Here is a 72089-nt window from a genome sequence, read left to right on the forward strand (position 1 = left end):
ACCAGTTATAATCTTGTAGACACCAGTTATTATCTTGTAGACACCAGTTATAATCTTGTACATACCAGTTATTATCTTGTACACACCAGTTATTATCTTGTAGACACAAGTTGTAATCTTGTACACACCAGCTATTATCTTGTACACACCAGTTATTATCTTGTAGACACCAGTTATAATCTTGTACATACCAGTTATTATCTTGTACACACCAGTTATTACCTTGTACACACCAGTTATTATCTTGTAGACACAAGTTGTAATCTTGTACACACCAGCTATTATCTTGTACACACCAGTTATTATCTTGTAGACACAAGTTGTAATCTTGTACACACCAGTTATAATCTTGTACACACCAGTTATAATCTTGTAGACACCAGTTATTATCTTGTAGACACCAGTTATAATCTTGTACATACCAGTTATTATCTTAATACAAATCTTAATACAAATATTTTTATCTGTCTGTCAGATATAAATTAATATTTAATACCAAGTATAAACCAAATTAAAGACTGAAATAATATGATTAATCAGATAAAAATATTTGGGGGACCCATAACTGAGCATCAAGAACAGTTGACATGGAATTTCTCCTACAATCATGCTGCAGAAAAAAAAAAATCAAATATAGTTTCAAGAATATAGAATATTTTAATACAAAACATGTATCAGTAAAGTGCAAACATTCAGAATGTCTTTCAATATTTCACAAAAGTCAATGAACATTTTAAAGAGTAAGTAAAATTTTTAAATCAATACTGTACTCAAAAATACTTTAATACTGTAGAGAACTTATGGCTTTATTACTATTAGATCAATAATATTAAACTGTATGTAAAACTGTCAAAATTTGAATGTTCAATATTCAAAATTAAAATCTGTTTCAACAGTTTAAAAGCTGTTTTTATAAAGACCTTATAGCGTATTGTATATAATTTGTCAGACTCTAGGCCTAGAATTTACTTGTATTATCGCCCATTCAAGATAGGCCTATTTTTGTGAAACAGCTTACGGCAGGGTCAGCACTGGCATTAAATCTTGTGCAATACTGCATGTGAAATTTGCAATCAATAAATATTGATAAAATACTTACCGATGGAGTAGATCGCCCAGATTTATATCCTCGGCTATTTCTATTCCATGTGGGGCCGTTGTTGACGGTCGTGTGTGACCTATGTCTTCTGATACAGTGGATGTTTTAAGGTTGTGTGCTATATCTTGTGTTGGGTGGTGTAAATTATAAATTTGAATTAAATTGAGATTTGATTTAAAGGACGAAATTATTGAAAAATTACAACATAAGTTAATTTTAAACATCATGGTGCCACTGGTGGTTGCCATGTTCTTGTTCTTGTCTCGACAAACTCTGGTAAGTGATAATGTGATCGCGATAACACGTGGTCATGTGACTGATCAATATGGCAGTGCCCGGAACGAATTTTTTTGTGTACCGTCTTAAGTAAACGAGTCCACACAGACTGCATGTCTCATTGTTGATCATTTTCTCTATGCATTTTGTTTAGAAATTGAGTTCTTTATTGAATGAACTAGTTAAAATATGTACAGGGTCGGTGAGGTTTTAGCAGGGGTGCGCGGATGACTGGAAACACACAATTTTTTTTTCTAGGCCTTATTTTGTACACACCAGCTATTATCTTGTACACTCCATAATCTTGTACACACCAGTTATTATTTTGTAGACACAAGTTATAATCTTTTACACACCAGTTATTATCTTGTACACACCAGTTATCTTGTACATACCAGTTATTATCTTGTACACACCAGCTATTATCTTGTACACACTAGTTATTATCTTGTACACACCAGCTATTATCTTGTACACACCAGCTATTATCTTTTACACACCAGTTATTATCTTGTACACACCAGTTATTATCTTGTAGACACAAGTTATAATCTTTTACACACCAGTTATTATCTTGTACACACCAGTTATCTTGTACATACCAGTTATTATCTTGTACACACCAGCTATTATCTTGTACACACTAGTTATTATCTTGTACACACCAGCTATTATCTTGTACACACCAGTTATTATCTTATTCACACCAGTTATTATCTTGTACACACCAGTTATAATCTTGTACACACCAGTTATAATCTTGTACACACCAGTTATTATCTTGTAGACACAAGTTATCTTGTACACACCAGCTATTATCTTTTACATGCCAGTTATTATCTTGTACACACCAGTTATTATCTTGTACACACCAGTTATAATCTTGTACACACCAGTTATTATCTTGTACACACCAGTTATCTTGTAGACACAAGTTATTATCTTGTACACACCAGCTATTATCTTTTACATGCCAGTTATTATCTTGTACACACCAGCTATTATCTTGTACACACCACCTATTATCTTGTACACACTAGTTATTATCTTGTACACGCCAGTTATAATCTTGTACATGCCAGTTATAATCTTGTACACACCAGCTATTATCTTGTACACTCCATAATCTTGTACACACCAGTTATTATTTTGTAGACACAAGTTATAATCTTTTACACATCTTGTACACGCCAGTTATAATCTTGTACACACCATCTATTATCTTGTACACTCCATAATCTTGTACACACCAGTTATTATTTTGTAGACACAAGTTATAATCTTTTACACACCAGTTATTATCTTGTACACACCAGTTATCTTGTACATACCAGTTATTATCTTGTACACACCAGCTATTATCTTGTACACTCCATAATCTTGTACACACCAGTTATTATTTTGTAGACACAAGTTATAATCTTTTACACACCAGTTATTATCTTGTACACACCAGTTATCTTGTACATACCAGTTATTATCTTGTACACACTAGTTATTATCTTGTACACACCAGCTATTATCTTGTACACACCAGCTATTATCTTTTACACACCAGTTATTATCTTGTACACACCAGTTATTATCTTGTACACACCAGCTATTATCTTGTACACACCAGTTATAATCTTGTACACACCAGTTATTATCTTGTAGACACAAGTTATTATCTTGTACACACCAGCTATTATCTTGTACACACCAGTCATCTTGTACATATCAGTTATTATCTTGTACACACCAGCTATTATCTTGTACACACTAGTTATTATCTTGTACACACCAGCTATTATCTTGTACACACCAGCTATTATCTTTTACACACCAGTTATAATCTTGTACACACCAGTTATAATCTTGTAGACACAAGTTATTATCTTGTACACACCAGCTATTATCTTATACACACCAGTTATTATCTTGTACACACCAGTTATTATCTTGTACACACTAGTTATTATCTTGTACACACCAGCTATTATCTTGTAGACACAAGTTATTATCTTGTACACACCAGTTATTATCTTGTACACACCAGTTATAATCTTGTACACACCAGTTATAATCTTGTACACACCAGTTATTATCTTGTACACACCAGCTATTATCTTTTACATGCCAGTTATTATCTTGTACACACCACCTATTATCTTGTACACACCAGCTATTATCTTTTACATGCCAGTTATTATCTTGTACACACCAGTTATTATCTTGTAGACACAAGTTATTATCTTGTACACACCAGCTATTATCTTGTACACACCACCTATTATCTTGTACACACTAGTTATTATCTTGTACACGCCAGTTATAATCTTGTACATGCCAGTTATAATCTTGTACACACCAGTTATAATATTGTACACACCAGCTATTATCTTGTACACTTCATAATGTTGTACACACCAGTTTTTATTTTGTAGACACAAGTTATAATCTTGTACACACTAGCTATTATCTTGTACACACCAGTTATTATCTTGTACACACCAGTTATTATCTTGTAGACACAAGTTATTATCTTGTACACACCAGCTATTATCTTTTACATGCCAGTTATTATCTTGTACACACCAGCTATTATCTTGTACACACCAGCTATTATCTTGTACACTTCATAATGTTGTACACACCAGTTATTATTTTGTAGACACAAGTTATAATCTTGTACACACCAGCTATTATCTTGTACACACCAGTTATTATCTTGTACACACCAGCTATTATCTTGTACACACCAGTTATAATCTTGTACACACCAGTTATAATCTTGTACACACCAGTTATTATCTTGTAGACACAAGTTATTATCTTGTACACACCAGCTATTATCTTTTACATGCCAGCTATTATCTTGTACACACCAGTTATAATCTTGTACACACCAGTTATAATCTTGTACACACCAGCTATTATCTTTTACATGCCAGTTATTATCTTGTACACACCACCTATTATCTTGTACACACTAGTTATTATCTTGTACACACCAGCTATTATCTTTTACATGCCAGTTATTATCTTGTACACGCCACCTATTATCTTGTACACACTAGTTATTATCTTGTACACACCAGCTATTATCTTTTACATGCCAGTTATTATCTTGTACACGCCACCTATTATCTTGTACACACTAGTTATTATCTTGTACACAGGTTTTTATCTTGTGGGAACAAATTATTAATGAATCTTGTGCACACAAGTTATTTTTTGGAACAAATTATTATTTTGTACACACAAGATAATAACGGTCCCAGAAGACAATAACTTGTGCGCACAAGATTAAAAAAAAAAAAAAAAAAAAATCACCTTTCTCGACTTTATGGGCTCAGTATGAATCAACATATTCAGGCTGTGGCTTTTCACTGTTTACAGACGGACAGGTTTAGCGGATTTGGGCCTCGTGTCGCCCGCCGTTACGACAGCAGCTGCGCCCCACTTTGGCTCCAATCAGACTCTCAGCGCTGAAGCATTTCGGCGTAAACACGAGTCTTCCGCCCCGCCCTTCATCATCCCCATCATCATCCGCGTACACACACACACACACACACACTGAGCAGTTCCGCCTTCTCCTCGCCGACTTTTCCGCATGTCACATTTCCAGCACACGCTCGCCAGATTACTGCGCAGCACTATGAAGGAGGAGGACTCGTGATTTCACGGTGAGGTAAGAAACACACACAGTGCTGGTAAAGTCACGGAGCCATGACGATCGAGTCTCGTTTTCGTCTTACAAGGTGGCTGGTGTAGTAAAGTTTCAGTTGGGGTGACGACGCGATCGGGTGTCGTGCAGTGTGTGTAGAGTTTCCAGGGCATGTGTGGACCCCGGGCTGAGGTGACAGCTTCACGGACAGGACTTTAACTAGTCAGGGTTTCGATCTACACACATCCAGGCGCGGTAGCGAACTATAATGAGGACGTTGTTTGCTTGAACCGGTGTTGTTTTGGCCGGAGGTGAAACACGGTGACGCTGTTTCAGTGCAAAGAGAAATAAAATACACACAGGCGTGCAGATGCTGCTGCTGTTAGACACTGAGAGCTGAGCCATGGGATGGGATGGGATGGGATGGGATGGGATGCGATCTATCCTCTGTGATCACTGTGATACAGTATCGATGCCTGGAGTCTGATTCCCAGCGAGTTGGACTGCGCTTTTGATAAACTTGATGGCTCAGAGCCGTAAACTTTGACAGGCCGAGATCACAAACACACTGCTGTCAAAGTGTAAAAACGCCACTCGGGCTTCAGGTCCCTGTCAGCACGAGCCGACTCTGACAGTCTTCCTGGAAGTTTAGAGGAAAGCTCAGCACTTCTTCACGCCCCTGTCTTTTCTCTAAACCAGCTGTTAAAGGAGTAAAACAGGCGACGGTTTCTAAAGTGTCAGAGGCTGCGTTAAAGATAAAACCCCAGCGAACTACTTCACTAAACAGTATGTTAAAATAATACGCCGCTTATCGTGGCACCTGTGGTGTGTCCTGTTTGAGCGCACTATTTCTGTGCCCTCTGTAGCACTCGAGTGTCTGCTGTGTGTCATCTTCCCGCTAAACACTCTGTGGGTTCAGAAAGAAGCCATATCGCTTTCGCTTTGTACCGGGAGGAGGAAGAGGCGGGGCTTAACTCTGCACGCACCTGTGCGCATGTCAATTAAGCGCCCTGCCGGAAGCTGGTGCAAAAATGACAGTAATCATAAATTTTCAAACAAACAAACAGTTTTGTTCTAACATGTATTTATTAGGTGCTTTGTATTTCCTAACTGCAACTGTAATACATTCTGTGAGTATGTGAGCGAGTAGTAAAGACAATTCAAACCGACTCCGCCGCCATCTTACCTGTCCTCTGACCCGGATGTTCAGATGACGTCTATCTACGTATACCAGGAAATCTCATCTCATCTCATTATCTCCAGCCGCTTTATCCTGTTCTACAGGGTCGCAGGTAAGCTGGAGCCTATCCCAGCTGACTACGGGCGAAAGGCGGGGTACACCCTGGACAAGTCGCCAGGTCATCACAGGGCTGACACATAGACACAGGCAACCATTCACACTCACATTCACACCTACGGTCAATTTAGAGTCACCAGTTAACCTAACCTGCATGTCTTTGGACTGTGGGGGAAACTGGAGCACCCGGAGGAAACCCACGCGGACACGGGGAGAACATGCAAACTCCACACAGAAAGGCCCTCACCGGCCATGGGGCTTGAACCCGGACCTTCTTGCTGTGAGGCAACAGCGCTAACCACTACACCACCGTGCTGCCCCCAGTATGCTATATATGTATGATTGGCGGCACGGTGGTGTAGTGGTTAGCACTGTCACCTCACAGCAAGAAAGTTCTGGGTTCGAGCCCATGCAGCCGATGAGGGCCTTTCTGTGCAGAGTTTGCATGTTCTCCCCGTGTCCGCGTGGGTTTCCTCCGGGTGCTCTGGTTTCCCCCACAGTCCAAAGACATGCAGGTTAGGTTAACTGGTGGCTCTAAATTGACCGTAGGTGTGAATGTGAGTGTGAATGGTTGTTTGTCTCTGTGTCAGCCCTGCGATAACCTGGCGACTTGTCCAGGGTGTACCCCGCCTCTCGCCCATAGTCAGCTGGGATAGACTCCAGCTTGTGTGTGACCCTGTAGGACAGGATAAGCGGCTACAGATAATGGATGGATGGATAGATACATATGACATTACACAGTGGTACAAAGATATGAAGTTTATCCTCGAGTGGTGAATATATATTTCACAAGTGAAGTATTTTTCAGCACGAGAAGATAAACTTCATATCTTCACACCACCATGTAATGTTCTTTATGTTATATGGACACACACACGCACACACACACAAAAAAAAAAAATACACAAGTTAATCAAATGACTTTTAATTTTGAACCGGATCACCATTTTGATAACGTGTGTTGAATCAGTGGGAAAACACTGGGAGTGACATCATTCGAGGGAAATATCAGAAATTATTATACATACAGAACACATTTTCCATGGAATAAAAACATGTATTCTATTCCCTTCTAGCAGGTTTCATTCATTTGGTTTGACAGCATGCAATATTGTTAGCATATCGCTTATCCTACGTGTATTTTGTCACTCTACCCAATGGAGAATGAGCGTTGAATATGGTTTACAATATTGCATGGTTGTCAAGACAACATGACATCACACGTTGGTGGTGATGCGAATATTCAATGAGAAGGTTTTTTGCTGCGCATGCGGAGAAGCATTTCTTTGTTCACCGGTGATGCTCACAATAAACTGTCGCAGTGAATTGAAAATGCCATAAGATATGTCTCATCTCATCTCATTATCTGTAGCCGCTTTATCATGTGCTACAAGGTCACAGGCAAGCTGGAGTCTGTCCCAGCTGACTACGGGTGAAAGGCGGGGTACACCCTGGACAAGTCGCCAGGTCATCACAGGGCTGACACATAGACACAGACAACCATTCACACTCACGGTCAATTTAGAGTCACCAGTTAACCTAACCTGCATGTCTTTGGACTGTGGGGGAAACCGGAGCACCCGGAGGAAACCCATGCGGACACGGGGAGAACATGCAAACTCCGCACAGAAAGGCCCTCGCCGGCCACGGAGCTCAAACCCGGACCTTCTTGCTGTGAGGCGACAGCGCTAACCACTACACCACTGTGCCGCCCGCCATAAGATATGTATAACGTGTAAAACTTCTGCGTTAGCAAGTTACTGTGACAATTTGTAAACAAACATGGCCATCAAATGTATTATAATAGTAATAATAATAATAATAATAATAATGGCTTTTTTATGGTATATCAGACATATTCCATTCAGCTAGCGTGACACTGAATGAGTCGAAGACAAGAATATATTTGATATATCTCTCAATGTCAGCCAGTATTATTTAAATATATCACTCAGATCCACAAAGTATTTCATATGAAAAATGCAAGTTTTTCAACAAGAAGATAAACTTCATATCTTCAAGCCAATGTGTGATTTCTTTTTATTATATAGACACATTCACAAACAAAAAAACCCAAAATTTATCAAAACAATTTGATCGATTTCCTCATGTGTGAGGATATTGAAAATATGTCATGGTTATCGTTCTCCATGTTCTAAACGTAGTTCGTATGAAAAATACGAGTGGTGTATTTCCCAGTAAAACACTCGTATCTATGTTATGTATATACATATCTGCAATGGGAGAAATATTTAAAGTCAAGTCAATTTATTTGTATAGTGCTTTTAACAATAGACATTGTTGCAGCTTTACAGAAAAATAAAGATTTTAAACGTATGGACTCATAAATTTATCCCTCATGAGCAAGCCTGTGGCGACGGTGGCAAGGAAAAGCTCCCTGAGATGACATGAGAAAGAAACCTTGAGAGGAACTGGACTCAAAAGGGAACCTATCTTCATGTGGGTGATAACAGATGGCGTGATTATAAATAACTCGCTTCTATAAGTGTATCCTGTATGGTAAAAAAGTGCTTTTGCGTCACCGGGAAATTCATTATAGTTTTAACATGAAGTCAGTTTGTTGAAGTTGTTTATTGGTAGTGACTTGAGTGCAGGACTGTGCATGACAACTGCAGTCCTAAAGTTATCATGGTAATTATAGTCCTAAGCCATCATAGCAAAACTGTGAATTGTTTAAACAATTCCTGGTACATTTTGTACACTGCTCCAACAATTGACTTTGCTTTGGATGGCTTTGCTTCATAACTGTCAGTTATTCGGGGGCTCCAGCTGAAGTATGAGAAATTGTAATGCATGTTTGCATACTAGAGATGTATTAGATCATCTGGGTACTGTTTGATTGCAATTTATTTATTTAGTCTTTATTTAACCAGGATGTCCCTTGAGATTAAAATTTATTTTGCGAGGGAGACCTAGCCAAGAAAGCATACCATTACAAGGTTACAAACATTATGAAATTAAGCATAACAAAAACAGACAAAACAGAGACTACAGATACATAATACAAAATCCAGTTTAGAAATAACAATTGCACTCTTCAGTTACACAGTTATTTATTTATTTATTTATTTATTTATTTTTATCAGAGCTTTGAACTTTCCCAAGGAAACAAAATCATTACATTTTGAAGGTTATTCCATGACCAGGGTGCAAAATAGGAGAAAATTGTTCTGCCAAGTTCTGAGCAAATCCTGGGTACCTTATAGAGCAGCCAACTAGGGGAGTGAAAATCTTAATAGTTGTTGGTCGGTAGAAGATTCCACAGATAAGAAGGGAGTTTACCTAGTATGGCGTTGTCGATAAAAATATACCAGTGTTGTTGTTTCCTTAGGCTTAATGAAGGCCAAGAAACCAGATCATCAAGTACACAGTGATGTGTACTGGACAATGATTTAGATTAAAAAAATTAAGAGAACTATGATACATTGAATCAAGGCAGCAAAGTATAGAAGCAGCATGAATGTAAATAATGTTCCCATAATCTAAAACACTTAAGAATGTAGCCTGTACAAACGTTTTCCTCATTGCTAAATTAAGACAGGCGCTATTTTGAATATAAAAACCCAGCCTGGGCGGCACGGTGGTGTAGTGGTTAGCACTGTTGCCTCACAGCAAGAAGGTTCTGGGTTTGAGCCCCGTGGCCAACGGGGGCCTTTCTGTGTGGAGTTTGCATGTTCTCCCTGTGTCTGCGTAGGTTTCCTCCGGGTGCTCCAGTTTCCCCCACAGTCCAAAGACATGCAGGTTAGGTTAACTGGTGACTGTAAATTGACTGTAGATGTGAATGTGAGTGTGAATGGTTGTCTCTATGTGTCAGCCCTGTGATGACCTGGCAACTTGTCCAGGGTGTACCCCGCCTCTCGCCCATAGTCAGCTAGGATAGGCCCTAGCTTGCCCGCAACCCTGTACAGGATAAGCGGTTAGGGATAATGAATGGATGAATGGAAACCCAGCCTCACCTTCATTTTCTTCACTAGGTGCCCAGTATGCACTCTAAAAGAGAACCTATTGTCCCACCAAGTACTTGTAGGCAGGGCTCTACAGTGCACACATTTCACTTGCATTTGCGAGCGAATTTTTTGGCATGCAAACGACGAAAAAAAACCATGCGCATTCGTGCAAGGGCTTCTTGCGGCCGACAATTTAGGAAAGCACTGAGCACAGACACGACGAGTTTAACATTCTAAAATGTATCAAACATTAAACTGCAAAGTATGTAAATCCAGCGCTGGATAGCCTACCTAATATAGTGTAACGAGTAACGGCCTGTATTGTTGTAAGTATGTGTTCAGTGTTGTGTACGTGCGTGTGTGTGTGTGTGTGTGTGTGTGTTCTGCCTGCGCCTTGCTCCCTGTCTGTAGTTGCGTGCATTGCCTCTGTCTTGCACTGTGGTGGTTCCCACGGTAGCCGGGGGGGGGAGTGAAAAAGTTACATTTTTTTTGCCGTTCTGCCATGCTAGTGCGTTTTACCGGGACATGAGATTTCGGCATTTTTATTCTTCTCGGTCTGTAGCTTGAATAAATTTAGGCTACTGAATAACACTTTCAGTTAAAGTTGAGTCTGGTGCTTTTGTGCTGACGCTACAATAGCTTACTATTACAATAAATATCCCCCGTAACATTTCCTGTTTTCTACTCATCTTTCTGTGATTGCCCCTCTTTCCCATGGTTGTATGTTGTGGGTGTGGCATTAGGTGGGAAAAGTGCTTTTTAGGGATTCATCAGATCATTCAACTGAGAGATAACTGAGAGCTGGTTCGGACCGAGCTGAGAAATATATTCGCTATGCAGAGAATAACGGCGTTTTTTAAAAGCAATGATGGTGGAAACAACAATAAAAGAATGGACGAGGAAGAAAGTGTAGTGAAGAAAGCTAGAACGATGGGAGAAGGTGCGGGAAAATTACAGTATATAATGAGATGGAAAGCACACACCCCAATGCAAACATTTAGATGGGAACATACAACACAGCAGAAAAACAAATAATATACAGTATATACAAATGGTGCATGTCACAACACAGCAGAAAAACAAAGAATATATACACAACTGGGCGTGTTGAGTTGCAGATGTTAATTGCACATTAGTTATAGAAACTCAGTTCAGCTACAAAACTCAGGATATTGCACTGTATTTGGTATTGCATTGTATTGGGTATGGATGTAAAAGTGTAGAAATATAAATATAAAATATACAAAAGCTATAAAAACTAAAAAGTTGCTCTGTGAGGTTGCACTGTAATAAGTATTGCACTGTATCAGGTAAGTGTGAGAATATTGTCCTTTTAGGTCCTTGTTGGTGCATTGTTGCACCTGCCAGAAGTGGCATCAGTCAGTGCATGTAATTAGCCTTTTTCACATTACGTCACTTGCAGAAGAACCTCACATCCGTTTTCAGCCTTTTGAATGGAAGAAGAGGCGGCATACTAATCTGCTGTCTAACAAGTAGCAACCATAGAAAGTCAGTAAACTTCCTTTCCAAAACAAGGCAGATAGGTGACTGGAATGGTCGCTAACAATACGTAATGATAAACAACAATGCACAATATTATTATCAATCTTATCTGTGAATGACACAGTTTTGTTAACATATGTTGCCGCCGTATACCTCTTCTTCCATTCAAAAGGCTGAAAACGGATATGAGTTCCCCTGCAAGTGACGTAATGTGAAAAAGGCTAATTGTTCAAGGTGGTTATGGCCTGTGGGAAAAAACTGTTTTTGAGTCTGTTGGTCCTTGCTTTGATGCACCTGTAACGCCTGCCTGAGGGCAGCAAGTCAAAGAACTCAGAGCCAGGGTGGGAGCTGTCCTTGATGATGTTGTTAGCTCTGCTGAGCTCTGCTCTCTGTTTAGCTACTGTTTGTTCATTCATTCAGTTGTCCGTTATTAATTTGTTTGTTTGTTCATTCATTCGTTCGTTCGTTCATTCATTCTCAATTGAATTTTGCGTTTTATGTGTTGGTGTGTCTAAGGTTTGCGCTGCAATAAACCTTTAAAATGAAAACCTACTTGTGCTTGTGCCCCCATTTTTTTCCCTGTGCTCCTAAAATTTTTAACTTAGGAGCACGTGTGCTCCTGAAAAAAAAAGTTAGTGTAGAGCCCTGCTTGTAGGTTGATACTTTTTCAATTAAGCCCCCTCCTAAGGTATGAATGACAATGATATCTGAGATCTGGGAACGAGGCCGGGAAAAGATCATGAATTTGTTTTTTAGCATTAAGAATCAACTTTAGGTCATACAAAGAGGTCTGCAGCTGTTGAAAGGCAGTCTGGAGCTCATCGAAAGCCTGGTTCAGAGTAGAGGCAACTGAGTACATGACTGTATCACCTGCATAAAGATGCACTTTAGCTGTAAGCATATCCTTCCCAATATTATTTATAAAACTTGAAACTAAGACAGGGGCTGATGCTGAACCTTGGGGGACTCTCTTGGAGAGCTCCATAAAACTTGACTTGTGTCCATCTGCATATACACACTGGGGTCTTTCTGCAAGCTAGTTCTTAAACCAGTCTATAACCTTATCACCAATACCAGTATCATGGAGTTAACAGCAACTCATGATCAACAGAATCAAATGCCTTGAACAGCTCAACAAACAGGACAGCACAATGTTGCTTTCTGTCCAAGGCGTTAATAATATCATTCGTTTCTGACATAGCTGTTTATTTGTACTAGCATGAGGATATGTTTTCAGCAGAATTTGTGAATGTTAATCTAAATGTTGTGAATGTTAATCTAAAAAAAACCCTGTTACCATGTATACATATTCATCTCTTTCTTTTTTTTTTCAGGTATCTTACAGATATCAAAGGAGCACAATGACAAAAAGGCAGCACACATGATAGCATGATGTCACCAAAGGCCGAACATGCCAGGACATAAGGGCAAAGTGCTCTGTTGCAGAGCCGTGCTTTGAGCTCTACCCTCAGCTGTTCACTCCATAGATCTTCCACACCCCCACACATAATCTCCAATACCCCTCCACCTGCCCGACGGCAAGAGGTTAAAATGGCCACTCAGAGGAAGCACTTAGTCAAGGAGTTCAACCACTTCATCACCTGTTATGTGTGTAAAGGCTACCTGATCAAGCCCACCACCGTGACAGAGTGCCTGCATACTTGTGAGTGCTTTGCCTTAACAGCCATGTTTTTGAAAGCCACAGTCAAAGATTGCCAAGTTAGGCTTGCTTTCACTTTGAGACTAATGCTCTGTTCCATTACTGTTAGTACTCCTTCATCAGCTTCCCTTCATTATCCCTTAGGGGATCCCAGTCAACATGTAGAGACATTCTTATACTTAATAAACTCAAATAATTATTTCTATATGAGCCTGAGAGCCAGAGGCCTGAGAAGGATTTAGTCAACATCACTTCAGGAGTAGAGCTTACCCAGTAGGTACTGCAGTTTAACAGTGAAAAAAAAACTCGTAGTGTAAATTTGAACAGGAAAATGATTAATACTTAAAAAAATAGCATTTGATTTGCTGTTTCTAGTTTTTTTCTATAAACAAGCTAAGCTAGTCTGTTAACAAGGAATACAGTACTACTGTACACTGTGCTTGCCGAAGTGTTCAGGTTATACCAAACTCCTTCTCGTGTGCAGCTGGTGGCTACCAATGTGACCTAAATGATATGTATGTTTGAGTGAGGAGGTGAAATAACCGAGGCATGTAGTGCTGGGGAAATCTGATAGAAGACATTGGAATGTTACTGTATTAGAGGTCCATGCTGCGTTTCACTGAATTTCAGTCTTGTATGATATGATTGTTGTTATCAAAGCCTTCTGCTACAGTGCCAACAACTTTCTTGCCTCCTAAGGATAACTCCATTAATGGAGCATTAAGTATGGAATTACAGGCAACTCCAAAATTATTGGCACCCTTTAGGAAAACTATCAATTTTAATATGTAAAAATGAATAAAACATTAAATGTGTTTGTAAACATAAAAGTGTCTGCCTATAGTTGGGAGATCACAAGTTCGAATCAGAGAAGCTGGAGGAAACCCACACAGTCACGGGAGAACATTTGTAACTTCATATAGAGAGTATCACGAGCACAGGATTGAGCTGGGGACTTGGGAGCTGTGAGGCAGCAGTGCTACTTACTGCGCTACTGTGCCACCCCAGAAAAGAAGATGTTTACATTTAACACTACTTAAACGTTTACTTTTTTTTTTTTGGTAACTCCTGTGTAAAGCGTCATTGGGTTTGTGAAAGGCGCTATATAAATTGAACTTATTATATATACGTGTGTGTGTGTGTGTGTGTGTGTGTGTGTATTATTACATATTAATACTACTATTACATATTACATATTAAGTTTTATTCATCTTAAAGCATATTATTCAGTACCCTATGAAATGAACTAAATGTTCAAAAGTTTGTGGACACCTGATCATCACACCCATTCCAGATTTTTGCTGTGATTACATTACATTAATCGCATTTAGCTGACACTCTTATCCAGAGCAACATACAACATACCCAGAGCAGTCTAGGCGCCTTGCTCAAGGGCACTTCAGACATTCCTGCTGGTCTAGGGAATTGAACCAATAACCTTTTGGTCCCAAAGCTGCTTCTCTAACCATTAGGCCATGGCTTCCCCTGTTAGAAGAGCTACTCTTCTGGGAAGTCTTTCCACTAGATTTTGGAGCCTGACTGTGGGGATTTGCTCATTCTGCCATAAGAGCCTTAGTGAAGTCAGGCACTGATGTTGGGCGAGTAGACCTGGGGTGCAGTCGATGTTCCAGTTCATCCTAAAGATGTTCAGTGGGGTTGAGGTCAGGGGTCTGTGTAGGACACTCAAATTCTTCCACTCTACCCTTGTCAAATCATGTTCTCATGCAGCCGCTTTGTGCACAGGGACACTGTCATGCTGAAACAGGTTTGGTCCTCTTTATTCCACTGAAGGAAAATGGTAATGCTGCAGCATGCAAAGATGCAACTTTGTGCAAACGGTTTGTGGAAGGCCTACATACGGGTGTGATGAGCAGGTGTCCACAAACTTTAGGCCATCTAGTGTACAATAAGTACAGTGAACCTAATAGCGAATGTAATTACAAGATTCTGGAGCCACTGAGGGGTCTGAGGAATTTAAAGGGTTAAAAAAGAAGCTCTTACGAGAATGATTTTTGTGAAACAAAACATGAATTGTTTATCGATTTGAATATTGAATCGTTTTTTTAAAATCACTTTTCCTTATTCACTTGCCAATAATTTTGGAACTTGCTGTATTATAACTGATACATGTATTATGTCTTTGAGCATGTCTTATGACACGTTCGTTTACATAGTGGCCTCTCTTATGAAACGTAAATCAGGGCACCGCACATATCATTGATCCTAAAGATTGTGTGCTTTGTATTTGTGCTTCTTTACCCAGCAAACAGTCACTGTGTTTATTTTACACCTCTTGATGCTTTGATGGAATAGTAAAGGTGAAAGTGCCCTTGTAGATCCACACATCTGCAGTCCTCAGGGTGAACGCAGATATCTGGAGCCCCAGTCACCATGACAACAAATGTCTTTCCACCTTCAATGAGCATTTTGTGTTCCAATTATTTGTTTGTAGGAGTCGGTTTCTTATCTTTCCACAAACTGTAATCCAAAGGGGAAAGACAAACAACAAGGTTTCTATTTCAGTACAAAGCCTGATTGTGAAGTCTTGCATTTGATAGGATGATTTAGGTTTTTTTTCCTCTCTTTCTGTTTCTTCAGCTTGCTTATCCAAACAGTGAGAAGTGAATTAGAATGAATCAGCAGCTTGTGTTGTTTGTACACTGCTTATTATGGCTGAACGTATAAATCTGGTCAGGTGTGACTCTGTTATTTCTGGGTGAATATGTAGGACTAACGGGCATGCATGATGTATAGGTTTATTCCTGAGTATACAGCCAGAAAGTAATACACACTTTACTATTTGCTAAAGGGCCTAAGGAGTGCTATATTTTCCCTCTTTTCTCAGACTGTACTGTATATTGCTGACCTAATTGCGTTTAATGTGGGTTTCACATTACTGATTTGTGTATGAATGAGAGATAAATGTGTGTCTGTGGTTATTCTCAGAGAAAAGCAGTCTAGTTCTGTTTTATAACATTCGAATTCAGTGCACAGCCCAGTTGCATGCAGATTCATTGCTGTATGACACAATAGTAAAAGATGACATGAGAGAGAGAGAGAGAGAGAGAGAGAGAGAGAGAGAGAGAGTAATGTAGTTGTGCATTCATGCTGTTGGCTCGGTGAATATGATGCAGCTCGGGTCTTTATCTCAGTGTCAGGCCACAGGCTTAGTTTTACTAACACACCACACAGATATCCAGATTTCATTCATCCAGATGCAGACACTGAAGTTCCCAGAAACTGTAAATCTTAAAGGGTAATACAAGAGATTTTACAATGGCACATATAGCCAAATATTCTCTTGGCAGACATTCAGACATTCACTCAGTGAAATCAGTGGAAAAGTGTTGAAAGTGTTGAGGTTTCCCACAGAAAGCTGTTTGATTTTTTTTGTCCTGGCATATTAAAATACATTTTTAAAAATAGTTGTAAATTATGAATGTTCATTCATAACTGCACAGCAGCCTTGTTGAATTGTAAAATGTCTGAGTGAATTCTAATTCTCTTTTTCTACCCTCGATAGTTTGTAAAAGTTGCATCGTCCAGCATTTTGAAGACAGCAACGAATGTCCGAAGTGTGGTATCCAAGTCCATGAAACAAACCCACTAGAAATGTTAAGGTAAGACCGTTTTATTATGCAGAGAATAATTATGCAAATGAATTACGTGTGTTGATAATTCCAAGGAGCTTACGTGAGAAAAGGTAAAACATGTAAACCTTATGTTCACTGTGATAAAAGATATTAAAGCAGTAGTATGTAGGATTTAGAGTCCTCTGCTACTACCTGTGTAGTAGGACCCCAATTTCAAGAAAGTTGGGAAGTGGTGTAAGACGTAAATAAAAACAGAATGTGAAGATCTGCAAATCATGGAAACCCTATATTTCATTGAAAATGGTATAAAGACAACATATCAAATGTTGAAACTGAGAAATTTTATTGTTTTTTGAAAAATATATGCTCATTTTGAATTTGATGGCAGCAACATGTTTCAGAAAATTTGGGACAGGGGCAACAAAAGACTGAAAAAGTTGTGTAATGCTAAAAACCCCCCAAACAAAACAAAAACTAATTGGCTACAGGTCAGTAACATGATTGGGTAAAAAAGAGCATCCCAGAGAGGCGGAGTCTCTCAGAAGTAAAGATGAGGAGGGGTTCACCGCTCTGTGAAAGACAAACAGTGCAGCAGTTTTAGAATAACATTCCTCAATGTAAAATTGCAAAGAATTTGAGAATCACATCATCTATGGTACATAATATAATTAAAAGATTCAGAGAATCTGAAGAAATCTCTGTATGCAAGAGACAAGGCTGAAAACTGACACTGGATGCCTATGATCTTCAGGCCCTCAGGAGACACTGCATTAAAAGCAGACACATGTCTGTAGTGGAAATCATTGTATGGGCTCAGGAACACTTCAGAAAACCATCGTCTGTGAAAACAGTTAATTACTGCATCCACAAACGCAAGTTAAAACCATATATAAACAATATCCAGAAACACCGCCACCTTCTCTGGGCCCAAGCTCTTTTACAATGGACTAAGGTGAAGTGGAAAATTGTCCCGAGGTCTGACGAATCGAAATTTGAAATTCTTTTTAGAAATCATGGCCACCACGTCCTCCAGGCTAAAGAAGAAAAGGACCATCCAGCTTGTTATCAGTGCACAGTTCAAAAGCCAGCATCTGTGATGGTATGAGGGTGCATTAGTGCGCATGACATGGGTAGCTTGTACATCTGGGAAGGCATCATTAATGCTGAATGATATATACAGAGTTTGGAGAAACATGCAGCCCTCCAGACAACATCTTTTTCAGGGAAGGCCTTCCTTCTTTCAGCAAGACAATGACAAAGTGCATTGTGCACATACAACTGCATGGCTCCGTAGTAAAAGAGTCCAGGTGCTAAACTGGCTTGCCTGCAGTCCAGACCTGTCTCCCATTGAAAAGATTTGGAACATTATGAGGCACAATATATGACAAAGGAGACACTGAACTGTTGAGCAACTGAAATTGTATATCAGGTAAGAATGGGACAACATTTCACTTTCAGAATGACAGCAATTGGTCTTCTCGGTTCCCAAATGTTTACAGAGCGTTGTTTAAAGTAGAGGTGATGCAACACAGTGGTAAACATGCCCCTGTCCCAAATTTTTGGAAATGAGCATATATTGAAAATTCAGAATGAGTGTATCTTTTTCAGAAAACAATAAAATTTCTCAGTTTCAACATTTGCTATGTTGTCTCTGTATTATTTTAAATGAAATATAGGGTTTTCATGATTTGCTAATCATCGTATTGTGTTTTTATTTACGTTTTGCACTGTGTTCCAACTTTTTTGGAATTGGGGTTATAAATTGCAATTGCAGTAAAAACACTGTCAGACTATTTCCAGTCCCTCAGCTGGCTCCGCCCCGTCTGTGCAGCTTCAGTCCATTCTGAAGTGATGTAGGCCATTTCGGAAGGGAACACCAACGGTAGTCAATCAGGGTGTTGATCCAACATTAAGCGATGGAAACCTTTTACTTCAAACAGCCCTGCAATTTGGTCATTTTCAAAAGAATGCTTTCAAATGAATTTTTTTGCACAGTTTATATGCTGAATATAAATATAGAGCCATGGCAACCAATGAGCCATGTCTAAATGCAGGTCAGGTAAATTGGGGATATTAGGGATGGGGATGCTTCAATAATGATACTAGGATCAGTTCAAGACCATGCTCGTTTACTTGTACTTTAAAATATGCTCTAGTACCACCATCTCATACAATACAGATGAGTACATTGTACTTGTCTCACTAATGAACAGGCAACACAAAATGACAGCGATCTGGACATATTTCAGAATTAATGATCAGAGCAAAGCAAGCTGTAAACTGTTTCTGTTGAAAATATCATGAGGAGGAACTACAGCATCTTCTTAGAATACAAATAACAAAAATCAACTAGCTAATGTTATAAAGAATAAGTGTAGTAGTGTATGTGCATGGATACTCGTGTGCTCTCTGTTCGTGGCTTCTTGGTGAAACAGAGCTAAATGAAATGGTCTGTGATTTCCCAGTTAAGTAGGTTACTCCTTTTAGTCTCCGAGTACCAGAAAACGTGCAATCATACCTGGTCTCAAAAGAAAAAAAAACAACAACATGGTATTGATGCATCCCTGATATACTGTAACTACAAGGAATAAAAGAGCTGAAAGTTGTGTGACAGCAAATAACCTCTTTTGTGTTGTTTCACATTTCATATTGTTAGTGCTAACCCAGGGAACAACCCCCTGCTCATGCATTTGTATTTGTTTACATCTGTACATTTTATAGCATCACTACTTGGAACTGGCTCTCAGTCAGAATTCTGTATTAAGAGCGTCCATCATGAGTAGACCAAGGGTGACTCCAAACTTCTGGGAATGCTGCTGAGCTGACACAGAGTTGTCTAGCTGTAGATGCACACCATTGGGCAGGACTGTAGTGTGCATGTGTGTGTGTGTTGGAGGGGGGTTAGGCTATGCAATAAATCCGGTATTAGCAGAGTTGCATTCCAGCCAACAGCTGCACTGCACAGTGTCAGCTGTGAGGTTTCGCCACCCCCATGCCTGTCCACAAACACACACACACACATGCACACACAGGTGCAGCCCTGGAACTCCGTAGTAACTCAGTCTGAATGTAATAGCTGCAATATACTGCTTCTGTATGTGTGTCTGAGCTGAACCTCAGTTATATAAACAAATAAAAATTATTTCTGTGGAGACTGTTTGAAAGCTTATTGTGTAATTTCTCCTTTTTTTTCACCAACCTCTAACTGTGTCCTGTTTTCAAAGATTGGACAATACATTGGAAGAAATCATATTCAAGCTTGTGCCTGGACTTCGGGAAAGTAAGTGTGCTCGAGTTTCTCTTAATTAAAGGAATACTCCAGCACCGTCTACTGCATCTCTAGAGGGGGTGATCATCACTATTAAGAGCTTGAACACATTTTTCTGTATATGAAACCAGTTTACCTGAAATTGAATGGGAATAAACATCAAAGGGCAGTTGTTGAATTCCATCAACAGTAGTTAAGATATATGTCTATAAATCTGAAAGCAAAATTACAGTGATTACTTTTGGTTTTTTTCTCTTAACATTAGATAAGTCCATTTACTTATGTTTTCTTACAGCTTTGAGTTATCTTTGTACAATCAGGGAAGCACAGACAAATGATTTCCCTCGATAAAAAAAAGTACCACATTGGAAACTAGACTGCATTTCTGCAGAGAAAATGCAAAGTGTGCTTGCTGAGCTGTAGCAGAACAGCTATCATGCTAGCATGCTAAAAGCTAGCATGCCAACATGCTAATGCCAACATGCTAACAACTAGCATGCTAACAGCTAGCATACTAATATGCTAACAGTTAGCATACTAACATGCTAACAGCATACTAACATGCTAAAAGCTAGCATGTTAACATTAATGCTAACAGATAGCATGCTAATAGATAACATGCTAACAGCTAGCATTCTAACATGCTAATGATTAACATCTCATCTCATTATCTCTAGCCGCTTTATCCTTCTACAGGGTCGCAGGCAAGCTGGAGCCTATCCCAGCTGACTACGGGCGAAAGGCGGGGTACACCCTGGACAAGTCGCCAGGTCATCACAGGGCTGACACATAGACAACCATTCACTCTCACATTCACACCTACGGTCAATTTAGAGTCACCAGTTAACCTAACCTGCATGTCTTTGGACTGTGGGGGAAACCGGAGCACCCGGAGGAAACCCACGCGGACACGGGGAGAACATGCAAACTCCACACAGAAAGGCCCTCGCCGGCCCCGGGGCTCGAACCCAGGACCTTCTTGCTGTGAGGCGACAGCGCTAACCACTACACCACCGTGCCGCCCAATGATTAACATGCTATTTGTTAAAATTCTAACACTTTAAGGCTAATATGCTGACAGATATCATTCTAACAGCTAACAGGCTAACATGCTAATGGCTAGTATGTTAACTTTTAGCATGCTAACATGCTGAGGGTGACATGCTATCAGCTAACATACTAACAGTTAGCATGCTAACATGTTCAGGCGAAGTCGCTAACAGCAAACATGCGAACTCTGCATGCTACCATGCTAATCCTAACATGTTAACAGCTCTCATGATAACATGCTAATGGTGAACATGCTAACAACTTGCAAGCTAGCAGCAGGCATGATATCGTAATGGGTAACATGCTAACAGCTAGCATGGTAACATGTGAATGCTTATATGCTAATTGCTATCGTGTGTGCGTGTAAGTATTCCTAATAAAGTGGCCATTGAGTTGAAGTTGATTTGCTGTCAAAGTCTCAAATGAGCAGATCCTTGCCAAATGCATCATCACCTATGGGGGAAGGGAGGAATGACTCAGTCAAGCCTCCATTGATTAGCGGCAAAATGGAGAAAAAATGGACGGATGAAAGGCAAGACAAAGACGAGTGCGGGTCAGAACCTATCACGTGTGTGATGGGTGATTTGGCCTGAGGTGCCATATGAAGTTTGGTGGATGTGTGGTGAAGTGTTACTGAGCAAAACTCCATTTTTTTTGGGGGGGGGGCAAAAATCAATGGAAGCCTATGGAGGTAAAAAGAGATGCGTGAAAACCAAGGAAAAGACGAATGCAGGTCTCAGATGAGGGGATGGATCTGTGCGGGGACTTGGCCTGAGGCATCAAGTGAAGTTTCTTGAAGTTTGGTCACTTGGTTAAAAAAATTGATGGAGAGTGAAAGTTTTTCTCCTGAAACACCATTCATTCAATCAACGCAAGCCTATGGAGGAAAAAGGGATGAGCAAAAAGAAAGGAAAAATATGAGTGCAGATCAGAACCGATTGTATGTATGTGCCAGGGGAGTTGGCCTGAAGTATCACATGAGGTTTGGTGCATCTGTGATGGAGCGTGTCCGAGTAGGACGATTCGATTCATGAGCCCTATTCATTCTCTATGGGAAAAAACCAAAAGAAAAACGACAAGAACAAGAGAACGGGCGCGTTGATCCAAAAGCTGTATACAAGCACACTACACCACTTCGGGCCAGACGTCTCAGAGTTGGAACGGTGTCTATCTCGAACGCCCTAGGAGGAGTAGTGGATCCAAAAAACGTGTCGGAATAAGGCAGAATAAGTAAACTTAAGAAGAACAATAGTGTGCTTGCCTTTGGCAAGCACACTAATAAGTGTTTTCACTTTCATGTGTTATCCTGGTTTTTAATGTCTTTCATATATATTTGTATTTGTTATATGTTTTACATTATTTACCAAATAAATCAAATCAAACCATATCTGAATTATGATTTAGAGCTTAATTTATGAATGAAGGTCTCATTCTGCATTTCTTAAAAGTACAAGTTTAGTGTAAACACTTATTGACCACTTTAACTTCCTATATACATCTATTACCGCTTAGTTTTCAGTAAAACAGTTTTTAATTTGTTTCTCATTACAGGGAAACAGATTGAGATTCTTCATCATGCGTATACTACAGATGTAGTAATTAGAGATTAGGTTAAAAAAAATCTGGAGTATTTCATTCAGGTGATGTAGTTAATTAGTGAAAACTTATATATAATAATTTTGTGTCTCACTGATGAGACAGAGCACAGAGTTGATTACTCAGGGACAGTATCAGTCAAACATTTGGACACACTGACTGATTAAATTTATTTTTAAAAATTCTTTATTAATTAAAAGACACTTCATGTCTTAAAGTAATGATGGATGTTGTTTCTCTTTACTTAGTTGAGCAGTTTCTTGACATAATATGGATTACTACAGTTGTGGAATAGGGCTGTTTACTGTATTTTTATTATTAGTGTGTTTGCTCAAACACACAGCAGCCAAAGGCTGCTGTGTGCTTGAGCAAGCACACTAATAATAAAAAGACAAAAGACACTTCATGTCTCATCTTTTACTTTTAGCATGCTATCTATTAGCATGTTAGCATTAACATGTTAACGTGCTAGCTTTTAGCATGTTAGTATGCTGTTAGCATGTTAGTATGCTAACTGTTAGCATGCTAGTTGTTAGCATGTTGGCATTAGCATGTTGGCATGCTAGCTTTTAGCATGCTAGCATGATAGTTGTTCTGCTACAGCTCAGCAAGCACACTTTGCATTTTCTCTGCGGAAATGCAGTCTAGTTTACTATTTATTGTTTGATCTCATATGCATTAAGGAGGCAATAAATTGCACTAATTACCTTTTGACGAGGCACCTGTTAATTGAAAAGCGTTCCAGGTGACTCCCTCATGAAGTTGGTTAAGATAATGCCAATAGTGTTTAAAGTGTCATCAAGGTATTACTCTGAAGAATTTAAAATATGAAACATATTTTGCTTCTTTTATCACTTTTTTGCCTACCACAAAATACCAGACATTTCCATATTTCATAGTTTTGATGTCTTCAGCATTGTTCTACAATGTAGAAAATATTCAAAATACAGAAAAACCTATGAATAAGTAGATGTGTCCAAACACTGTTGACTGGTACTGTATGCATTTAAAAAAAAAATTCTTATAGATCTCTCTCTCTTTCTTTCTATTCAGAGGAACAACAACAGGAGATTGAGTTCTGGAAAAAGAATAAATCAAAAGAAAACAACAATGGTAAGCACACTTCTTTGTCCTGCTGAAGTGTCTAAAGAACTCGGTGGTGAGATGCATTACTGTTATCACCACAGAGTTCATTCTTTTCATATAACAGCATGTCCCAAAGTGTTTTATTCCACGTATACCACAGCAAATCACCAATGATTCATTTTTTATGTATTAAAGAATTACTTTTTTTTTCCAATTTTATTTCCCTAATTTAATCATGGCCAGTTCCCACCCTTGAGACAGGTCTCCCCTATCACATGATAGCTGCTAACCAGGGAGGGTGAAGGCTAAGCCAGCCAACCACATGCAACCCATGCAACGTCAGGGTGTGGCTTAACACACTCTGAGGAAAGCGCTATCCGCTCACTTCTGTATGCATGAGCTCACAGATGTCCATGATTGGCTAGCATCACTGTGACAGGGGACAGAGAGTATGTCACCCCTCCCTCCCTGAGAGCACAGGTCAGTTTCGCCCTCTTGAGCTCCAGGTCTTGGATGGCTGTGGCATCATCGGAATTCGAACTCGTGACTGGATGATGGTGATGATGGCGATGATGCTTTTCTGTTGTACCACTTGGGAGTACATGCTATACTTTTTAACCATATACATGTATGTATAAGTTAACAGAATAACTTCTTGTTATCATTTACGTGATAGTAGTTATAAAAGGTCAATCTTTTACCAGCCTCTTTTTTTTCCTTCATACAAAAAAAACAAATAAACAAAAATAACAAATGCAGCTTGTCATGTTACAGGGAAGCTCTAAAATGCAAAGTCCTTTTTTGGAAGACTTTGCTCAGGTGGAAAACTTAAACAACATTGCCTCTGTTACAATGCACTTACAAGGGAGACTCCTAAAGTGTACCTTATCAATGATTATATTGGAGGAGGTTTATGTTTTCACTTCCATTTATTTGTTTGTTTGTTTACCTGTGGGCAACATGGTGGTGTAGAGGTTAGCACTGTTGCCTCACAGCAAGAAGGTTCTGGGTTCGAGCCCAGTGGCCGACAGGGGCCTTTCTGTGTGGAGTTTGCATGTTCTCCCCGTGTCTGTGTGGGTTTCCTCTGGGTGCTCTGGTTTCCCCCACAGTCCAAAGACATGCAGGTTAGGCTAATTGGTGGGTTTCACGTGACGTCACATCCACCTCATTAGTTAGTCAAAACTTTAGCTGGTGGTCTACCAAAGCTCAGTTGATAAAGCGTTTGTACGTAGAAGGTGCATTGCTCGCATGAAAAATGCCTTACACTTGTGTTGTTTTAGATTGTTTGACTCGATCAAACCATGAAACTGAAAAGTTTTTTCAGCGTTCCCCATGAACTAAGAAAAAAGGGCGAACAAACAGGATTTCACAAAAAGACGTCGAGAAAGATGGCTTTTGAACCTCTCACTGAAATCAAAGAGAGCCGAGTCAAAGCATGCTCAAGTTTGCAGTGATCACTTGGTGAAAGGTTTGTATTTCCCTCTCAGCTATGTCGTTAGTGTTTTCCAAGTACTTTTCTTGCTATGTGTCGTTATTTTATGGTACTTTTTTTAGTCACGAAGCGCTAAAGTCCCCAGCTGTTTTTTTGTTTACTCCTCACAAAATTGATATGCATGAAGGCTGCGACAAAATTCTTACCCAGCCATACAGTTACAATGCGCCGTGATCACTTCTCCGTTTTGTTTAACTAAGATCCAGGTCTTTAAAGGGGTTTCTGATGATCTTTGGGAATGCTTTACCTGAGAGAAGAGCCAAGACAAGTGAGAATCAAGTGAACTGTTGTTTGTTTACACTTCAACTTGCAGCATTTTGTTGTAAAACTTAAAAAAAAAAAGCTTAAAAAAACCATACTTACACGGGCAAAAACAATACAGGATTAATTTGGGAGTGACTCGATAGCGAGGTCCTTTACCCAGCCACGTACAAAAAAATTGTAAGCCTCCATACTCTTACACGCTTTCATCTGTTTTGCAGTGTAGAAGGACGTCTGCAACACCAGATAGTTCGAGATGTCGGGGAACTCAACTGAAGGGTAGTTTTCGAGATTGTATGACAAATCCTTCTTTCCCAGACTGTAGGGGTCGATTCCATTGGACATAGCAATCTTCTGAATATATCTAAAGTGAGCAGTGGCTTCTAGATTACGAGCATACTCTGATAAGTTATTGCTAGTCGTTTGCACTACAGCAGCCGTTTGGACCACCAGCTATTTCACTTCCGGTAAAACTGTTAAGAAAAGTCACGTGACTGAAACCCAGCAATAGAAAAGGGAGCCAAATCTGAAGAGCTTATTAAAGCACATGTTTTCTGAAATAGACTGCCCAAAAGAAACTGACTGGGTGTCTAATTTCAGAGTTTGTGACTTGGTAGGCTCCAGATACCTAAATGTATGTGCACAAGCACTGAAAAAGTGAAGTGTTTTTTTTTTTAAATATGTCCCTTGAAAGGCTAGGTCTAGATTTAGGTACATGTCAATGAAAGGTTCTCTCAAGATGGGAGAGTAAGATAAGTGTGTGTCTGACTCTCTTCAGGTTACCTGCAAAGACATGCAGGTTAGGCTAATTGGTGTCTCTAAATTGACCGTAGGTGTGAGCGTGAATGGTTGTTTGTCTCTGTGTCAGCCCTGCGATAACCTGGCGACTTGTCCAGGGTGTACCCCGCTTCTTGCCCATAGTCAGCTGGGATAGGGTCCAGCTTGCCTGCGACCCTGTAGAACAGGATAAGCGGCTACAGATAATGGATGGATGGATGGATGGATGGATGGATGGATGGATGGATAATTCACTCTTCATAGGCTTTCCTGCAAAGTCTTTACAAAAGCGACAATATATTCAGAACTCTGCAGCTGGAGTTCTAACCCATACTAAACGCTCTGCTCACATCACCCCCATCCTCTCTTAGTTACAACCCCAATTCCAATTCTTTTCCGCGACCCTGTACAGGATATGCGACTACAGATAATGGATGGATGGATTGTTTAACTGTTCCCAATATAACTCAAAAAGTAGTGAACAAATTTTGATGAAATTTTGAGGAAAGGTGAGCCATGGGCCAAGGAACAATTGATTAGATTTTGATGTAAAGCCAGATATGTATGCAGATCCAGGATTATTATTTTTTTGTCTGTTCCCAACATAACTCAAAATGTAGTGAATGGATTTTGATGAAATTTGGTGTACAGCTTTAGTATTATCCTCAGTTCAAGTGATTTTGATTTTAATGTTGATAACATGTGGCTTGGCAGAGATACATATACACTCTACCAAGTGCCCTTCTAGTTTATCCATGTATATGTTAAGTAACAACATTTCTAATCATTTATAATTATGCCTACCTTCTACAAGTCCCTGTTACTATAGAAACAATAATGCATTAGACAGAGTGCTTTAATATAAACTCATTATTACAGCCGGCACTTTTGTCAGAGCTACTGTTATAGAAAACGAATCACCTTGTGAGCAGTCAGATAGAAGAATTGAACAATGCATGGGTATAAGTTAGCCCTAATCTTCTCCTCATGGTTGATATACAATAGTGTACAGTGCTGGAGAGTATTAATGAATGATTAAAATGCCTTCCACAATGAGATGTCAGGGAGAACTTTTAGAGTGAGCCTTATGCCGTTCATAACGTGAATGTCTGTGAATATCAAAGGATAAGGCTATAAGTGAGAGCCGGCTGAGATAGACTGCAGTGTAAATGCCTATGGGAGTGTTAAATTTCAATTTTAAAGGTGACAGCACGCAGCTGGTCTTTGACAGCCCTCTCTAAGGAACTCTGATTATATCTGTCTTCATCTCACCACACTGAGGTGTGCTAAGGAAGCAATCAGTCACTTACAAATAACAAACAAGATTATAGCTTATGATCTCTAGTGACTCGTTGAGTCCATTCTCACACATTCAATTTCTCTGAGCTTGTCTTAAGGAAGATTAGGAGACTAGATGTCTATGTTGTTGAAATGAATGGAAGTGACCAGGCTCGAGCTTTAATATCGTTCCAGCTTGCTGTCAGGTTCAGTCTGCAGACATTAAATAAAGCCTTGAGTCTGTTAGTAGGAAGATGTACTGCATTAATGCTTGATCACATTTTATACATCAAAACCTGCCTTGTGTGTTTCACTGGTCTGAAATATTCAGATACTGCCTGCATAGAAACGTGGCTTGGCCTTTTATTGAACGTTAGAAAAGCCGCTTTGTGTTCCTGCCATCATTTGCTCACTGAATTACCGAATCACACATCAGCCACCCAGAATTTCCTGAAGGCTTCAGTCTTCACAACAGCTTATAAAGAGTGTGCAGCTGTAAGCAATTCTTAATGATTGTGTAATTACTTTCCTCTTCATATCCCCCAAGTGCATCTTCTTGTATATCGTCGTTCTAATTTGAAAGGAAGAATTGGTGAAAGACACGGCTGCTCTATCGGTCCAGTGTATCAGTTCAGCTCAGCAGAACGATGTTGGATAAATTTATTCAGGGGAGGCGAAAACAATGCATCTCATGCATACTACATGTGTTTGTCTATTTCATGTATTCCCTTAGAGTTCTGTTACTAAACTGTTTCTACACACAGGTCTGTATTGAAGCATATGCTGCATATGACACACTCATTAACGGGCTTCTATCTTATTTCAGATGATGGTCCTGAGTGTAAGAGGATGAAGGTGGATGAGGACATTGATGATGGAGGTGATGGAGATTATCACAGGAATGACCCACAGATAGCCATCTGCCTGGACTGTCTGCGCAACAACGGCCAGATAGGAGAGAACATAGTTAAGGTTAGGTCTTAGCCTCTCTGTCTCTGTCTCGCTATGATGTTTGTATGATTGTGTTTTTTGGTTTGTTTGTTTTTTTTTATTTCATGATGATCATACTTTTTCTCTGACACCAAATCTCTATCAGACTCCTGCAAAAAAAGGAGCGTCACCATAAAATGAGACACGTGTAGCAAAAGTTCACTCTGAGATATAGTGATTTGAATCTCACAGAAGATTGTGGTAAAAATGACCCACATAGCATTTTTCTAATTTTGCCAGAAATACAGTACAACCTATAATGTATCCATCACCAAAATATTATATTGAAAAAAAAAACACCTATAAATATGACTTTGTAGGCCAAATAAGCACGTGCTGTGTATTAATTTCAGTTTACACATCACAAAGTTTACAGCTGATATTCTCCAAACTTTCTCCAGACTTTCTGTCGAGATAATAATACCTGAAACATTTTTGATAATTTCTTGGATTTGGTTGCACCAAATTTAACAAATGACCCATTATTTAAAAAATAATTAACTGTAATATCCAATAAAACAACATTTCATTTTTTGACCAACTGGACTCATTTTGTGGTGACACGCCCCAAATGATATCTTTGCCAGTTAATATATATTGAATATAAGCAAATTTAAGAAATGTATATTATCTTTATTAGATTATTTTTCAACAGTTTTCAGATGATTAAAACCAGGAACGTTGCTACATATTTTTGATTGGCTAAAGCCACCCAAAATATGCCTAGCAATGCCCATGTTTAAGACTATTTCTAAAAATTCTTCACTCATTTCAAGCTTTAAATTGTTTTTCTTTTTGAGAAAGAAGCAAAATTCAATATGCCAATAGAGTCCGATCATGGCGGCACGGTGGTGTAGTGGTTAGCGCTGTCGCCTCACAGCAAGAAGGTCCTGGGTTCGAGCCCCGGGGCCGGCGAGGGCCTTTCTGTGTGGAGTTTGCATGTTCTCCCCGTGTCTGCGTGGGTTTCCTCCGGGTGCTCCGGTTTCCCCCACAGTCCAAAGACATGCAGGTTAGGTTAACTGGTGACTCTAAATTGACCGTAGGTGTGAATGTGAGTGTGAATGGTTGTCTGTGTCTATGTGTCAGCCCTGTGATGACCTGGCGACTTGTCCAGGGTGTACCCCGCCTTTCACCCGTAGTCAGCTGGGATAGGCTCCAGCTTGCCTGCGACCCTGTAGAAGGATAAAGCGGCTAGAGATAATGAGATGAGATGAGTCCGATCATTTTCAGCGTAAAATCAGTAACCATGTCGAGAAATAGGCTTAATGGTCTTATATTTGTTGTATAATAATCACATATCGGGAATTATTATACATACAGGACACTTTTTCCATGGAATAAAAACATTTATTTTTTTCGCCGTCCGGTTTCCATCAAATCCTGCGCTCTGATTGGCTGGCGAGTGGATCCGTATCCTACGATACGGACCCCAGTTACGGACCCCAGTTATGGACCTCTGGCGACTCGCTCATTCACAACAACAAACATAGTAGCATTTTTTGTCAACATTTATCTTTTTTTTTATAAGATTTATTTATAAGATTATTAAAAATCTTTGCCAGCATTTCTCAGGAAAATAGCATTAATTTTACAGCATGGATAGTGATAACGACAGTCTTCACAGCGAAAGCGAGTTTTACTACCCTGAGGAAGAAGAAATAAAAGAAAACATTTCAGTAGAAAGCTAAAAACCTGTAACTGTTGCTAACGCCGAGCAAAAAACATGGCTGAATCCTGAATGACTCAATTTTGTATAAACAGGGGACTACATAGGCGGCAAAATATAGTTTTTTTCCTGCCATGGAAGTGCACTTGTATACCGAGGAGGAAGCCATTTGCATTACAGCCGTGAATGAGGATTCAAAATGGCGACTTGGCTCGGTTTTCCCTTTCGGGCGTTCTCGTTTTCTGTTAGAATTTGGTAAAGAAAAAAATAAATATATTATTTACCAGCTTAAGGTCGGTCCATATGGTGAAATACCGTGACCTCGGCCTTGAATACTGACCTCGGCCCAGAGGGCCTCGCTCAGTACTTTCAAGACCTCGGTCACGGTATTTCACCATACGGACCTCCCAGCTGGTAAATAACATATATTTATTCTATTCCCTTCTAGCGGGTTTCATTCATTTGGTTTGATAGCATGCAATATTGTTAGCATATCGCTTATCCTACATGTATTACATCACTCCAGTGTTGTAGTCGAGTCGCTAAACCTCGAATCCGAGTCCAGTGTCAAGTCCCCAGTGTTCAAGTCTGAGTCAAGTCCAAGTCCAAGCTGACGTGAATATTCAGTGAGAAAGTTTTCTGCTGCACGTGCGCAGGAGCATTTCTTTGTTCGCCTGCAGCACCCACAGTAAACTGTTGCAGGGAATTGAAAATGCCATAAGATACGTATTACACGTAAAACTTTAACTTTTTGTAAAATCTATAATTGTTCTATTGAATGTGTATGTATTATAATAATAATATTGGCTGGCTGTTTTTCATAGTATATCAGATAGATTCCATTCAGCTGGAATGATATTAAACTCGTCTTCGATTCGTTCAGCATCATGCTAGCTGAATGGAATATATCTGATATACCACTCAACACCAGCCAATATTATTTAAATATTAGATAAGCTTTCTTTGTTTCAAGATATTTTCACTTTTTAAGATCTAATCTTTTGCAGTGAATGATGAGAAGTTAAAGGCAGGCTGATCTATAACCTTTGCTGAGGCTTAGTCCAACAAAAGCTGTTTGAAGCTCCTCTCTATTTGTTTAACATAGAAAGTAATACTTCACCAGAATCTCTAGTTTATCCAGTACATCTATAGTAACTAGAAGCAGCCTTGGTAGAGTGCATGTCTCCACCAAGCCGCATGTTATCAACATCAAAATCAAATCAACTGAAACTAGGATAATACTAAAGCTGTACACCAAATTTCATCAAAATCCATTCATTACTTTTTGAGTTATGTTGGGAAAAGATGAAAAAAAAATCCTGGACCCGCATACATATCTGGATTTGCATCACAGTCTAATCAATTGTTCCTTAACCCATGGCTCACCTTTCCTTAAAATTTCATCAAAATCCGTTCACTACTTCTTGAGTTACGTTGGGAACAGGCAAAGAAACAAACTGAGGTGAGATCATAACCTCCTCCAACAAAGATGGCGGAGGTAAGAAGTATAATTTCAACACATTGTAGTATAATGAAAACAGCAAACACAGTAAACAAGTTCACAAGTCACTAATAACAGAAGTCTATGGGCTGGTGTTAGTGAGATTATTCTGTCAGTAAACTTTTAAAACATGTCGATATCCTAATCTCATCTCATCTCATCTCATATCTCATCTCATCTCATCTCATCTCATCTCATCTCATCTCATCTCATCTCATTATCCTGTTCTACAGGGTCGCAGGCAAGCTGGAGCCTATCCCAGCTGACTACGGGCGAAAGGCGGGGTACACCCTGGACAAGTCGCCAGGTCATCACAGGGCTGACACATAGACACAGACAACCATTCACACTCACATTCACACCTACGGTCAATTTAGAGTCACCAGTTAACCTAACCTGCGTGTCTTTGGACTGTGGGGGAAACCGGAGCACCCGGAGGAAACCCACACGGACACGGGGAGAACATGCAAACTCCGCACAGAAAGGCCCTCGCCGGCCACGGGGCTCAAACCCGGACCTTCTTGCTGTGAGGCGACAGCGCTAACCACTACACCACCGTGCCGCCCCAATATCCTAATGTAATACAAAATTACAATACTTGCACTCTTATTATAAGACTGTGTTACCAACACTGGAGCAATACATGAAAATTTTATTCTGGCTACCTTCCCTAAAAGTTTGTGGTATCTGTGCATGAGCAGGCAGAAATCGACTATGCTGGTTAAGCATTACCACAAGTTCTTCACACTGAAAAAATAGTCCTGTCTTTGAAAGGATGAATTATACAGATTTCGAGCTTGATTTGCAAATACATTGTGTTCTGCAAAAAAAAAGCATGTTTTGCATAAATCATTACTGCCTGACCCAAAAACTTCCCTTAGACTTCCATTAAGCATTATGTGTTTTCTGTTCTTTTCTGTGTCCTGGGAAATATGTCAAAATTATTGTCTGTGGTAATCACTCACACACTACAGATGCAGTGAACAGAAATTTGTTTGCTTGAGTATTAAAATGTCAGCATGTTCCTATAATTCACACACTCTCTCCAGTTGTCCTTTCTCTTAATTTCTCCTGCTTAGCTTTAATGATTCGTTTTGTCATGTGTGATCTCAGCTTTAATTCACTCAAGACTTCGTTTAATTAGGCCTTTTGTGACTTACTTACGCAGACAGTAGCCACTTCTGAGTGTGTTCATATATTCTCTTACAATAACGAAGGTGATTGCATTATAACCCTATTTCCTTACAGCACTTTTGTGCAACTCTTAATTGGGAGACAGTCAGAAGGTTATGTAATGGATACTCTGAACCTTGAGTGCACCACTGTATAGTGTAATGCTGGAACAGCTGTGACAGTGTGTTGTGTGTTTTATTCCTTCTTCAGGGCTTAATGAAGAAATTTATTCGCTGCTCAACTCGTGTCACTGTAGGAACAATCAAGAAGTTCTTAAGTCTAAAGTTAAAGCTTCCAAGTTCTTATGAGGTAACGTGTGCACTCTGTGTGTGTGTGTGTGTGTGTGTGTGTGTGTGTGTGTGTGTGTGTGTGTGTGTGTGTGTGTGTGTGTGCACTTGTATTTGCTACATATTGTGGACCAGAACATGTTTTTTTTGTTTTTGTTTTTTTTAAACCAAAAAATTTCAGATATTTTTGGGAAGTTAGGACATTTTGGCTGGTCCTCACTTCCTCAGAGGGCTGTTTGATGGTTAAGACTTAGTTTTAGGGTTCAGATTAGAATTAAGTTTAGATTAGGGTTAGGGTAAGGGTTGGGGTTAAGCATTTAGTTGTGATGGTCAAGGTTAGGATAAAGCCTAGGTCACAACCGGATGTACGATTTTTTGGCCGTGCGATTTTTGGCGTTTCCCAAATCGCTGCGGTTTTTTTTTTGTTCATGGAGAAAGACGCACGTTGGCCGTAAGTTTGTCTTGCAACCTGAAAAAAACGTAAGCGCCCATAGAGTTTGTTTAACATGACAAAGAACCTCTGTGGCCTGTCTCCGGCCAGTCTACGGCTCGAAAATCAGCACGTCACACGCGCGCCCTCTGTGCATTTCACGCGTGCCCTCCGTGCATTTCTTGCGTTTTTTGCACGTAGACCGGCTGTAGGAGCACGTACAGCCGGTTGTGACCGAGGCATAAGGGGCTAGGGAATGTATTAGGTCAATGAGTGTTCCCACAAAGATGGAAGTACGTGTGTGTGTGTGCGCGTGCGCACCAACCTGTAGTCAGTGCATTTTATTATGTAGTCAGGTCCATAAATATCTGGATATTTTTATTTTAGCCATCCACCACAGTACATTTGAGTTGAAATTAAATAAGTATTTACATCCAAATCCAGTGAAAGGTGAAGGAATTACTGCACATTTTATACCTAGACTATGGAAGACTACGGAAAACAACTGTTGTGGCTGACAGAAGAATTCTTTCCCTGGTGAAGAAAAACCCCTTCACAATAGTTGGCCAGATGAAGAACACCCTCCAGGAAGTAGGTATGTCTGTATCAAGGTCAACAATCAAGAGAAACCTTCATCCGAGTAAATCCTGAGGGTTTACCATAAGGTATAAACTATTGGTAAGCCTCAAAAACAGGAAAACCAGATTAGAGTTTGCAAACAACAACAACAAACACCTTTAAAAGCCTGTATGATTCCGGAACAACATTCTATGAACAGACGAGACAAAGAGACAATGATGGGAAGAGTATGGAGAAGGGATGGAACTGCTCATGATCCACCTCATCTGTGAAGCATGGTTGAAGTAGCGTTATGGCGTGGGCATGTACGGCTGCCAATGGAACTGGTTCCCTTGTATTTATTAATGATGTGATGTTTAACAAAAGTATCAGGGTGAATTCTGAAGTGTATAGGGCCATATTATCTGCTCAGATTCAGCTGAATGCTTCAAAACTTATTGCACGGTGCTTCACAGTACAGATGGACAACGGCATGAAGCATACTTCAAAAGTGACCCAAGACTTTTTTAAGGTGCAGCACGGTGGTGTAGTGGTTAGCACTGTCGCCTCACAGCAAGAAGGTTCTGGGTTCGAGTCCAGTGGCCGATGGGGGCCTTTCTGTGTGAAGTTTGCACGTTCTCCCTGTGTCTGTGTGGGTTTCCTCTGGGTGCTCCGGTTTCCCCCACAGTCCAAAGACATGCAGGTTAGGTTAATTGGTAACTCTAAATTGACCGTCAGTGTGAATGTGAGTGTGAATGGTTGTTTGTGTCTATGTTCTAGCCCTGCGATGACCTGGTTCTTGTCCAGGGTGTACCCCACCTCTCACCCATAATCAGCTGGGATAGGCTCTAGCTTGCCTGCGACCCTGCACAGGATAAGTGGTTATGGATAATGGATGGATGGACATTTTTAAGGGAAAGGAGTGGAATGTTCTGCAAATGCCGTACTCATTCACCTGACCTGACTGCATCTGAGCATGCGTTTCACTTACTGAAGTTAAAACAGAAGGAAAAACACCCCAAGAACAAGCAAGAACTGCAGAGAGCTGCAGCAGAAGCCAGGCAGAACTTCACCAGGGAACAAACCCAGCATCTTGTGTATTACAAATTGTGATTTTTTTTATGATTAATCTACTTTGTCCAATTAATTTTGATCTCTTAATGCTTATTTGTTATTTCATTTCAACTTCAATGTACTGTAGTAGACAGCTAAAATAACAATAACTGTCAACAGACAAATATTTATGGATCTGATTGTACACCCCATTGGCATGAAACAATAGCTGGCTGTAGAATAAAGCTGGGCTTACACTGAAATTTGGCTCAGATTACTGCTCACTTCATTGACGTTGTCGAATTACAATGAAAAATTCTCTGTTACAGATTGGTCAAACATTTTAATTTGTCATCGTTTACCTTTTTATTGCAGTGCAAACCTAATTTGAGTGCAGACTATAACTTCATTCAGCTTGCTAACACAGAGTACAATATGTCTCCTTACCTGAAGTACATGAGTTCCTCACATTGTGGCAATCTGGCCTTCTCTACAGCTAGACGTCCTATGCAATGGAGAGATTATGGGAAAAGATCACACCATGGAGTTCATATACATGACGAGGTGGAGGCTTCGAGGTGAAAATGTAAGATGTGTTAATGTCTCTTATTGTCTCCTCTCCTACTAAATCTGTACCTCAGCTAAGACAAATAATGAATTTCCCTGACTCAGTACTCAGTATCCTGTCATGAAACATCGACTGCCTTCATAATCCTATGGATGAAACAAATAATTTGTGATAATAAACATATAATTCTGTGAATGATCTCCTGAAAATGTGTCACATGATGTTCCTTTGCTTTGGGTTAATGACAATTAAATCAGAGTACATGTTCTCTTCTCAGTGTAGCGGCTGTCAGTAGAATTCAAAGGAGAAAATCTCTTCTCTGTAACTCTGGCCATTGACATTCAACCAGTCAGGACAAGCAGGCGTCTCTGTTTCCCTGTCCGTTTTGAAAACTTTCACGCTTACATCAGCATTTAAGCCTTGGCACAACAAACACTTGACTTCTGGGGTGGGTTTTTACAGGGAATAGTAAAGGGCGGGTCTGAATTTGTTTGGAATTTGAATTTCAAAACAGCTAAATTTTGCAAAGGTCTGCTAAAATTATTGACGTTTACAAAATGAATTCCAGTACAGAGAAATCCATAAAAAGTTTCAACTTGGTGTATTAAGTATAAAAAAGGGTTAAGATTCCTGTATATTTTAAAATCTTTTTTACATGTGCAGTATACAGTGACCTGTAAAGTGAATAATGTTGATTATCTTATTACAATGGCACCTGCCAAGGGGTGGGATATTTGGCAGCAAGAGAACAGTCAGTTCTCAAAGTTGATGTGTTGGAAGCAGGAAAAATGGGCAAGTGTAAGGATCTGAGTGACTTTGACAAGGGCCAAATTGTGATGGCTAGATGACTGGGTCTGAGCATCTCCAAAATGGCATATCTTGTAGGGTGTTCCCAGTATACAGTGGTTTGTACTTACCAAAAGTGGTCCAAGGAGGACAACTGGTGAACTGGTGACAGGGTCATGGGCAGCCAAAGTTCATTGATTCGCATGGGGCACGAAGGCTAGCCCATATGGTCCAATCCCACAGAAGAGTTACTGTAGCACAAACTGCTGGAAATGTTAACACTGGCACCTTTCTGTTTTAGTCATCGTTAACTTTTTCAGCAGTTTGTGCTACAGTAGCTCTTCTGTGGGACTGAACCATATGGGCTAGCCTTCATGCCCCATGTGAATCAGTGAGCCTTCGACACCCACAACCTTGTTGCTGGTTCACTAGTTGTCCTTCCTTGGACCACTTTTGGTAAGCACTAACTACTGTATACCGGGAACACCCCACAAGATGTATCATTTTGGAGATGCTCAGACCTAGTCATCTAGTCATCACAACTTTGTCCTTGTCACAGTCGCTCAGATCCTTACACCTGCCCATTTTTCCTGCTTCCAACACATCAACTTCAAGAACTGACTGTTCTCTTGTTCCCTAATATATCCCACCCCTTGACAGGTGCCATTGTAATGAGATAATCAATGTTATTCATGTCACCTGTCAGTGTTTTTAATTTTATGGTTGATCGGTGTATACTCTTGAATTAAAGATGAGAACTTTAAAGTAAAAGTCCACTGAAAAGCACATTAAATGTTTATACCGGAATACTACCACAGTAATTACAGTGAAAAATAAAATGGAAAACAAATTTGTTTGATCTCAGACATTAGTGATGACTGTTATGCCACGTTAGCTCAGAACAAAAGAGCTTCGTTTCTCACTCACCATTTTGCACTCAAGTTTTTCACTTAAGTTTAATGTCATATTAATGAGAACTCTAACACAGATGTAAGGAAGACAAACTTTGGAATCAAAGTTCCAGAATACAACGCTGTTCTACGATACAGTTATGCTAAGCTACAGCAGAAACTCGGCAGTTAGAAGTCTGCAAGTATGATGGCGTTGGTGGTGGCATGAGAATGAAATTTGGAGCTTTGGAACCTGAACTGTTTAAGCTGAATGTATAGATGAGCAAGTGAGCAAGCTGGACAAACTAAAGGACTCAAGTGCTGCTGCATCGCTGTCTTTAGGTAGAGATGAATCAGCAGGTAGTTGAATGGCAATACTGGTAATGTAAGAAAATGAAAATACAAATAGACTAACTTGTTGATGTAGGAAATTTCAAACAAAAAAGGTCTTAACTCTTTTTATTCATTTCAAAAATGAACTCTTTTGCACAATTGAAGATGATGTGTTGATTATAAATATTGCTATAAAAGTAATTCAGGTGGATTCTTCCTTTAACATCAAATCACACAAAGTTTGATGGACTGGTGCACTGAACCAAAGCCACAATATCAGTGTCAATTGTGGTAAATTTTATTAAAGCTCACATATCTCTATAGCTCCTGATAGATCAATATGAGAAAAAGTATTTTAAGAGCCACTGATGAAACAGTACTCCTAAAAACATCTGAATTTGTGGACTGAGATTTGATTTTTACATTCTGACGATGTGTTTCTATATTAGGTTTGAACTTGAGAAAGCATTAGAGGAACCAACCAATGGCCCTTTATTTTTGAATGGGTACACCCAGCTTATACATCCTGTCATTTAAATGATCGCTCAGGTAAACTATCGTCAGGTTTTTAGTAAGACCTCATTTATAAAGTCAAATTTTGATTTAGAACAAATTCAAATGGCAGTAAGATTTGTAGCATGTCTAAATTCACAACCTTCATAAAGAAAGATACTTGTAAGTGCATCACCAGTAACCTCAAGATTAGTGTTGTAGTACTTGAAATTGGTCTTGGTCTCAAGACCAGTCTCAAGACCACTTTTTGAAGGTCTCAGTCTCAATTCGTCTCGGAATCAATTGTATTTTTATTCCGTCTTATGTCTGTCTCAGACATAGAGAACTCTGGATTTTATTTCAAGACCAGTCAAGACCACAACTGCAGGGATTTCACTAAATTGCCTGTGCATTGTCTGATTTATTTGTTAATGTCGTTACAGTGATTGGATGTAAAAATTTCCTGCTTCAAATGCGACCAATAACATGACTAATTTGAAATTTTTCTTCACGGCTGTCATCCCTCCCCTGCCCCCCTTCACACCTACTGGTCTGGTCCTGGGCTTGACTTGATCTCAACCCTCAAAGTCTTGGTCTTGTCTCGGTCTCGATACACTCTGGTCCTGGTCATGACTTGGTCTCGGTTTAGTTGCTCTTGACTACAACACTACTCAAGATCATGTAAAGGTTACATCATGATTTTGGGGAGGTTGCACCATGGCATGGGGGAGCCATGGTCTAATGGTTAGAGAAGCAGCTTTTGGACCAAAAGGTTGCTGATTTGATTCCCTGACTCAGCAGAAATGGCTGAATTGTCCTTGGGCAAGGCACCTAACCCCAGGCTGCTCTGAGTATGTTGTATGTCGCTCTGGATAAGAGTGTCTGCTAAATGCCTGTAATGTAATGTTCTGATCTACAGCTTTGGCTATACAGGAATAAACTCTTTTGGGTGCCGCTGCTCTAAATCTGTCTCTGTGAGTGTCACTTTTAGGTGAGACTCTGAGAATACAACCAAAGGTGAGATCCAAACTGTCTGTAGAGAAGCACACAGGGCATGCCTGAGGTCTATCTAACAGATGTTCCTCTCAGCTATCTCAAATATGACATCTTAATGATGGGATGAAAGCTGGGCCATCCTTTGGATATTTACCCTGCTTTCACATCATGATCTATTTTGGTCCAGTTGAATGTTTTTTGGAAATCTGTCAATTTAAAGTACTACATTCAGGTATGTGTACAGCAGTATAGTCATATGCATTTTGCAATTTACAATTCCATTTTTTATAGTGGAGTAGAGTTTGTTTTTCAGGGTCAGACCAGTGACACACTGTGAAATTATGCCGTTTGAAATTTGCATATTTGTGTGTGTTCTGAATAGCAGTTTACTAATGAGCTGTTACTAATCTTGCCAGTCCTCATCCATCACATGCTTCATAAATCAATACTAAAGTGCTACAGGTGTTTCACATAACAAGTACTCTGGACGACAAATGAGTAGAACCACAAAGGTGTTATTTTCCGAACACTTTGAACTGAATGGTGTGACAGCTACCTGCAATTCTACTGGAATTCTCATTAGGCACGAAAGGCACAGAATTGGGTCAGTGTGGGCCTGTACTTCATTTCCCCTCTTTCTGCTAACACTCAGAAATCTTCTGCTCTCTCTGTTTCTAAAAATACTCTGCCTGGGCTCAAATATATTCCAGAAACAGTCTATATTTTTGTTGATGTTCAAGCTAAATGAATTTTTTTACATATGAAAATCTAACAATGGAATATGTCCAGTATAAGAGAATATAGAAATCTTCATGAAATCTTTTTTTATTTTTAGTCACTATCTTTACTGCAAGGATAGTAAGACAAATGTGTGTGTGTGCGCGCGCGCGTGTGTGTGTGTGTGTGTGTGTGTGTGTGTGTGTGTGTGTGTGTGTAATGGCTGAAGTGCCCTTAGGCAAGGCACTGAACCCCCGACTGCTCCCCAGGCTGCTCTGGGTATGTTGTACGTCGCTCTGGATAAGAGCGCCTGCTAAATGCCATTAATGTAATGTAGTGTGTATGTGTGTGTTACTATCTCATAACACAGAGCTGATAGCAACCCTCTGAATCTCACCAATCTCAATTTCTGTCATGTGACATCCTTTGTCAGTTGGTTTATGGAAAACATATATTAAACTTTTATGACCTGCATAATGTCATAATGTGCAATTTGCAGTTCCTCTTTCATTTCCATATTCATTTTGATCAATGGCTGCTTGTCTCTGACAATTCTTATCAAAGTTCATTTTGAAAGTATTTTCTTTAATACTGTGACACAATTTCAAAACCCTCTGTGCTTGTTTCAGTATGATCAATGATTTGATAAGTGACACTCATTTGTCTTCTTTATCTCTTTTCTAGGCCTACCCAATGGTACTGGAATATCGTCCTCGTATCGACTTTGGCTAACCCATTTGAAGCTCCTGCAGTTTTCTCATCCCAGCAAAAGACGGAACAGTGAATGGACACACCGCACAGGAGGGACTTAATCACACCATTGTTTTTCATTCATTCCAGTTCTTTCTTTTGTATTTCCTTATACATTCTCAGACTTCCTCATTCATCAGACTTGTCGTCACAGCTGGGACTGTAGCTGTCTGAATGCGTGTTTAATCCTGCCCTGGCTTGGCATGTGTGTCTCGTTCCATTTGTTGGTCTACCAAAAGAACTGTTGACATGATCGGTCATGACGTTATTGACCCACAGAAATTCACATGCCATGAGATAATCACTCAACAAGTGTGCTCATTTGTCATGACAGCTTTTTTTGTATTAATAGTTAAAGTAGTGCCTTTTCTGAACATCCTCTTTTTGCTGATCTCAACAATGTCAGTTTTTAATCATAGCCAGTAAGGAAATACACAATGGTGTCTTATCTGTTCCAAGCATCCTTAGTTATTATTCAAATAAGCTATTTTTTTTTCTGTCTTGAACTGAACCATAAAGGAAAGCAGGGTATACATACGGTGGCCCGGGACACGTGTTCCAACAACGTCTTTGTACATACATAGAAGGAAGCCTTACTAGGAGCAGTGAGGAAAGCACTGAAATCTTGCACTAGATTTACTGATGAAACGCTGCTTTGTTCAAAGTGAATCCGGATCCGGGAAATCCACATGTATTAAAAGTGCTTGCAAATGTATAAAATAAATATCTATATTATTTTATCTATATATGTATGGAAGTAATACATCTGTGTGAATGATGAATTCACATGTAAATTGATATGAAATTTTTCTATCAAGAAAAAAAGATCTGGTTACACTAAAGCACTTAATTACGGAAATAAAAATTCAGTAATAAGTGAATTTCTATTTTTTCCCCCCATTTCTTTAAATCTGCACAGTAAAATAAAATGGTCACATGTAAAGCAAATCCATCCCTCCATTCCTATCATCCATTCTTATCATTTCTATTTAAGAAAGTACAAATACTCCTAGATGTTACTGGAGCGCTTAAACCCCTCCAAAGAAATCAAGAATCAGATACCCAGAGACATCACTGGTCACTTTTATCTTCTGTACCAGTGACCTTTTTTTTTTTTTCAGAAACACACTTTCTGACATATCGGAATGAAGTCTCAATCACTGGCTCCAGTGGAGAGCTCTGTATTTACACCCAATCTATTTTCAGAGTGTCCCTCAATATTATCAACTTGGACATGAAAAAAAAATCAGTCAACTACGGGTGATGGTGAATCAGAACTTGCATGGTTTTTTTGAAAGTATCTTTATTACTGTCCTTGTCTTTGAAGGTCACGTTCATCACGGTCATTTCTACAGGTTGTCTAGCCATTCTAGTCTGGTTACCTATGTCATGTGACACAAAGTACTAAATGACTGTCTCCAAATGGATATAATTAATAGGTTTGTTAATTAATTCCACAATTTTCTATCTGACGTGACTGTTCAGAGATGATATAATAGATGATGATATACTGATATAATTCATATTCTATTAGGCCTTTCGTATTAGAGTACCAAAGAGACACACACACACACACACACAAAAAGATTCAGTAAAACTCCTTTCAGCTATCAAATTCACAAATGCTTAAAAAAAATTAAAAAACAGTGAAAGGAAAAACATGGCTTTCATTTATCTATAACAGAAAGTACCTAGCAAACCAGACATTGCTTTCTTGCAGTCTTGTATGTCTAGAGTCCAGACTATACATGTCTCAGCAAATTTCTTTTAAAACATTTTTATTTTAAATAGATCTTTTGGATTTCAAACTCGAAACTGAAATGAAGCCTAAGAAACCATTTTCCAGTGTGTTCTGTATGGTGTGTATATCTATAGTGATTGGTTAAAAAACACACACACAAAAAAAAAACACAAGTGACTTTCAAACTCCAATAGTGGTTTAAAGTGGTACCTGAATAAATGTTTAAATCAATTAATGTTTTAAATGTCCTTGTGCTGCAATGAACAATGTATTTTTGTAACAAGAAGCACTTGTACAAATTTTTAAAAAATGGTTGAATGTTTAGCCGACATCAAACTCTGCTTAGAATAATCGATTCTATTTTTCAATGTGCCTGATATCATTCCTATAGAGACGTGTACATACTGTATACAAGTTACTCTAAATGTGAAGCTTTGTTAAATACATACGTGATTGAATGAAGAATTACCTCTGTGGCGTGATTTGGATTCACAATTGTTTGAATAAAAAAATAACGAGTTATTTTTGTATAACCTAAATAATGAGTTGTAAGACCTAAATAAGACCATGTGCATTGTTGTTTATATGGTTTCTCTTACAATGGTTAAAAAAAGGTACCATAAATTTGACAGTAAATTAACTGAGTATGCTTGTATCTATGATACATGTATGGTACTGTAAATAAAGCAACTGGCAACTGCTTCTCAATTAAAATAAATTAATTAATTTAATAAACATAAATTTACTGACAACTGCTTCTCAAAAACCTAATGTAATTTACTGTCAAATTTATAGTACACTTTAATCTATTGAAAAATGCATAGTTAAAAAAAAAACCCTTAAAAACTACTTTATTTTTGCATTTTTAAAAATTTTATTTTACATGCCAAGACTAGTCTGATGTAAATGTAAAGTATTGGTCAAATGTTTGAACACACCGACTCATTCATAGGTTTTTCTATATTTTGATTATTTTCTACATTGTAGAGCAATACTGAAGACGTCAAAACTATGAAATAACATATGGAACAAATATGGAATTATGTGCTAAACAAAAATGTGTTAAAAAATGAAATATGTTTCATATTTTAGATTCTTCAAAGTAGCCAGCGTTTACCTTAATGGTGCTTTGCACACTATTGGCATTATCTTAACCAGCTTCATGAGGTAGTCACCTGGAATGCTTTTCAATTAACAAGTGTGCCTCGTCAAAAGTTAATTAGTGCAATTTCTTGCCTTCTTAATGTGTTTGAGATCAAACAGTAAATAGTAAATAATAATACAGTAAACAGCCCTATTCCACAACTGTAGTAATCCATATTATCTTATGAACTGCTCAACTAAGTAAAGAGAAACAACATCCATCATTACTTTAAGACATGAAGTGTCTTTTAATTAATAAAAATAAATTAGAATCAGAAGATGAAGATCAGAAGATGTGTCCAAACTTTTGCCTGGTACTGTAAATGTTACATTTTCAGCAGGGAAAACAAAAGCTGACCATCTTTTATCTCATTAAATCATATTAACCTTTTGACCATAACAATTACCGACGCTAAAGCAACAACAGGGACATTTTTGAGACATTTAAGTAAGAAGACAAACAGTGGTCCAAAAACCTATCATTAACTTAAACGGTTTTTGAGATGAGAAAAAAGTCGCAGGTTTTTATAGGTCACTTCTTAACAAACAAGCTAGCTAACAGTACAGAAAGGTACAATAACAACTCATCAACTTGGCAGCTGAGCTGGTATCATGATAAAAAAAAATCACAGTCAGAAGTATGTGAATACCATCTTGAGCAAGCGTGCACATGTGGTGACATTCCAAAGTCACAAAGTGGCAAATTATGCATTATTTATGATAAATACAATAAATATTTATATTCATATGTCATAAAACTATCATGGGTGGCACAGTAGTACAGTGGTTAGCATTGTTGTCTCACAACAAGAAGTTTCTGAGTTTGAACCTTGCAGTTGATAGACGGCCTTTCTGTGTGGAGTTTGCATGATCTCCTCATGCTTGCATGGGTTTCCTCCAGGTGCTCTGGTTTCCTCCCACAGTCCAAAGACATATGGATTAGGTCAACTGGCTACTCTAAATTGTCTATACACTGCAAAAAATTGGCCTTTCAAAAATAAGAAATAAAAGATTAAAACAAAGCATGAATCAGGTGAAAAAAATCTGCCAATGGAACTAGTCAAATTTGACATGGTAAGATTTCTTAAAGTAAGATGAAAAATCTAACCTGTTTTTAGATAAAATAATTCCAAAATAAGATTGGGGAACTTATTATGCGAGATCTGATTAACTCAAAATAATCAAAATAGTTCTTATAACAAGATCGTACTTCTTACATTTAGCCATTCAAGTCATTTTTATTTATTTCATTTTAAGGGTATTTCAGTTAAATTCATGACAAAGTCTTAGCAGTAAAAACTGAATTTAAGATAAATATACTAATATTAGGATTGTTAAATTCTACAACTAAGCATTGCTAGCTTAAAAGATTCTCCTTCTGTGACCTGTAATTAGTAAAATACTCTAGATATGAGACCAGAGACAATCTTGAATCAAGTTGACGACACGTGTAGCATTGCAACAAGGGTTTTTTTTTCCCATTTCAACATTCAAACATTAAAACATCTCTTAAGATTCCACTTACCCAGGACCTCAGGCACCAAAAAAAAAAAAAAAATAAATAAATTAAAAAAAAAAAGTCTACGCATTTTGACTTACAGTGCTTACACAACGCCAAAGCAACAGTGCAGTGTATGCGGGGTTTACAAGATCAGGCACAAAAAAAAAAAGTCTATGGATTTTGAATTACAGTGCTTACACAACGCCAAAGCAACAGTGCATTTTGGGGGCACTGACTATTCATGTGTACGAGGGGTTTACAAGATCAGGCACAAAAAAAACCCAAACAAACAAACAACAACAACAACAACAACAAAAACACTGAACTTAACTCACAGCATTCCAAAAAGACCTCACTAAAACGCCCTCCACTCACTCATAGCCTTTTTGAAGGCACTTGTCTGGTCTAGAGTATGTACAGCATCTAGAAGGAGCTCACTCTGAATGACTGAGAAAACAGTCACAGTAAACATAGGATACGTAAGGTGGAGTTGAATTGTAATAAAAGATTTAAAGATTTCAGTAAAGTTCATTTATTCCCAAAACAAGCATACTTTGTTTTTTTTCTTGAAACAAGATGAACCGCATTTGACAAATGTCCAAAATGTACTTACTTGTTTTAAAAAAAACTTGTTTTATTTTCAAAGGTGCTCCAAATAAGACTTTTTCAAGACATTTTGTCTATACAAGATTTTCAAGATGGACTGTCTAAAAACTAGCCTTTCTAGCTAAATGAGGTTTTGCTTGTTGGGCAATTATGTCTTATAATAAGGGTGGCTAGATGTTTTGGCTTGAAAATAGACAAATAAACTTCCTAAGATTTTTATTTTTTGCAGTGTAGGTGTGAATGTGAGTGTGAATGGTTGTTCATCTGTGTTAGACCTGTGATAGGTTGGTGATCTGCCCAGGATGTGCCCCACCCCGCACCTGTAGTCAGCTGGGACTGGCTCCAGCTTCCTCCATGACCCTGATGGATAAGTGGTATAGATAATGGATGGATAGAGAAAACCATCATTCCTTTTTCCTTTTCTCACATCATACACATCAAACTATGTGGAGTTGGTTCATGCTCTACACCTATGGCATGCTGTTCACTACTGAGCCTGCTACATCAGCTGGATTGTTACCAAAACTGCCAGAGGGACGCACTCTCTTCATTCACCTCAATTTCTTCCTCTGAGTTTTTGACAGCCTCCATCATCCACCTGTCCTACAGGCCTATGGATACACACTGCTAGACTGTGTGAGTGGTTTTCATTCCACCATAACATTCACTGTTCTTGGTTTAGTCCTGTGATTCAATAAGTCATGCTGCAACCAACTACACTGAATCGGTCTCCTGGGCAGTGGTGGCTCCGTTATTAAGACATTGGGCTTCTGATTGGAAAATCATGAGCTCAAATTACAGCACCACCAAGATTCTACTGTTGGGTCTTTGAGAAAGGCCCTTAACTCTCATTTGCTCAGTGGCATCCAAACTCTTTTCCCATATTATGGCATGCAACCTCACAGTGAACTCAGAACAGTGCTTTCTAATATTGAAATGGGCCATGCAAATCATCAATGTGGTGCTAGATTCATCAGTGACATGCTGTCAATGGCAATTCTTGCTTGTATGGTGCCTTGGGTGATCCTTCAGTCCCTCCCCCCTGCCTCCTAAAAAAATTGTGTGTCTAGTCAAGTCAAGTCAAGTTTATTTGTATAGCGCTTTTAACAATAAACATTGTCGCAAAGCAGCTTTACAGAATTTGAACGACTTAAAACATGAGCTAATTTTATCCCTAATCTATCCCCAAAGAGCAAGCCTGTGGTGACAGTGGCAAGGAAAAACTCCCTCAGACGACATGAAGAAGAAACCTCGAGAGGAACCAGACTCAAAAGGGAACCCATCCTCATTTGGTCAACAATAGACAGCATGACTATAATATTAACAGTTTTAACATGAGGACAGTTTTGTTGATGTTATAACTCTTCATTGATGGACACTTGAGTGCAAAACTGATCATGATAACTGCAGTCCTAAAGTTAGCAAGACAACTGTAGTCCTCAGCCATAAAAGCATTACTGTAAGAGTCCAGAGCATCCTCCAGGTATAACCCTCAACTGTCCTCATGGGGCCGTCCTTCACAGGAGCGATGCGATAAAACTCCGACCAGACACAGGGCACCAGGATGGATCAAGCAGGTCTGAGGGGCAGAAGAGGCCAGCATCTCAATCCCAGGACCAACATGTAACTCAGAGGGACAGATTGGGGGGGGGGGGGGGGAAGAGAGAGAGAGAAAGAAAACACATGTTGTTAGGTATGCCCTAAAAATGACAAGTATTAAATCTGTGTGGTAGGCTCGCAGAGACGAGAGTCTTGACATCAGGCATAACACACAACAATGGCATGTTAATATGGTTAAAAAAATATCATGACCTGCTCTGGCTGGATGCTTGATTGGGTGATGGGAGCACACTCCTCAGCAATGATGAGATGCAGATGGGATCCTTAGGGCTGGCTAAGACAATTCAGTTACATTTCACCGGGTCTGGGACATGCGACAGAATGTCTGACGGCCGATTCCCTGCAGGCTACGATAGCCAGTCGAGGTCTCCACCCTCTCCACCAAAAGATTTCCTGTTGACTCCATGTAACTCAGAGGGACAGATTTGGGGTGGGGGGAGGGAAAGAAAACAGAGGTTGTTAGGTATGCCCAATGTCACCTGAATAAGTAGGAGCAGTATACATATTGCACCGAGTACAAGCAGGGACTCCGGCAACTAACTATGACAGCATAACTAAAAGGAGAAAGCCAGAAGGTAACACAGGCATGAGGGAGCCCCGGGACATAAAGCAGCCAGCCACTACACCGTCAACAAACTCGAGTGAGCAAGCGAGTGGGGACTGACAGCATCCATACAGCCCAGTTTACTAAAACACTCTATGTCTGAGGACCCTCTAGATCTACACCTTTACCTCATAAACACCATTAACAAAAGGCTTGACTAAACAGATATGTTTTCAGCCTAGACTTAAATGCTGAGACTGTGTCTGATTCCCGAACATTACTTGGAAGGCTGTTCCATAACTGTGGGGCTTTGTAAGAAAAGGCTCTGCCCCCTGATGTAGCCTTCACTATACGAGGTACCAGCAGATAGCCTGCACCTTTTGATCTAAGTAGGTGTGGCGGGTCATAGAGGAGCAGAAGTTCACTCAGGTACTGTGGTGCGAGACCATTTAGTGCTTTAAAGGTCAATAGTAGTATTTTATAATCAATACGAAATTTGATTGGGAGCCAATGCAGTGTGGATAAGACAGGCGTGATGTGGTCATATTTTCTAGTTCTAGTAAGGACTCTTGCTGCTGCATTTTGAACTAACTGGAGCTTATTTATGCACTTATTGGAACATCCAGACAGTAAGGCATTACAATAATCCAACCTGGAGGTAACGAAATGTAGTGGGGTGCATATTCACATTCTTTCTCCCCTCCACTAGGAGGAGTCAAGTCTCGGTCCTAACACAGGAACTAATTTTGGGGCACTCTGGACTATTTAAGGAAGTGGTGTGTGTTGTGATGGGAGGGGGCCGTTAGTTCCTGGTTGATGCGGTGGGACGTGTGGAGCAGCCTTGTTTAACTTGCAGTTGCTGCCGTGCTTACATTAGTTACTCTACAACAGGAGTACGCACTGGCTCTGGAGGTTGCTTTTTAGCAGAAGTTGTTTTCTTTCTCTCTGGTCTAGTGGAGCGTGGAGCACTGTTCATGTGCCTGTCCGATTTAATCGGAGTACATGTTGGTTTCAGAGTTTTTCTTCATGGTCTGTAGTGGAGCGTGAAGCACTGTTCATGTGCTGGTCTGATTTAGTTGGAGCCGGTCTGATTTAGTCAGAGCACGTATTGGCTTCAGAGTTTTTTTTCTTCCTGGTCTGTAGTGGAGAGGAAGTATTGTTTGTGTGATTTGCATGTGCTGGAAGCTGCTCACCTACTGTTCCCATGGCTTTCGCTGCTGCTGTTTTGTCTCCCGTTTGATTTTCCACTTACAAATGGTGGCTGCTCGGCTTGCTTGCGGCTGCTTCACAGTTGCTGTTAGCCTGTAGGCTACTGCACACTTGGGGGCTTGGTGCAAAGCGGCTAAATTGTGGTAATTAGTGCCTGTTGTGTCTGTAGTTTTCTTTTTTGGTTTTGCTTAGTTGTTTTGTTTGTGAAATGTACTACAGAGTGGGTTAATGTAGCTGTGCCTGTGGTGTTTTTTTTTGTTTTGTGTGTGTTTGTGGGTGGATGTGTATGGTATGTGTGGGCATGATGCCAATTAAGTGCATGTAGAAAGAGTGTATGTATGCTTGTGGATCTGTATGACCCGTCTAATTTTGTCTCCTGTGACCAGGGTAGCTGTACTTTTTTTTTTTCCGTCCAGTGGGAGCGCTTCGGGACAATGTTCAGCCCTAGCTGTGAGGAAAGTTAAGTCATCTTACTGTGCTCTAAGTATATTTAACTTTTTAGAATGCCAGTAGCTGCTGTAGGTATTTGCCTAATCTGTGTATTTTTCTTTCCCGTTTTGGACAGGAGTGTAGCAATCCAGGTGGGTCCTCGGCTGACCTAGAGGTGGTGGAGCCTTCTCACTTTTTCCTTTGTGTCCACAATGGGTGATTTTTGTTTTGTTTTACAGTTGTGTGCTGTGATTTTGTTTGTTGTTTCTTTTCTGGGCCTCTGCCCCTTTTCTCTTGTTTGTCAGCCTGGCGCGCTTGGTAAGCCCTAGCTCTGTCCTAGTTCCATTTATTTAAGTAAGCAGTAAGTACTATGGCTAAATGGCTATTATGTATGTGCAGTGTCCTGGGTTATCTGGAGTATGTTTAAGTGAGGTGTGAGTGGTTGTTTTAAAATCTGTATTTGTTTTATCAGTGGTTATCTATGTGTTGTAATAAATATTTTTTGTGTGGAACATATCTCCCTGGCCTAAGAGTGTTTGAACCTGTGTGTCTATTTGCTTGTTATGGTTAATGTCCTAGTAACTGGTTAATGGTGTCTGGGAACATAATCCCCAGACTGGCGTAGTCAACTACCAAAATTTATATTTAAAAACCTGGCCTTTGCTACAAACTGGCGTAGTCAGCAGGATTTCACTCAGTAAGGCTGGAGAGGTGTGTTTATTTGTTTTGTTTGCTCTTCATTTTTTTTCTGAATTCATTTGGTATTTGTTGTGTGTAGTAGGGAGACAAGGCAGCAGCTGTGATTTTTAGGAACAATTGGTACCTGGCCTAAGGTAGGACTGTTTTTGGGTTTTTTTGCATAATTTGCTATAGCCCTGACATTTCAGTTCCTATAGTTATGGAGGAGGAAATGCAGCAGTTACGGGAAATGGTTGTACAGTTGCAGGCAGATAATGAGTGCTTGCATCAAGAGCAAATCGCCCCTCAAATGAGTTCCAACCCAATCTTGCCTACACCTGTGGCAGCTGGTTCAGTGCCTACGGCAGGGACCAGCACTCCGGTAACGGAGCGGTTAGTTGTTATACCCCGTGAGTGGAAGTGCCCCATGTTCAATGGGAAAACTGGTATAGGGCTGGAGGAATGGACTGAGGAAATACAGGCATGTATGCGAGCGCGGCACATATCTGAGGCTGATAAAGCCTTCTTCATCTTTGATCATTTGGAAGGGGAGGCAAAGCAGGAAATTAAGTATTGGCCCAGTATAGAGCGAAGAGATCCCGCCAAGGTTTTGGCTATTTTACAAGAGCTTTATGGTCTCTCCCAATCATATGTTACCTTGCAACAAGCTTTCTTTGCCAGACAGCAGCAAGAAGGTGAAACGTTGCAGGAGTTCTCCCTGGCTTTGATGACTTTGATGGAGCAAGTGAAACAATGGGCTCCAGATGGTGTGCCTAATTCCATAGTCTTACTTCATGATCAGTTTGTAGAACATGTACTCGATAATGCCCTTCGCCGGGAATTAAAGCAGTTTGTTCGTCACCAGCCCACAGCCACTATGCTGGAAGTGCATGGTGAAGCCATGAGATGGGAAAGGGAGGGCTTACCGGGAAGTGTTAGGGCCCGTAGTTTCTCCTTACCTTCAGCTTATGGCATTCAGTATGCCATGCGTGGCGGTCCCGGTTTTACTTCTCCAACAATGCCAAAAAGCTCTGAACTGGACGAATTAAAAACCATGTTGAAACAGCAGCAGGAACAACTTAGCCAACTGACACAGGCAGTAGCATCCCTCCAAGCTGCTGGGTTTTCTGGTCACCCTCAGCGCAGTGGCCCAATCATTTGTCGCCGATGTCAAAAACCCGGCCATTTTGCTAAAGATTGTGATGGGGAAAGAGTTCCTCGCCCCAACCTTTCAACTCATGTTGCTACATCCAGGTCATCCCAATTGCCAGAGCAGGGAAACTGAATCCCACTGCGTTGCCGAGCCACAACGCAGATGGGTTTTCTACTGGCTCTTTTGTTTCTTCTGCTCCCAGGTTGATGTCCTCTTGTCCTAATATTGATGTCTGCATCGGGGGGGGGGGGGGTGGTCCCTTGTTTGTTAGATACTGGATCAATGGTATCTACGGTAACTGAGAGCTTTTTTCGCCAGCAGTTTGAACCATGGGGTCATGAGAGCCTGCAGTCTTGCCATTGGCTCCAGTTGTGGGTAGCCAATGGCTTGGCCATTCCATATCTTGGCTACTTGGAATTGGATATTTTCTTGTGTGAGAGACTTATTCCACGTTGTGGGATCCTGATTGTACAAGACTCCCCAGGCACCCCACCTGCTGTTCCTGGAGTGCTGGGAATGAATGTCATTAGTCAGTGCTACCAGGAGCTTTTTGGGGCCTATGGCCCTGCTTTGTTTGATACCCCGTCAGTGGTGCAGGTTCCTGGTCCGGTTCTTGAGGCTTTGCAGAAGTGTCATCAGTCTGCCATTCAGCCGTTGGACTTGCCTATAGGTACCGCTCGGGTTCGGGGTACCCACATGGTGCATATCCCAGGTGGGGTGATGCAATTTATACCGTGTACTTGTCCTGCCCAGCTGGCTGGTACAGCAGCACTTTTTGAACCTCCTCCATCTGGACTTCCAGCTGGCTTTCTTGCCTTCCCATGTCTTGTTCAGATCATAAGGGGTACAGCTCTAGTCCCAGTGGTCAACATGGGCATGACTGAAGCCTTGCTTTACCCCCGCATTAGCATGGGGTCTTTAACCCCTGTTCAGATTATTAGCTTTCCTACGGGTATCACGGAAGTTAGACCTACCACTGCGACTGTGTCCGCCCAGTTGGTGACCAGCTCTTTGCAGGACAAAATCCAGGCAGTGAACTTGAGCGCCTTGTCTGAAGATGAACAGCTTCAGGTCAGGGACCTACTCCAGCGATTATAGCTCAGTCTTTTCTGTCCATGAGGGTGACTTGGGTTGCACAAATTTGATATCCCATGATATCCCTTTGCTAGATGATACACCAGTCCGTCAGAGGTATCGGCACATTCCTCCATCTGAGTACGAGACTGTAAAGGCTCACATTAATCAGCTTTTGGAGGCTCAAGTTGTTCGAGAGAGCTCAAGTCCTTATGCTTCTCCTATTGTCTTGGTCAAAAAGAAAGATGGGACATTGCGTATGTGTGTTGACTATCAGTTGCTCAATAGTAAGACCAGAAAAGATGCTTTTCCCCTTCCTCGCATTGAAGAAAGCCTTGACACATTGTCCGGTGCATGCTGGTTCTCGACGTTAGATCTAGCCAGCGGTTACAATCAGGTTCCTGTGTCAGAGCAGGATAAGCCTAAAACAGCTTTTTGTACACCATTCGGCTTGTTTGAATGGAATCGTATGCCTTTTGGATTATGTAATGCTCCCAGTACATTTCAGAGGCTGATGCAGAGGATGTTTGGAGACCAGCAGGGCCAATCACTTCTGCTTTATTTAGACGACATTATTGTCTTTTCTGCATCAGTCTCACAACATTTGCAACGCTTGGAAATTGTCTTGAGTCGACTTCAACGGGAAGGGCTAAAAGCTAAATTGGAAAAGTGTGCTTTTTTCCAGCGGGAAGTTGGCTATTTAGGCCACATCATTTCGAGTCAGGGGGTGTCCACTGACCCGGCTAAGGTCGAAGCAGTGGCTAAGTGGCAGCGTCCCAAGCATGTTTCAGAGTTGCGATCCTTTTTAGGATTTGCTAGATACTACAGGCGTTTTGTTGAAGGTTTTGCGCGATTGGCAGCCCCGTTACATAAGCTAGTGGTGGAGCTAGTGGGTTCAAAGTCTAGGCAGGGGTCAGGGAAGGCTATAGAGACGGTATGGACCCCGGAGTGTGAACAGAGCTTTGAGGCATTGAAGGCCAAGCTAGTTTCTGCCCCAGTACTCACTTATGCTGACTTCTCGTGCCCATTCATACTGGAGGTCGATGCTAGTCATAATGGCCTAGGAGCAGTTCTCTCCCAGGAACAGGAGGGTAGGGTAAGACCTGTAGCTTATGCCAGCAGGGGGCTCCGGCCCACTGAGCACAATATGGTGAATTACAGTTCGATGAAACTGGAGTTCTTAGCGCTCAAGTGGGCCATGATGGAGAAGTTTAGGGAGTACCTCTTGGGGCAGAGATGTGTGGTCTTTACGGATAACAATCCACTTAGCTACTTGCAGTCGGCTAAATTAGGGGCGACTGAACATCGGTGGGCAGCTCAGCTTGCAGCCTTCAACTTTGAACTGAAGTATCGATCAGGCCACAGCAATGGAAATGTAGATGCACTTTCACGGCAGTACATGTCCAGCCAGGATGTAGCTGATCAAGTTCTTCCTGGTACTGCCATTCCTGAAGCCCTGCAGGGTGCTCCAAGCCTTCAGTGCCTAGTGCCAGCAATGCAGTCCATGGTTTGTGTCTTGCCATCTTACACCCCCTCTGACCTTCGGGCTCTATAGGAGGCTGATCCCCTTCTGAAAGATGTGCTGGAGTTTTGGAGGAAATGGGTACAGCCAGCACCGGAGAAGTATCTCCAGGTACAGGTATCTCCAAAGATACGCATAATTTTGCATCAGTGGGACCTCCTAATAGAGCAGGAGGGAGTGTTATACCATCGAGTGTTCCGCCCTGATGGGGGTGAGGAGTATTGTCAACTTCTTTTGCCTGAAGTCTTGCAACGGGAGGTGCTTATGCAATTGCACCAAGATCATGGCCACCAGGGTGTGGAGAGGACCATTGACTTAGTGAGGCTATGGTGTTATTGGCCAGGAATGTCAGCGGATGTTAAACAGTGGTGTCAACAGTGTGAGCGCTGCCAAGTGGCTAAAAATTCTGCAACGGGGTCGCATGGGTTTATGGGCCACTTGTTGGCCTCCAGACCCAATGAGATCTTAGCCATAGATTTCACCCTCCTAGAGCCATCTTGTAATGGTTTAGAGAATGTGCTGGTCCTGACAGACGTATTTAGCAAATTTACCCAGGCTGTTCCCACTCGGGATCAACGAGCTTCTACAGTGGCGCAGGTTTTGCTAAATGAGTGGTTTTACAAATTCGGGGTCCCGAGTCGTATCCATTCGGATCAGGGAAGGAGTTTTGAGAGCTCCTTAATTCACCAGCTTTGTTGTTTATATGGGGTCACTAAGTCCCGCACCACCCCTTACCATCCTGCAGGCAACAGGCAGTGTGAGAGGTTCAATAGGACCCTTTACAATCTTCTCTGTACATTGCCTGTGTCACAGAAAAGAGACTGGGCCTTGTGTCTCCCACAAGTACTGTTTTTTTTACAACTCTACGCCGCATCAGAGCACAGGGGAATCTCCATTCTTTTTAATGTTTGGTCAGGAAGCTAGACTTCCTATTGATTTCCTTCTAGGCCAGGTTGAAGACCTGGTACCTGGGAAGGTCCAAGACTGGGTAGTGGAGCACCAGGTGCGATTAATGGTAGCCTATGAAGGTGCTCGGGAGCGCTTACAAACAGCAGCCAGTCGAAGGAAGGAAAGGCATGACCAGCAAGTACGAGACATGCCCTTACGGGTGGGTCAGTTGGTCTACCTCCGAGACCTCGGAGTCCGGGGTAGTCAAAAGATTCAGGACGCCTGGAGTCCGGTGCTTTACAGGGTGGTAAAGGCTCCCCTTAGTGATGGAGTAGTTTACACCATTGCACTGGCGGATGACTCGCAGAAGGTCTGGCATGTCCATCGGGACATGCTAAAACCCCTGGTGGGACCAGATCCTGGGCCACCGGTGGTAAATCCCCATCCCCCATCATCAGTAGGTCCAGTGGACCCCTTTGATGATCAGTAACTCTGCTTGGTAGGTCCGGTAGTCGGTTCCACCTCTAGACTGCCTAACATGGTGCCAACAGAGGTGCCAGTGCCAACAGCAGGGGATTTGGACTCTGCGGAACCCATAGGGGAGTTGGCACAGGGCCCAATAGTCTGTGGCCCCTCTGGCACCTTTAGATCAGCCCAGTACACAGGCTGTACACCGGACAGGATGTACAACTGCTGGCCAGCATTCAAACCCCCATCATCCCCCTCGAACAGCAGGGCCTAGTTGTAAGGTCCCTGATTAGGCGGTTGTTTTGTCTAGTGTCCAGTAAGCTTTTGGGTCTGTTGGTTGTCTTCTGTTTTATCGTCGGGACGCCGATACAAAGTTGGGGGGTAGATTGTAGTGGGGTGCATATTCACATTCTTTCTCCCCTCCACTAGGAGGAGTCAAGTCTCGGTCCTAACACAGGAACTAATTTTGGGGCACTCTGGACTATTTAAGGAAGTGGTGTGTGTTGTGATGGTAGGGGGCCATTAGTTCCTGGTTGATGCGGTGGGATGTGTGGAGCAGCCTTGTTTAACTTGCAGTTGCTGCCGTGCTTACATTAGTTACTCTACAACAGGAGTATACACTGGCTCCGGAGGTTGCTTTTTAGCGGAAGTTGTTTTCTTTCTCTCTGGTCTAGTGGAGCGTGGAGCACTGTTCAGGTGGTATGTGTCTGTTAATCTTCCTATCATCTTATATGAGACTTATAGTGACTTAATATCCGTTCTTTTCACTTCGTTAGCCTGTCCAATTTAGTCGGAGTACGTGTTGGCTTCAGAGTTTTTCTTCCTGGTCCGTAATGGAGCGTGAAGCACTGTTCATGTGGTATGTATCTGCTAATTTTCTTATCGTTTTATATGGGATTTATAGTGATCTAGTAATCGTTCTTTTTGCTTTGTCAGCTGGTCTGATTTAGTCAGAGCACGAATTGGCTTCAGAGTTTTTTTTTCTTCCTGGTCTGTAGTGGAGCGGAAGTATTGTTTGCGTGGTATGTAGGTACATGGTTTTTTTTTATCTTGCTATGTGTGGCTTATAAAGCAATTTAGTATTTTAAGTTTCATTTTGTCTTTCAGATTTGCATGTGCTGGAAGCTGCTCGCCTACTGTTCCCATGGCTTTCGCTGCTGCTGTTTTGTCTCCCGTTTGATTTTCCACTTACAAATGGTGGCTGCTCGGCTTGCTTGCGGCTGCTTCACAGTTGCTGTTAGCCTGTAGGCTACTGCACACTTGGGGGCTTGGTGCAAAGCGGCTAAGTGGTAGTAATTAAGTGCCTGTTGTGTCTAGTTTTTTTTTTGGTTTTGCTTAGTTGTTTTGTTTGTGAAATGTACTACAGAGTGGGTTAATGTAGCTGTGCCTGTGGTGTTTTTTTTTTTTTTGTTTTGTGTGTGTTTGTGGGTGGATGTGTATGGTATGTGTGGGCATGATGCCAATTAAGTGCATGTAGAAAGAGTGTATGTATGCTTGTGGATCTGTATGACCCGTCTAATTTTGTCTCCTGTGACCAGGGTAGCTGTACTTTTTTTTCCGTCCAGTGGGAGCGCTTCGGGACAATGTTCAGCCCTAGTTGTGAGGAAAGTTAAGTCATCTTACTGTGCTCTAAGTATATTTAACGTTTTAGAATGCCAGTAGCTGCTGTAGGTATTTGCCTGATCTGTGTATTTTTCTTTCCCATTTTGGATAGGAGTGTAGCAATCCAGGCGGGTCCTCGGCTGACCTAGAGGTGGTGGAGCCTTCTCACTTTTTCCTTTGTGTCCACAACAGGTGATTTTTGTTTTGTTTTACAGTTGTGTGCTGTGATTTTGTTTTTCTTTTCTGGGCCTCTGCCCCTTTTCTCTTGTTTGTCAGCCTGGCGCGCTTGGTAAGCCCTAGCTCTGTCCTAGTTCTATTTATTAAAGTAAGCAGTAGGTACTATGGCTAAATGGCTATTATGTATGTGCAGTGTCCTGGGTTATCTGGAGTATGTTTAAGTGAGGTGTGAGTGGTTGTTTTAATCTGTATTTGTTTTATCAGTGGTTATCTATGTGTTGTAATAAATATTTTTTGTGTGGAACATATCTCCCTGGCCTAAGAGTGTTTGAACCTGTGTGTCTATTTGCTTGTTATGGTTAATGTCCTAGTAACTGGTTAATGGTGTCTGGGAACATAATCCCCAGACTGGCGTAGTCAACTACCAAAATTTATATTTAAAAACCTGGCCTTCGCTACATGGACTAGTTTTTCTGCGTCATGCAATGACATTAAATTTCTTATCTTTGCAATATTTCTGAGATGAAAGAAAGCTATCCGGGTGATGTTATCAATGTGAGTTTTGAACAAAAGACTGGGGTCAATAATCACTCTGAGGTCTTTTACTGCTGCACATGAAGAAACAGAAAGGCCATCCAGAGTCACTGTGTAATCAGAAAACTTACTTCTAGCTGTATGTGGTCCTAGTACAAGTACTTCAGTCTTGTCAAAGTTAAGCAGAAGGAAATTAATAAGCATCCAGTGTCTAATGTCCTTTACACATTTCTCAATTCTATTAAGCTGGTGTCTCTCATCAGGTTTTGCAGAGACATACAACTGTATGTCATCAGTATAACAGTGGAAACTAATACAATGTTTACGAATAATATCACCCAGAGGTAACATATAGAGAGAAAAAAGCAGTGGACCCAAGACAGAACCTTGTGGAACACCAAACTTTACCTCAGTATGTCTAGAAATATCACCATTTATATCAACATACTGATAACGATCAGTTAGATAAGACCTGAGCCAGGAGAGGGCCATTCCCTTAACTCCCACAACATTTTCTAGTCTATCCAGAAGAATGGAATGATCAATGGTATCAAAATGGTAGGTGTCTAGCCAACCTCTCCCATCTCCTGACCATGCCCCCAACTGTGGACTTTTTGCACTGAAAACAGTATGTGAGTCTGACCTCCTAAAAACATTTGTTGCACAAATGCATCCAGTATACATGTGTCATTTTGCACAATTTATCAAACTTTCAGAATAGGAACTGAATGAACCATACAACCTCAAAAAATTAGCCTACCTCAACCTCAAAAAGTTAGTCTTTGAAGTAAATCTTAAACTTCAATGAAAGTTAACCAAATCAATAATGTGCTTCGTTTTGTTGCAGGCTACACACATTTTTATGATGAAACTAGGAAATTATATCCAATGTAATGTAAGCTAGTTGGACAGAATACAGAATATTATCACCCTATGTACAATAACACTGTAAGCAATGTAGAAACATAGGCTAACAAACAAAAGTGTTATACTAGCTTATTTCATTATGTGCATAATAATAGTGTTTTGCAAAAGTAGTCATCCCCCTTGGTGTTTGTCCTGTTTTGTCACATTACAAGCTGGAATTATTTTTTTTTTTTTTTTGGGGGGGGGGGGGGGGGGGGAGCACAATTTGATTTACACAACATGCCTACCACTTTAAAGGTGAAAATTGTTGTTTTATTGTGACAAAAACAATAATTAAGATGAAAAAAAAACAAATCTGGAGTGTGCATAGGTATTCCCCCCCCCCCCCCCCCCCCCAAAAAAAAAGTCAATACTTTTTGTAGAGCCACCTTTTACTGCAATTACAGCTGCAAGTCTCTTGGGGCATAGACATATAAATATAGACGCCGCATTGAGCTGGTGGCCCCGTTGCTGGGATACGTCAGAGTGTCCGCCATATTGGATGTGGCAAATCTTCCCCGTAAACCAATGCAAGTAAATGGACTGAACTTCATAAAGCCCCTTTCTACAATAATATTTAACTTGATGCCTTTTATTCACCCATTAAGACACACACGTATATATTTGGGAAACAAACAGGCATCAAAACAACATATATAACTTTTAATGTGATGGTTATAAATAGTGTGCGAAATACCCATCAATATTCCGTGGGAGGTGTGACCTAAATTTCCTCAACATGCAGCAGGCCTATACCGAAATCAAGCTATCAGAAACTTTTTTTTTTATTCCGCTGCTACTATCGTAGGCTACTAACGATATCTACACATCAAGGCATGTTTTGGAGATCAGCGGGGATTGTGTAGAATAATGTGCTGTGCTTACGCTGCTGAAGCCGTGCCGTGCCATCTCCGCATCACTTTCATTAAATGCCGTGTAGATAGGCTATAAAATATCTCCAAAAACAATTTTTGCAATATACAGTGCTATATGGAAAAAAAATTTAATTAAACCATATTATAATGGGATTGCTCCATGTGATTGCTTCACAGTCTGACATGCTTCCAATCTCTTCTATTTTTGAGTGTGCCATCACTAGACAGCTGGTGGTGAAATTGGTTGGGTGGGCTATGAAATAAATTATATTATATTCGTTGTTTGGAGACAGGTTTCACCGAGCGGCTATTATGCGCGAGACTTCATATTAGCCACAAAGTCAGAAAAATCTGTTTGTAAAATTACGTTATAATGACCAAATACAATGAAAAGTATTTTTCCAGTCTCACCTGTGAAAGGTAATCCCATGTGATCTCGTTTGGATGGTAAACCTGTTGGTACAGTTAAACGCAGCACATGAATGAGGCATCTTTATTCTCCACTTTGCCACATCCAATATGGCGGCGAGGATGACATATGATTCTACGCGGAAGGCGGAGTCTATGTTTATATGTCTATGTCTTGGGGTATGTCTCTATTAGCTTAACATATCTAGCCACTGGGAGTTTTACCCATTCCTCAAGACAAAACTGCTCCAACTCCTTCAAGTTAGATGGGTTGTGTTGGTGTACAGCAATCTTCAAGTTATGCCACAGACTCTCTATTGTATTGAGGTCTGGGCTTTGACTAGGCCATTCCAAAACATTTAAATGTTTCCCTTTAAACCACTCCAGTGTAGCTTTAGCAGTATGTTTAGGGTCATTGTCCTGCTGGAATATGAACCTACGTCCCAGTCTCAAACCTCTGGCTGAGTCAAACAGGTTTTCCTCCAGAATTGCCCTGTATTTAGTGCATGCCATCTTTCCTTCAGTCCTGACCAGCTTTTCTGTCCCTGCAAATGAAAAATATCCTCGCAGCATGATGCTGCCATCATCATGCTTCACTGTAGGAATGGTGTTCTCAGGGTGTTGGGTTTGTGCTACACATGGCATTTCCCATGATGGCCAAAAAGATCAATTTTAGTCTCATTTGACCAGAGAATCTTCTTCCATGGGTTTGGGGAGTCTGCCACATGCTGTTGGGCAAACTCCAAACGTGTTTTCCTCAGCAATGGCTTTTTTTCTGGCCACTCTTCCATAAAGCCCCACTCTGTGGAGTGTACGGCTTAAAGTGGTTCTATGGACAGATACTCCCATCTCCGCTGCAGATCTTTGCAGTTCCTTCAGTGTTATCTTTGGTGTTTTTGTTGCATTTCTGATTAATGCCCTCCTTGCCCGGTCTGTGAGTTTTGATGGGCGGCCTTCTCTTGTCAGGTTTGTAGTGGTGCCATGTTCTTTCTGTTTTGCTATAATGGATTTAATGGTGCTCTGTGGGATATTCAAAGTTTGGGATATATTTTTTAACCCAACCCTGATCCTTACTTCACAACTTTGTCTCTAACCTGTTTGGAGTGCTCCTTGGTTCTCATGTTGCTTGCTTAGTAGTGTTGTAGAGTCAGGGTCCTTCTAGAACAGGTTGATTTATATAGACATCATGTGACAGATCATGTGACACTTTGATTGCACACAGGTGGATCTTAATCAACTAATTACGTGACTTATGAAGTAAATTGGTTGGACTAGCTCTTATTTAAGGGCTTCATACAAAAGGGGGTGAATACCTGCGCACACTCCAGATTTCTGTTTTTTCAACTTTATTATTGTTTGTGTCACAATAAAACAACAATTTCCACCTTTAAAGTGGTAGGCATGTTGTGTAAATCAAATGGTGCTAACCCTCCAAAAACCCATTTTATTTCCAGCTTGTAATTAGATTAGATTAGATTAGATTAGATTAGATTAGATTAGATTAGATTAGATTAGATTAGATAGAACTTTATTGATCCCTTTAGAAGGGTTCCCTCAGGGAAATTAAAATTCCAGTAGCATCATTACAGGATAAACAGAGAATAGAAATAGAGAAAAAACTTCTAGATAAATTAAATTAAATTAGGTATTTGCATATACAAATATAAAAAAAGAATAAGAATAAGATATGGGGAAGAGGGGGAAAAAAGGGCCAACGGAAGAGGTATTGCACATTATATTGCACATTGTTCAGTATTGTTTATTGTCAGGCTAGGCTACTGCTCCTTCCCGTCCTCTGTCCTCCTGTTACCCCCCTCCCAGAGAGGAGTTGTACAGTCTGATGGCGTGAGGGACAAAGGAGTTTTTAAGTCTGTTAGTCCTGCACTTGGGAAGGAGCATTCCGTCACTGAACAGGCTCCTCTGGTTGCTGATGACGGTGTGCAGAGGGTGACTGGCATCGTCCATGATGTTCAGTATTTTGTCCATAGTCTTCTTCTCTGCCACCGTAACCAGAGAGTCCAGCTTCATGCCGACCACAGAGCCAGCCCGCCTGATCAGTTTGTCCAGCCTGCATGTGTCCTTCTTGGATGTGCTGCCCCCCAGCACACCACGGTGTAAAACAGGACACTGGCGACCACGGACTGATAGAACATCCACAGGAGTTTCCTGCAGATGTTAAAGGACCGCAGCCTCCTCAGGAAGTATAGCCTGCTCTGTCCCTTCCTGTACAGGTGGTTGGTGTTGTAAGTCCAGTCCAGCTTGCTGTCCAGCCACAGCCCGAGGTACTTGTAGGAATCCACAGCCTCCACCTCGACTCCCTCGATCAGAACTAGTCGTGACCTTGTTCTGGACCTCCCAAAGTCAATGACCAGCTCCTTGGTCTTCGAGGTGTTGAGCTGCAGATGGTTCCTGTTGCACCAAGCAGCAAAGTCCCTCACCAGGTGACAAAACAGGACACACACTAAGGCTTAGGGGTGGGCGATATATCGAGATTTGTGATATATCGATATGTTTTATGAACACGAAAAAGACTTTGGCATATCGTATATATCGAGATAATGCTCTAAATTAATATGATTTCGCCACTGTGCTTAATTTCCTTCACTGTGCTATGGTGCTGCCCGCCCCACCTCCTTCGTGTGTTTGTACCCCCTCCCCTCGCGTGTAGGCGGCGTGTTAACTCATTCAACATGGCGGCGCCCACAGAAAGCCCGGAGGCGGCAGAACTCGTACCAAAAAAAGGACAAATGCCTCCATTATATGGAGATATTTTGGTTTTAAACCGTTGGACGAACAACAGAAAGAGGTCTACTGCCGGAAATGCAAGAAATTGGTGGCAACCAAAGCGTCGAGCACCACGAACCTGTTCAACCATTTACAGGTACGCCACAAACTTTTGTACGAGGAGTGTGCCAGGCTGAGAGTTAATGCGGTGAGATGAGTTTGAGTTTTGTTTTTAAGGAAAAGGAAGGCAATATGTATTATTTCTATAAGTCAAATTATTATTTATGAAATGAGTTTTTTTTTTATCTTAAATGTTTAAGACGCACTTTATAAGAACTGCCTACCCTCAGGTTTTATGTTTGTAATTAAAATAAGGCAATATACTACTTCCTTGGTTTGATAATTCATGTTAAAAATGGTGCACAAGCACTTTGTTACTAGTACCTGTCTACCTCTAGGCACTTGGCTGCCTACCTGTTTGCACTTCAATAAAAAAACACCTTGCTGAATTTGGTGTGTCTGTTTTTTGGGGGTTGTTTTTCCTGCATAGATATCGAGATATATATCGTATATCGAGATATAGCAAAAATATATCGAGATATTTTTTTTCTCCATATCGCCCAGCCCTACTAAGCCCATGTTTACATTAGACCGTATCAGCGGATCATCAGATTAACGTTTTTAAAACGATTAGTGTGCACACAGCAACACCAATACACGATTTGCGTGCACACAACAATACCAATACACGGATACGCTCGGCTCCGCAGGCATCCTGCGCTCCAAATCACTCCGCCCTGAACAGCGAGTGCCCTCTGGAGGGTGCGCACTCCGGCCCTGCGCAGCTCACAGAGCGCGCGAGTGAAGCACACTAGCAGTGTTTTCGGGACTGAGCCGCTGTGTGTGTGATCCCAGCGCATATCACTCATCACTTGCAAGTGGAAGGATGGCAAGCCTAAAGACAATCATAACTACACAATGGGCAGTATTTGCATCAGTATTTGCAGTATTTTCATACTTTTATACTCTTTAATGAAAGGTGATACAAGGCGGAAGTCCGCGCCGTTTTTCAGCAGTCGCGTCACATGACCAACGCCAGCGAATCAGGAAGGTGGATGTCACAGTGACGTTGTCCAATGAGACGCCAGCTAGAGCTCAGCACAGCGTATCCGCGTATTCTCAATGTTTACACAGCACCGGAGCTGACACGATCTGGATTGAATACGTGGACGCTGGCGTTTTCCCGTTTCCCGGTGTTTCCAGGCGGTTTAATGTAAACGGACAGTGCATCCACGAAGAAAACGAGACAGATACAGTCTAAGGGAGATGAATACTTTTGCAAGACACTATATACACATAAAAAGATAACATAGCTGCGTAACATACTTTTACCTTTTATGTGCTTCTGCTCTTCTTCTTACTACTTTTTCCTAAACTGGGCACATTATGGCTTAGACCTTTTCTTATCCATTTGTGTTGATTTGTTACTCAAGCCTCAGTACATTACCTATCGCCCAACACTGTCAACCAAGAGTCAAGACTAAACCAATTCACCTTAGTGGTGTGTAGACTGGTTTTACATTATTCTTAAAGATTTTGCACAAACCAGAAAAAAATGCAAGAACATGTCTGTGAAATTATATATTCATAGTATTATGAATGAATTGTGGTTTATTTGGTAGCATTTCATAATGTGATTAATTTTACTAATTGCATTAGTACTGTACCAAATGAGAGGTACACTATTTGATAGATTACCCTGTGTCATGGCCGTAACTACCATTGAGGACACCGAGGTCATGTCCTCGGTATTTTTTTCAGAAATTTAAAATTGGTCTATGCTGAATTCGAGCAGTGATCAATGTAAAACGCAGCGTCCGCATCCACATGTCATCTGTATTTCCCCCCAATAAAATTCACATTTGTCTAATGCCATCTGAAATCTCTCAGCCTCTGTCTCTATCGTTGCCGTGTCTAACGCAACGTCACGCGACGTAGCCTATACTAGTGTCGGCCGGGGAAGTTGGGTTTTGGATAAAACAGGCAGGGTGTAGTCTACGCTCTATCACATATGCCTACCTAACCTAACATAGGCTAATAGTCACATCGCATTATAGAGCTTTACCCGAGTGCAAAATGAAAAAGTTGCAACAAACTAAATTAAGGTTTGGACAGCCAACAGAAGAGCAGAGAAAGGGAAGGAGGGAAGGTGAGAAAATATTGTCAGTGCAGTGGCAGACCGTTCAGCGGTGTCATGCCAACTTTCCAAGGGGAAACATTTCATTGTCATTGCCTATTACATAATGGGCACATTATGGCTTAGACCTTTTCTTATCCATTTGTGTTGATTTGTTACTCAAGCCTCAGTACATTACCTGTCGCCCAACACTGTCAACCAAGAGTCAAGACTAAACCAATTCACCTTAGTGAATTGGTTTAGTCTTGATGGTTAGTCTTGATGGTTATGGTTAGCATTTCGAGAAACATTCAAAACTACGTTGTCACAGGCAGCCCTGTGCAGGGCTGAGTAAACGGGCTTGTTCGAGTAACTCTCTCTCTTTCTCTCATAACTCTCTCTTTCTCTCTCACTCACTCACTCACTCACTCACACAGACAGACACACACAAATAATACACTCTCACACACTCTCTCTAATACATAGTCTTCACACAGAACTAATAGCCCTACATTCTAATGTAATTTAAGATAATGAAATGTAAATAATGCCAATACTTCAGGTAGCTGAGCGGTCCGTGTATCATCCGATCATTCAAGTATTCCATTCAATCTGGAAAACGAAAAAAAAAAAAAAAACACTCAATATTTCGTTTTCCTGTTTTTCTGTATGACCAAAAAATGAGGGATTGGTGTTTGTTTTCCTTTTTTCAACTCAAAACAGAACAAATAATAAACAGGGAAACCAAAACGAAATAATAACTCTAATTTACGATTATACGAGCAACTTAACTTTCATTTTAGATAAAACTAAATTCATTTGTATTCATGTCAGTCAGTCTCAAGAATTAGTTCTTATTCATACATTATAATTTTTTGCGCTCATTCAGGCTCCTTTTACTGGAAGCAAAACTCTAGGAAGATCATGGCTGTTGGGTCCGTGTATCATCCGATCATTCAAGTATTCCATTCAATCTGGAAAACGAAAAAAAAAAACACTCAATATTTCGTTTTCCTGTTTTTCTGTATGACCAAAAAATGAGGGATTGGTGTTTGTTTTCCTTTTTCCAACTCAAAACAGAACAAATAATAAACAGGGAAACCAAAACGAAATAATAACTCTAATTTACGATTATTGATTTTCTCTATTCCCCACGCTACATTAGCCTTCCCATGATCCTCAGCGACAGTCCATCATCATCTCTGCGTCTATGAAACAGAAAAATTGCATGTGCATGTATATATCAAGTAATTTATTCATACATCCTATTCATTTAATATATTAAGCTGATGATCTCTTAATTATTATTATCTCAATATAATAGTAATCTGTACTCGAGTTGAGGGGGGATGGGGGGGGATGCCATCCCCCCAGAATAAAAAATGGTCAAAATCATCCCCCCTCTAAAACGGGCATCCCCCCTCCCTTCCCTTGAGCAATTTTATCAATAAATGTGGACATTACTTCTATTTAACATTGGAATTAGAAATGCCATTCCATGTAGCTTTGCTGAAACTGAGCATACAGTAAGCGACCGCGAGAGAGGGCGCGCACAAGTGAAGCGTTTGAGGAGGTGACATTCAGTTGGGGTTCCGTTATTTTTTATTTCATTCGGCGTCAGTGACAGCAGCGGATTGCAGCATCATGGCCAAGCGGAGTGGACAGCAAGACCTAAGCAAGTTTGGATTTAAGATCGCAAGAAAAAACATTTCAGGAGGTAAGTCAAGAGTTACGAATATCAGTCCCACTTTCTGTGAGCCCACTATCATGCTGTAAAGTTCCCGATATGGAGCCTAATTTGTGGGCGGCGGAGAACAACACAGCTATCATAATGAATGTTAGTTTGGAGTCTAGCCAGCTATCGATAGCTTACTCAGGTTCATGTTAGCTTTGATTTCTTGTATAAGGCCATTAATTTAATCAGCCTGGACGTTCGTTTGTTATTCTTCAGGCAACAAATTCTATTGACTTGATATGAAAAGATTCAGTTGTTCATTTACATTGCCTGCTGAGGTTTTAATAAATTATTTACCAAACGATTTAAAAGGAGCCTACCATGACTATGAAGTTACACTTCAAATTGCACTAGTCATGGTAGGCTCCGGGCGGCACGGTGGTGTAGTGGTTAGCGCTGTCGCCTCACAGCAAGAAGGTCCTGGGTTCGAGCCCCGGGGCCGGCGAGGGCCTTTCTGTGTGGAGTTTGCATGTTCTCCCCGTGTCCGCGTGGGTTTCCTCCGGGTGCTCCGGTTTCCCCCACAGTCCAAAGACATGCAGGTTAGGTTGACTGTGTGAATGTGAATGGTTGTCTGTGTCTATGTGTCAGCCCTATGATGACCTGGCGACTTGTCCAGGGTGTACCCCGCCTTTCGCCCGTAGTCAGCTGGGATAGGCTCCAGCTTGCCTGCGACCCTGTAGAAGGATAAAGCGGCTAGAGATAATGAGAATGGTAGGCTCCTTTTAAATCGTTTGGTAAATAATTTATTAAAAGCTCAGCAGGCAATGTAAATGAACAACTGAATCTTTTCATATCAAGTCAATAGAATTTTTATTCAAAGCTGAACATTGGGAACATTGAATTAAATATAGAGGTAGGTAGGGAACCAATAAGCTAAAACAAGCAACAGTAAATTGTAAATCTTCAGCTCTTCAGCTGTTGGTTCTCCTGCTTGCTCCTGCTCCTGTATTGTCTCACACTCCGGGTCCTCCAGCTCCTGTCGCACTGTGTTGCAGTTGCTGCTGACTGTCATCTGGAATAAAGAGCAGTGGATAAGATAATTTAATTAAATATAATTATAATGTTATTTCTGATTTATTTATTATCTGAACGAGGATTTGAGCTTTGAAAAATCACCGGATTCTTTCTGTAACGTTGATTCTAGCTGTTATCTAGGTCACGTGACACCTTAACGTTGACGGTTACCAAGGAGCTGTCTTGGATACTTTGCTTCGATACATAGCAGCACTTTGATACATACTGGATACAAGCTAGCAAACTGAGTTAAAAGCAGGCATCTTTGGAAAGTTTCTTTGGAAAGGGGAAAAGGCCCATTGAGGAGAAAGAAGAAGAGCCTATGACGAAGAAAAAGAAAGCTGCATTTTAGCAGACACTGTCGAGTCCTACACCAATCCTGCTCTGCCTTACATGTTGTTACCGGCTCTCTAATGAGGCAATGAAGCCTTCAAAACTGCTAGTGTCGTTTATTTTAGCCTTCCTGTCTTGAATAACACTTTTTGTTGCCTGAAGAATAACAAACGAACGTCCAGGCTGATTAAATTAATGGCCTTATACAAGAAATCAAAGCTAACATGAACCTGAATAAGCTATCGATAGCTGGCTAGACTCCAAACTAACATTCATTATGATAGCTGTGTTGTTCTCCGCCGCCCACAAATTAGGCTACATGTCGGGAACTTTACAGCATGATAGTGGGCTCACAGAAAGTGGGACTGATATTCGTAACTCTTGACTTACCTCCTGAAATGTTTTTTCTTGCGATCTTAAATCCGAACTTGCTTAGGTCTTGCTGTCCACTCCGCTTGGCCATGATGCTGCAATCCGCTGCTGTCACTGACGCCGAATGAAATAAAAAATAACGGAACCCCAACTGAATGTCACCTCCTCAAACGCTTCACTTGCGCGCGCCCTCTCTCGCGGAGCTTATTGTATGCTCAGTTTCAGCAAAGCTGCGTGGAATGGCATTTCTAATTCCAATGTTAAATAGAAGTAATGTCCACATTTATTGATAAAATTGCTCAAGGGAAGGGAGGGGGGATGCCCGTTTTAGAGGGGGGATGATTTTGACCATTTTTTATTCTGGGGGGATGGCATCCCCCCCATCCCCCCTCAACTCGAGTACAGATTACTATTATATTGAGATAATAATAATTAAGAGATCATCAGCTTAATATATTAAATGAATAGGATGTATGAATAAATTACTTGATATATACATGCACATGCAATTTTTCTATTTCATAGACGCAGAGATGATGATGGACTGTCGCTGAGGATCATGGGAAGGCTAATGTAGCGTGGGGAATAGAGAAAATCAATAATCGTAAATTAGAGTTATTATTTCGTTTTGGTTTCCCTGTTTATTATTTGTTCTGTTTTGAGTTGGAAAAAGGAAAACAAACACCAATCCCTCATTTTTTGGTCATACAGAAAAACAGGAAAACGAAATATTGAGTGGTTTTTTTTCGTTTTCCAGATTGAATGGAATACTTGAATGATCGGATGATACACGGACCCAACAGGGTCCGTGTATCATCCGATCATTCAAGTATTCCATTCCAGTTTTGACTTTTATGTCAGATAAAACTCCACAGTTATGATGGCACAGTTTTAGAATTGTTGAAGTAAATGTGTTATGAGCCAAACTTAGATTACAGGCAATGGTGAGAACACTGTGTTTCAGAGAATGCATGCAAATGGATCTCAATTCAAGACAGCCAGATAGACTGATGCCTTTACATTACTGCTCAGAATGTCTCTACACATACAGACACCCACAAATAACACACAAACTCTCAGTCTCTCTCTCTCTCTCTCTCTCACACACACACACACTATTATTATTATAAGGTGTAATACTAAAGCAGGCGGCACGGTGGTGTAGTGGTTAGCGCTGTCGCCTCACAGCAAGAAGGTCCTGGGTTCGAGCCCCGGGGCCGGCGAGGGCCTTTCTGTGTGGAGTTTGCATGTTCTCCCCGTGTCCGTGTGGGTTTCCTCTGGGTGCTCCGTTTTCCCCCACAGTCCAAAGACATGCAGGTTAGGTTAACTGGTGACTCTAAATTGACCGTAGGTGTGAATGGTTGTCTGTGTCTATGTGTCAGCCCTGTGATGACCTGGCGACTTGTCCAGGGTGTACCCCGCCTTTCGCCCGTAGTCAGCTGGGATAGGCTCCAGCTTGCCTGCGACCCTGTAGAAGGATAAAGCGGCTAGAGATAATGAGATGAGATGAATACTAAAGCTTACAATTCAGCAGTTCACACCCTTTCTGTCATGTGTATGCTGCAATGTAAATAATGCCAATACTTTATGTAACTGGTACTTTAGGTATGTATACTCAGTTCAAGAGTTCACTACCTTTCTACTTTTATGTCAGATAAAACACCACAGTTATGGTGCCACAGTTGTAGAATTGTTAAAATAAATGTGTCCACCACTAAATCTATCCTTGGTTTGTTATTTATTTATTTATTTAAGTTGTGCCGGGGGGGTGCTGTCAGCCATGCTTGACCTCGGTATTTGAAAAATCCTGGTTACGACCCTGCCCTGTGTCCCCTATCTCATATTTCTGAGTGGGAGACCTTCCCAGGCAATGCCTGCCTAACTGACAAAATATAATCAGGGTACCCAGTCCAGCAGGGTTAACTGACCCACATGGTGGCATGATATCACCGATGTGACATGCAAATGAGCAATAGAAAACTAATCATGTAAATTTCACCTTACTAATTTTTTGTGCAGCTGCCCCATGCGGATGCTAGACAGCTGTCCATGTCACCCATACCTAAATCTGCCATTGCATGCTGTGACCTCAACAAGAGAGGTACAGCTCTAACTTGGGGATGGCAAAAGGGGTCCACAGTCCAGGAAATACAGTACCCTCCTAAATCCAAGAGGCCCTGGTACACGGACCTTGTGTACATTTAGGTGGAACCTGTTTCGCCTGATTTCCAAACTACTAAAATGTCTTCAGAGCATGGGGAGAGGACCCACAAACCACCATGATTCCCAAAAGCCAAGCATCGGATCTCCCACTTGTGTTGACATCCCTTTAGGTCTCTCCTTATGAATATATAATGCTGATCTAAAGCTGCCTTATTATTAGTAATCACTTGTATTGCTTTGGTAATAAGATTGCTGCATGCTTTGGTGGCCAGATAATGCTAGGGTGACCATGTGGTTAAAACCTGGGTTTTCTGACCAAGGTTATATTACCCAATTGTATAAACCTATTGATTCACCATGCAACATTCCATGAAGGTGAACCTGGAGAGCATATGTTAAGTCCAGTGTTTATACTTGCTGAGCTACTTAGACTAAATGGTGGCCTTCCTATCCTCAGACCATCTGTTCACCTGTCTTGCAAAAAAAAAAGTTATTGTTAAAACAGAGACTGGTCCACTAGGTGCTGGACATCACCTCCTTGGCAAATACACAGACTGAGGGTTACTCCTGGGACCTACTGGGAAATGACAGAGGGATTGCTTAGAGGCATGTTACTCCATAAAACAACCTGGGCATCATTGGGTACTTTCTATATTCTACAAGGTGAAAATCTGGTGGCATAGTTTCAAGGAAAGATGGCTATAAGACAGTGGTATTTATTGTAAACACTGCATTGCATGTCAGTTTACGACTATGTTGGAAAGTCTCTAAGGTTATGGTATGTGTGCATATGTGCACAAGAAGGTTTCTCGGTGAGTCTCACCACCTATGGTGGTTATCCAGGATTTGCAGAACTAGAATTACATATATAACTGACATTAATGTGAATTAATGTGTAGATAACCAAAAACTGTTATAGGAGACTCAAGGAAGCTGGCAAAATGATTTGTACATTAACTTTGGATGTCAAAGGAAACTAATAAGAATATACTGCATTTCAGTAATATCTGGCTAATTAGTTTGAACAAGTAACAACTTTTTTTTTTAATGTAAAATATTATAGAATGCGGGGCGGCACGGTGGTGTAGTGGTTAGCGCTGTCGCCTCACAGCAAGAAGGTCCGGGTTCGAGCCCCGTGGCCGGCGAGGGCCTTTCTGTGCGGAGTTTGCATGTTCTCCCCGTGTCCGCGTGGGTTTCCTCCGGGTGCTCCGGTTTCCCCCACAGTCCAAAGACATGCAGGTTAGGTTAACTGGTGACTCTAAATTGACCGTAGGTGTGAAGGCGAGTGTGAATGGTTGTCTGTGTCTATATGTCAGCCCTGTGATGACCTGGCGACTTGTCCAGGGTGTACCCCGCCTTTCGCCCGTAGTCAGCTGGGATAGGCTCCAGCTTGCCTGCGACCCTGTAGAACAGGATAAAGCGGCTAGAGATAATGAGATGAGATGAGATTA

At 40.7% G+C, this 72089-nt stretch overlaps 1 protein-coding gene across 3 annotated transcripts; it reads left to right on the plus strand.

Annotated features, from left to right (window-relative positions):
• The first annotated feature begins 4896 nt into the window (after positions 1 to 4896).
• On the plus strand, positions 4897 to 43306 carry pcgf5b (polycomb group ring finger 5b). Of its 3 annotated transcripts, none has more exons than XR_009656476.1 (9): positions 4897 to 5048; positions 13127 to 13455; positions 16976 to 17072; positions 20270 to 20325; positions 24013 to 24072; positions 28680 to 28825; positions 33394 to 33492; positions 34382 to 34495; positions 36008 to 36091. XR_009656476.1 is itself a non-coding variant. In XM_060939773.1 (9 exons), exons 2-9 carry the CDS (start codon positions 13344 to 13346, stop codon positions 41023 to 41025), a joined length of 708 nt encoding a protein of 235 aa, XP_060795756.1. In that variant the 5' UTR covers positions 4899 to 5048; positions 13127 to 13343; the 3' UTR covers positions 41026 to 43306. The 3 variants fall into 3 exon arrangements, 2 of the variants coding, with proteins under 2 accessions (XP_060795756.1, XP_060795757.1); XM_060939773.1 differs by lacking the exon at positions 34382 to 34495 and adding an exon at positions 40978 to 43306 and having other exon boundaries at positions 4899 to 5048; positions 36008 to 36097; XM_060939774.1 differs by lacking the exon at positions 34382 to 34495 and adding an exon at positions 40978 to 43306 and having other exon boundaries at positions 4899 to 5043; positions 36008 to 36097.
• Positions 43307 to 72089: the final 28783 nt, after the last annotated feature.

This window comes from Neoarius graeffei, chromosome 14 (assembly GCF_027579695.1).
Source record: "Neoarius graeffei isolate fNeoGra1 chromosome 14, fNeoGra1.pri, whole genome shotgun sequence".
NCBI lineage: Eukaryota > Metazoa > Chordata > Actinopteri > Siluriformes > Ariidae > Neoarius > Neoarius graeffei.

What these genes read in the sequence shown, in the direction of transcription:
- pcgf5b (XM_060939773.1), top strand. Translation starts at nt 13,344, where the DNA reads ATGGCCACTCAGAGGAAGCACTTAGTCAAGGAGTTCAACCACTTCATC. An exon ending in GACAGAGTGCCTGCATACTT is followed by an intron (nt 13,456 to 16,975) that starts GTGAGTGCTTTG and finishes TACCCTCGATAG; the next exon opens with TTTGTAAAAGTTGCATCGTC. An exon ending in TGTGCCTGGACTTCGGGAAA is followed by an intron (nt 20,326 to 24,012) that starts GTAAGTGTGCTC and finishes CTTTCTATTCAG; the next exon opens with AGGAACAACAACAGGAGATT.